Raw genomic sequence first — 72089 nt, forward strand, 5'->3', positions numbered from 1 at the left:
TTTCCCCAGGTGCATATATGTCAACTGATGGACAATGGATGATGATGGATGGCTGATGGGCAATTGTATTTTCTTCCCCTCACTCGGCTTGGAGAGGATATGTAAATTCTTTCACAGATATTGGACGGTTGCTGCACTCCTTATTTCGGCGATCCAACTCTTCCGAGAGGTTTTCTATAGGATTCAAGTCTGGACTCTGGGCAAGACAGTCCAGTCGATTCACTCCATTGTCCTTATACAAATCCATGGTGGACAAGTGCCATTGTCATCTTGGAAATAACAATGATCCAATTCGTAAAATTGCCACAGCGGAGGAAATACATTGCTGTTAAGAATAGGGGTCCCAGTCTTATATCACATGAAACATTCTCGCAAAAGGCGTTCTCAATGCCTACGCCAAACCCAGATTCTGCAACCTGACTGGTAGAAATCTTGATTCCTCCCTCCAGAGAACCTTTTCATGCTCATCTACGATCCGATTTCAATGTGCCTTGCACCACCTCGACCGAGCAGCGCGGTTGGATTTTGTAATCAAAGGCTCATGGGCGGCAGCACGACCATGAAAACCAAGCAAATGACCTTCCTTGCGAATGGTATTTATCGAAACAATAGCGCCGGATGTTTGTTGGAACTCCTGGAATATGTGGGCCATCTGTTTGGTGTTGTTTCTTATAGCACTTGCCATGGACAAGCCCGCTGTTATGAAGACAGCGATTTTAAGTCGGTGGGGGAGCTTCTCTTTCTTTCTTTTTTTTTTTGGTAGTGCCAACTAGGACCAAGAGTACGACTTTGCTACTCACGCATCACTCATTCGCTTGCACAATCCTTTTTACAGGAGGGCACATTCACACATCTCACCATGGAAGAACAACCATGCCCAAACCGGGACTCGAACCCAGGACGCCCAGATCACGGGGAAGACGCGCTACCCCTACATATTTATTAATTCACATTTTTTAAAAAAATAAATGAATTTTTATTATAATAATTATTATTTTATTCATTTAAATTGCCTTTCATTTATTAATTAATAAAATAGTATTTATTAAAAAGACGAAACATTAAGAATGTTTTAAAAATTTCTGTTTTCTTCATTTTTCTTTTTAGTCTCAACTTTTGGTTAGTGAAATTTTGAATAGTTAGAATTTTTAATGTAGTTCCATAAGCTTCAAATTAGCGAAATTCTCCATTATTAAAATAAATATATTAAAATAAAACAATTCTTTTTTAATTGTTAAATTAAAACGCAAATTTTTATTTGCGTTTTAAATGAAATTTTCTGATTAATCGAATTCTAATTCCTGTTGCATCAGTTCGAATTATCCAATTCTCATCGAATCATTATTTAGGTTCAACGGTTAATAGATTTCATGCACTTGTTAGATTACCAGGTTTCAGCTACAAAATAAAAGAAAATAATTATATATCACATTTTTAATAAATAATTTATTAATATTTCAAAATGATTAATTCATTTCATTCTATCATGTTTATCGATTTGCTGCTTTTGACAGAATTCCGATAATTTAACCCTTCAACACGCATACCCATTCTTGGAATGCGTAGATTTTAACCAAATTCGTGATATAGTAAAGCCAAAAATGGTTCTTGTGGCATTCGGATCATGTTGATCCTTTATGATTAGACATTTGTCCTTATATCATAATTATTGGCTTCTGAAACTAAAGCGCAAAACATTTGTTTTTAATAATTGAACACTTTTGTTTCTTGTTTGAAAATTCTGTTTCAAATACATACAAGTCCAATTTTCAACAATAATAAAGCATATTTAATTTTCTTTTTTTTTTCTTAGATTTTCTTATATTCATTCTTTTTCTCTATTCATATAAAACTTAAGAATAATTAGTTATTCAATTTTAACGTATAAAAATGGATTTCTAACTTTCATGCAGTATAGTTATAAATACTTCTGTATGAAAATATATTTTAATTATTAATAAATCAATATTTTACATACAGCTTACATTTCCTATCATAACCAGAATACGCAATGCTCAAACATATACACAGAATACACACGTCCTTATATTCCACAGGATCACGTCATTTTCCTGTACGTATCGCTATAATCTCTTCTTCCTTAGGTACAGGAAGTAAAGTTCCTATACCCTGAAAGTACAGGAAGCGACAAGTTGGAGGTTTGACATTTTCTACGCATTTTTCAACAAAAGATTATGGTGGACACAAAAGACCCCACACGTGTCCACTGGCGAAAGGCGGCAGCATTTCTGAATAGAATGGGGTCGACTGAGGGTAACAGACCTGGTAACTTTATGGTCCTTCATTGTATGCTTAGAGATTCCACAGTGTTAACTACTGTTTCAAGGATCCCCGAATATGGGGATGGAAGTCACTCACCCCAAAGCGGACGAATAACTTGAAGGGGGCTTGGACCCTCCTTAAGAGGAGCAGAAAGACACAAGCCATTGTGAAATTTCTTGGACACTCTATAACTTACCCTCCTTCGACGCGGTGATTTTCTATCCGCCGATTTAATTGGACTGTGGAGAAGAACGTTACTGAAGCAAACACATCTGCAAATCCACAGAAGGAGATAGCGAGTGATTGATCATGCAATGTTAACGGACTTTTATGTTAATGTTAACGGAAATTTTCTGAGCTGCAATGAGTTTACCTGCGCATGCTCAGATTTAACTGGAGAACCACAGATTTCATCCTGTGGCTTAGTATAAATGAGCATTCTAGTTAAAGTTGTCATCATAGGGAAGTGTTTTTTTTTTTTTTTTTTTTTTCTCCTGCATTTGGCAATCGAGGATAGAAAATTTTAAGAAATTTACCATAGGATATTTGAAATTTTTCTATTTACTAAAAGAAAGAAGAAAAAGAAGGGAAAAAAAACATTTCCCCATAAAAAAATTAAGATATTACTTCTTTACTAATAATTTGATCATATTAAATAAAACAATAGTATCAAATTCCATGACGTTGGAGCTTTATGCACTCGTATAAACTAGTTCAATTAATTTTAAGCTTTCCCTTAAACTTACAAATTATAATAGTTATTTCAAATTATGATGTGGAAGTGCTCGTGACCATATTGTCACAATGCAGAACTCCGAAACATCATGACGTTACCAGTGCCAAATCCACAATGCTTATTTTTTTAAAAAATTATTTAATTATAAATTTGGCAATTTTATATTTCGTACGATGTTAATCAGAGGACAGATGGCTTTTATTTTTCTACCTGAATTATTTTATTTGGTACTTATTTTTATTGGACAATAGGTGCCCAATTTCATAGTTACAGTTCTAATAAAGCATCAAACAATTATAACCCATATCACTTGAATTTGTTGAAATGAAAATTATTTTGAAAATGAAATCAATCACATTGGCTTACAATTAAAATTTTCAGAGCTCCAAAGTAGCTATATATATATATATATATATATATATATATATATATATATATATATATATATATATATATATATATATATATATATATATATATATATATATATATATATATATTTAATTTTATACAATAAATTAATAAAGAAAATTTTAATTCGGCTCAAGTTTTCCAAAAAAATAATTAAATAAAAAAATTCAAGAATAAATATTATTTATTGACATACAATTCTATATAATATTTCCTTTTTATTTATATATTTATTATGTATGTGGCATTTAATTTGCTTTTCTTTTTATTCCGATTCAAAAGTCATTATTTCCATCAAAGAATTCTCATTTCAGCCTCTTACAGTTCGAAGAAATATTTTATTTATTTATTTTGCATTCTTACCAACAGAAAAGAAAAATACTTACAAAAAAAATTCATACTTTATCCAGCTAATTAATAAATTATCTCTAAAATTTTAAAAAGACAATGAGTCTACATTTCACACACCCAAACTACAAGCCCCTCCCCCAGATAAAAATTAATAATCTCAAGCCATTTTATATTCTAAACAGTCAACAATTACATAAAAATAAAAATGATTATACTGGAATTTTTTTTAATGAAATTTAAACTCCTTTTTTTTTTTTTTTTTTTTTTTTCTAATTTTGTAAAAATAAAGAGGAGGGGGAAATGATTTCAAATGATATTCAACTCAAAAGCAATTTTTCAACTTCCACTCTAATATATATAGTATCCAATTCAATCAACATTTTAGTTTTCTTTAATTAGTTTATAAGGAAATTTAAATTGAATTTATATGAATCAATACAATAATTTATGAAATTAAATTAACAGAAAAAGCAATATGTAATAATTGTCTTATTTAATTGACTATATAAAGATGCTGAAATTATTTCTACAGTGAACCTGAAATATTAGTAATGTTTTTCATTGCAGATGGTATGTGTATAGACATTAAAGATCAATAAATATTAATTTTTTTAAAGATGAAAAATACCAAGCATTTTAAAACAAATGCGATTCAAAATCTGTCAAAAGAAAATGATTAATAAATTTTGAGAAGTTTTTTGCCTCCAATTAAAAGTTTCACTAAAAAAAAAATTTTTTTTTTTTCAACAATTACGTTTGAGTTTATAGTTAATCCTCGTTGAAATGTTTTGCAATTATTTACATTAATTCCAGCTAATCCTGGAAAGAGGAAAAATATCCCTCCATCAATAACTAATACAGATTTTTTTTTTTTGAATAAAAGAATTAAAAAAACACAAACTAGATTCTGTTAAAACATTTATTTTTAGAAAATCCTTTTTGTTCTTTGTACATAAACAGATACGTTTAAATACAAAAAAATGCTTATGTAAAGAAGTCGTGAAAGATAATTCATAGTTTTAGACACACATATATATCACATTATTAAAACATTCACATAAACATCAATCAACAACAAGTATCATTTCTAGAAAAAGAAGGGAAAAAAAAACATTTCCCCATAAAAAAATTAAAATATTACTTCTTTACTAATAATTTGATCATATTAAATAAAACAATAGTATCAAATTCCATGACGTTGGAGCTTTATGCACTCGTATAAACTAGTTCAATTAATTTTAAGCTTTCCCTTAAACTTACAAATTATAATAGTTATTTCAAATTATGATGTGGAAGTGCTCGTGACCATATTGTCACAATGCAGAACTCCGAAACATCATGACGTTACCAGTGCCAAATCCACAATGCTTATTTTTTTTAAAATTATTTAATTATAAATTTGGCAATTTTATATTTCGTACGATGTTAATCAGAGGACAGATGGCTTTTATTTTTCTACCTGAATTATTTTATTTGGTACTTATTTTTATTGGACAATAGGTGCCCAATTTCATAGTTACAGTTCTAATAAAGCATCAAACAATTATAACCCATATCACTTGAATTTGTTGAAATGAAAATTATTTTGAAAATGAAATCAATCACATTGGCTTACAATTAAAATTTTCAGAGCTCCAAAGTAGCTATATATATATATATTTAATTTTATACAATAAATTAATAAAGAAAATTTTAATTCGGCTCAAGTTTTCCAAAAAAATAATTAAATAAAAAAATTCAAGAATAAATATTATTTATTGACATACAATTCTATATAATATTTCCTTTTTATTTATATATTTATTATGTATGTGGCATTTAATTTGCTTTTCTTTTTATTCCGATTCAAAAGTCATTATTTCCATCAAAGAATTCTCATTTCAGCCTCTTACAGTTCGAAGAAATGTCGCCAGATTTGAATACTAATTAGAACTTACATCATTCTGAAAAATAGTCGAGTCAGTTCTCTACGTGAAAAAATCCAACTTTATAGACTTGTGAAAGGTTATCCGTGCTGCAGATTATTAGCAAGTGAGTGTATTTTGGACATAGTAATAATGCGAAAATGTATGAATAAGTCGGCACTTTTTTATTATATTTATTAATAATTCATTGTTTTGTAGAAGACTAATATTATTCCATCTATGAGAAAAACGTATATACACTGCACATCGATTGCAAGTTGTACGTTCAGGATAGAGCATGGATCTTGCACATATATATTGCAATTATTTTACAACAATAATTCGTCAGTATTGGGGCGGGAGAGGAGAAATGTTCATTTATTTAGTTTTTAGAATAAGTTTAATATTCTGCCGATAAATTTTTCCATGACAACAGTGGTTTTGTACATAATGAATAAAAAGATCGCTAGTATTAGAGCAGAATAGAGAAAAGCTACGAAAGGAAATAGAAAGTTAATGCTAGAAGGCTATTGCTAAGACACGAAAATTCGGAAAAATAAGGCAGAAATATAATATTAAGGTTTCGAGAAGCCCTTTGGTAATTAAAATCTCGAGGAAACCCCCCCTTTCGTTCTTCAGAACTTCAAAAATCGAATACATTTTTATTGATTTTGATTTACTTTTTAAATCAAAGTTTTAAATATCAAATTTTGACATACTGAAATATCAAAATATTTAACTGTTGGTTGCTTTCAAAAGTATTGACTTCAGTATACCCCATATAAAACATTGCAATAGGTAGTCTTCCTATAAAAAACTACCTAAAAATAATCAGCAAAAAATTTAAAATAATTTTTAATAAAAAAAAAATTAACACAAACTAAATAATATTTTATTATAAGAATGGATATTTTTCTAACTTTAAAACTTGCATAATAATTAGGTCAGACTGTTATTAAAATAAGCTCTAAAATTTAAACAATATTTGCTTTTCATTTCAATAAATTAGGTTACCCTTATAAATAAGGGAAAGCCCAAAATTAGACAAAACTGCAGTAAAAAATACTACAAAAGAAATTTCAAAGACCCCACCCCTTAAATTTGTGAAGTCTTTAGACATTTGCCTACTTTGCATATTTAATAATCCGGCTTTAAAGGACAGAAAGGAAACGTCGTACATACTCTATTAACATTGCTATATTGTGTTTTTTCTACTCAAATGAATATATTGGCACTTCTTTTTATTTACATATTTTCACATTATTGTTACGCTTTAGGTTCTAATATAAAGGGTGTCGATTTTAGGCATCTTATCATCGTTCTATTGAATTCAAGGCTTGACAAAATTTGCAAAATCGATCCCAAGAGTTTATGCTGAGTTTCTTTAATCTACCTTATTGCATTTGTGAATTTTTGTGTTCATATAAGCCAACAAACATAGAGACAGATAGTTAATATAATGGCACAAAAGGTTCAGACTTTATTATGAATCTTCAGGTGATACCATTTGCTAAATTTCATCCATCTAGCTATATAAGATTTTAAATTATTCTTCTCCACATGCATAGGCAAACTTCTTTTTGTAGAAATTAGTCTAAAATTTGATACGGATCTAGAAGTTTGGCGTAAAAGTAACAAATTTCACATATCTAGCTTGCTGCATTTTTAAGTCATCATGTCCACAAATAGACGATCATTAGCCCACAAATAGTTTGGCTGGATACAGTAACAGTGTGGTCAAGCAGGTCTAAAAAGTAAAGATTCATCAAAATCTAAACACTGAAGATATTTTTTTTTCAGCGCTATCTTAGTAAATATAACATTTAGTTTTGGTTTTATCGAACGTATTTTTTTCTTCTCATCTACGCTGTTATACAAAGCATTGCTATCTATCATCAAGTCATCTTTACGCTTCCGCCCATCAAACTGATTTCAAATAACACTTTTTTTGGAATTATGTCTGTGTGTTTGTCTGTCGGACCGTGCGTCATATGAACACGTTAACTCATATCATAAACATGAAAACTGATAAAAATCTGTAAGTCGTTTTTACACAGAAATTATAATGCGGATTGAATTTTGGATAAAATCTATGTTCAGGAAAACTGTCAATAAAGTCAAAAAGACTGCCTGTCTCTATATATGTAAACATAATGACTTAAAACAATGACGAGCAATTTAATTGAAATTTTGCATGTGATCTTTGCAATAAAATTATAGGTAAGAATTAAATTTCGCACCGGTCGACAAGTAAGCGTACAGTTACAAATACGTCACCAAAATAACGAACCGCGGTGGCCTTGTGGTAAGGAAATGACTTCGTAAGCGGAAAGTATTGGGTTCGAGTTCCGATTCTACCGAAGAAAGGTCGTGTAAGTAAGTTTGGTGTGGAAATTAATAGAAGGGGGCACCAAGTCGGGTGTCGTCCTCGGCATCTGACCGCTGTTTGGAATGACGAGGTCCGTCCCAAAATAGCCCAGGTGTTACTTTAAAACGGGATTTTAATATAACTGAATTGAAATCATCATAGGATAAATATTGAATAAAACTAAACAAACCAATGTTAATGGTCTCCTTGAAACTTTCTCGCATATATTCCAACAAAGGTTTTATTTTTTCTACCCTTCCCATAAAACTGTGTAGCATGGACAAAGCCGTAAACGCCACGAGTCTTAAATTTTTATTATTTGAATCCCACACATTCGCATTTTGTACTGCTTAGTATAAAGAAGAAAGCTGATTAGGCATTTTGAACGCAATTTTCAAAAGACTAAAACCAAAATCTGGCACAGAACCATAATTATAGACATTCGATCACATACCCATCACAATTTATTTAAGTCGCTGTGCCCTCTGAGTTATCGAGTTTATAGAAACAAAAATACAGATCAAAAGAAATCAACCCTTTAACAATTTTGAAAAATTTGATAACAATTGGGACATGATAATTGTAGATACTAAAACCGAGTGTCAAATTTCATATATCTAGATCTTTGCATTCTTAAGTTATCGTGTTTACATGGTTGTGAAAGGATATTTCATATATCGTGTTGCAGATAGTCAATTTCTCGACAAATTTGGTTCAAAACTTGATAAATATCTACATTTTAGATGCTAAAACTGTATCATATTTATCCTACACTTTTTTAAATTATCGTTTCATTGGCACTCGGACAGACAGACTTTTTATGAATGGACTTTGTTCAAAATTTAATTTGGTGTTAAGACTATATGCCAATTTCATAACTCTCAAAGTGTTTTTGAACTATCGTGTTTACTGATAGATAGACATAATTCCAAAAATATGTTTTTCAGCCTCAAGGAAGTCTGAAATTTACAGATTCGTCAAAATCTCGAGTTCGAATTTTTTCACGAATAAAATGCTTTCTTTTTTTATATACATATTTCATGTAAAATAAAGTAAAAAGACGCCGTAATTTGAAAATAATAGAAAAAGTCAAGATGAGGAATCTTGGTTTGATTTTGCTTTGGAGATTTTAGTTTGTTTAAAAGTTTGGAAGTGAAAGCCACTATTTCAAGACAGTTGGGATCAAACGAGTGAAGCATTTATTCAATACTTTAATTAGTTTTCCATATGCAATGTGTGCATCGTTTTATCGAATTTTTACATTTCTGAACGACAATCCATCCATTCATTAAGTTTTAGAATTTAATAGAAAAATTACTTGAAATCGGATAAATATTCCAGGTATCTTATGGATTCTCACTTGAACAAAAAGGTACAAGATTCCCAAAATAGAAGATGCTATCTAATGCGGTAGTAAAGAAAATAAACCAGTAATGAGGCTAGATTTTGAATTTGTATGATTTATCTAAAACAAGAAATCAAAATTCACAGCCGCTAGTAGCTTGTAAAGAATATTCTGATTCTGAACATGTGATTTTATGATACAAACCATTCTTTTGGGCATAGATTTTCCCGAATTTAATTAACTAATCAAAATAAGAGTTAGTTAGGCCTTTAAATATAAAATAAATTCTCAAATTTAATGACTTGGAATATCTAGAATCTAGTGATCAACTATGATAGTAAAAAAGATACCTGAAATATAAATTTTTAAATATTTACTTTTATTTAGATTGAAAGTTATTATGTCGAACTTTTGAAAACAATATATGTAGATGTGAAAAACATGAGCAAGTGATAATTTAGTTCTATCAGTATTATTTCAATCAGTAAAATAATATTATATATATATTTAAAAAAAAATATTTCTCGGTTGAAAATTCCTGTTTCGGACTTTTCTACGATCCGTGGGAAGAGGAAGGGACATACGTTTCAATGGAATCAGTTCCCATGACGTCAATCTTTTTCATCTTTTAAAGAATGCGCAGCGAATTCTATTTTTAAATTTGTTCATAATATTTTATTAAGAATTGCCATTTTCATACGATAGAACAACGAACAAGATATATGAAATCTGACACGCCGTTCTTTTACCAACATCAGAAATCTCAATAAACTTTTAAACTAAATATGTCGTTAAGTGCAAACTGTTTAGAAAAACATATATTCAGTTTTCTTTATAATAATAATAAAAATAAAACTATTTTTTTTAATTTACATTTTTATCATGTGACTTGAAATACCTCCTAATAAAGGGGATTCAATTCTCTATGAGGTTTATTAATAATATATCTTTAAGAAATTCACAAATTAAAATAATTCATAAATTAAAGGAATTCACAAATTAAAATAGATATTCACAAATAAATTAAAATATTAAAGCGCAATAGCGAGCCACTTCAGAGAAAATAATTTTCAAGCTTTCAACATAGGTTACATACTGCTATGTTGCCAAAATTAGACAGCAAGAAGCAGCATATGTGATATCGGTGATTCTTATCAATCATCTTGTCGATTTCAAATCCGGCACCGGTTGTTTTTTAATTTAATAATTTCCAATTAGATCAAAAATTTGAAAATATTTTTATCAACATATTTATCAGTCTTATTCATAAAATAAGAGCTCATTCGTAGAATATTTTAACTATAGTTAAACTTAATTTTGAAGGAGAATAAGAATTTAAATACAACTTTAAATTAAATTAGTGAAAAATATAATTAATTTTATCAAGAAAAAAAAATTCACGATATATATATTTTTGTTCGTATATATTTTTCGCAATCTATTAATTTATAAATATATAGAAGAGCAAGAATAATAATTATCATATTAAAAAATTGACATCTTGGATAATTAATAAATGGCGAGTATGGGTTTTCACAAAATCAACTTTCATTAGTAGATCTGTTGGCAAATAAATTTCAAATTTTGAACACGTACCTTTATATTCCATACACTGAAAGCTGCTCTCTATTCCAGATGTCGCTCTAGCGGATTCCATATTTTCAGAACGAAATTTTGTAACTATTTTAACTTAATAGTTTACAAATTTTAATGACTTTTTAATGGTTATAATGATTAGAAATATGATTTATCTGCATTAAAATTTTTTATAATTATTAAACTATATAAAAATTAAGTTTTAATGATAATTCATATATTATTTAAATGAAAATCTATTTATATGACTAACTTTCCGAAGGCCCACTGATAATAAAACTGAACGGCCGGACTGCCTCTACAGCAACACTGGTGGAGTCCCAAGGACCATTATCGGCTACGGTACAGCCCTAAGGAAGTACGTCCCGCCATCGATGGGAGGAGTCAGACCCCCACGTTTTCGTGTACCCTCCAGGGTGGCGAGAACCAATCACCATGCCGGCAGCTTCTCATCCTCATTTCTAGGTGCCCACCCTTGGAGGGAAAACTTATGTATAAGTAAGAGCTGTATTTTAATTTGTAATTAATTAATTTTATTTAAAATTATTAATTTCAAAAATTAAAAATAAATAAACTATCCATGCGAAAAAAAATCTGGAGCATTTTATTGGCAAACTTCACTTATCAATAATGTCAACTTAATATATAAGCTATGCCGAAATTTGGAAGTTATTTTCTTGGAACAGGCAATCTATTGCACTGTAATATTTAATTTTAATGGGTGAACATCTTGAAACATATTATATTTCTATCGATGCTAATAATAAAGATGAATGTGTGTGTGTCCGTGTATTTTGGCGTTTTAAAGGGCAGGCTGTTTGAACCGGAGTTTCCAAAGTTGACACATATATACGTTGGAGTGTGGAAATATGAATCGCGGAACGATTTTTTTAAAATTACAATTAGTTAAAAATTAGCTGGAATTTTGACTTTTTTTAATCATTGGTTCTAAATATAAAATAGCTCAGAAAGGATTTTATATCATTAAAATTTAAAAAATATCTTTTCAATGACATAAATTTTTGTTGTATAATTTTTCTCTACTTTTATTAATTTTTAACAAATTTGTAAGCATGTTTTACAAATATGTATTTCAATATTGAAATGAGACTCCAATTTTTTTCATTGTTGCTTCTAATATTTGGCTTATAATCCTGGCTTCTTTTTCCCTCGGTTGTTGCACAAGATATTTTTTTCCATAGTGAGTAGGTTCTAGTACAAAATATGCTTTTAATAGAATTTTGTTGTGCATACAATTAAGGTTTAACTTAACTGCATGTACCAAATCAAACAATGATGAAAAATGCGCAAGATTTAAATGTGAGAGAAATTTGAGACATCAGACTATTTCTTTTTTAAATGAGTTTTTTTCTGTAATTTGGTAGCTTTTCCAGATAGTTTCTTTGAACTGGTTTATTCCTTAAACTTGATTGTTTCTCACAAACCTTTGCTCAGTAGTTAGTTGCTTATTGCTGTATTTATATTTAGAAAGATTTCTGTTCAATTTATTTTAAAATAGTCGTTTTTGAACAACTGAACTATAAATTTCTTTAAAAACGGAAAAGGATAAGAGGGGAGGGGGAAAAAAAAGCGAAAAATCACCGAAGAATTACATCTTTAAAGTCAAGGGGTAGTAAATCGTGCAAAATGCTCTACATGACAGTTTTAGATCTAGAACAATCAACTACACATAGTTACTTCTTAAGTAGACAAGTGGTCTTAAAAGTATGCACGTTTACAACGCGAAATGCAAAAACGATTTATAAGTATATAAAAAGATATAAAGTCTATAAAAGTATTGACAGATAACTATTGGAAATAAACGTGTATAATTTTAAAAAATTGAATTATATATCAGCGATTGCCGGAATACCAGGCAGACATGCTAGATCGCTCTTTGTCGATAACCGAAATTATAAGATTAAATCGAAGTTTTTTTATTTTTCCACAATTTAATAATTTAGAAAAATATCACTGCATAAAAAAATGGTATTTTAAAAATAATATAATTATTTAAATATTTTTTAAATATACCTCGTTTTTAAAAGGACTAAAATGTATAAAATAATTTCTCTGAGCCCCAAAACGAATTTATAATTTTTCACACAGAAATTAGATTATACTTATTAAACTGTTTTAAAATGGTTAAATATTAAATTATTTTAATTTAAATAATTATTTAAGCTTTCAAGTCTTCTGTATAGGGAATTTTGCAATTGATTCTAAATTAACTTCCTGGTGATGAAATTTTTACCAAACAAACAAAAAAGCAAATTAATATTACATTGTCATCCAGTTCTTAACTACGTTTAAAATTTCGGTTCTCTGGCCCAGCAGAAAATTAGTTAAAAATCGATTTCCAAATTTATAATGAACAGATAGACAGACAAGAATGTGAGTTAATAAAAACTTGTTAAAAAATAAACTGTTTAGCAATATTAATTTTTTTTTCAAATTATTTTTAAAAAATATTTTAAGTACATTTTATGTTTGCCCTTTTCACTGTTTTAGTTGCTGGATTTGTATTCACATGTATTGCCACGATATTAAATATACTTTGTGTGTATGCGCGCGCACGTTAATGCTGTTATGTAATCAAGAATACATTTTAAAACTAAAATTAAGACAGATATATCAATTAAACAATTATCACGATACTACAATACGCATCGAATAAGAAGTTCGAACCTCATTTAAATTTTGTTTTTGAAACCAGAATGAATTTGTGAAATCTTTTTCGACATTGAAAAATCGGATCATTTTGCTATATATTACATTTGTGCAACTTGATTCTAACTTTATAAAATAAAGTTATTCAAATTTTAATCGTTTCTTATACAATTTTGTTTTTAGAATGTAGCATTCATAGTGACAATTTTGCATGTCGCAGAAGAATGGAATTCTCCAGCATTTCGGAATCATGTACCAGTGGACTATCAGTAAGTAGCAAATACTGCCCGCTTTAAATTATAACATTAAAAAAATTAATTTTTAAACTATATCATTTAAAAACTTATAAATGAAATAAATCGCAAAAATATCGGAAGACTAAAACAAAATAAATAAAAAGAACACCAGTCAAACATAAAACAATATCATGCTACGAGGTTTTGGAATAGAGGTTCAATCACTCTTTAATTCTTTTGAAATAGTTCGATTTAAAAAAAAAAACTACTGCTGCAATTACAAAAATCCGAATTTCTCTTTAAATCAGTTATTTTTTAGAGTGCATCGAGCTAAAACCATATGCTACTAAATTAATTCAATGCATACATGCAATGATTAAAAGCACGACAACACTGATAAGCTCTTTCTGCTTCGGGTAAATTGGTATATCGTGCATACATGGCTAGAAAATATTTAACATTGTCTGTGTACCTATATTTTCCAATCTTGAAGCTGAATTCCAAGTGTAGTGCAAGTAATTCATTTAAAAAGAATAAACCTTGTTAATTTCTCTCATACAACTACTAAACTTTTATTGACATTTAGATATTTATTATTTCTTATTATCGTTTGCAAATACATATTAAAGAATGAAGTTTTTTATCTTAATTAGTTTCAAAATGAAGTGTAATTTGAATAAAGAATATTCTTCAAATTTGATTTTTTGAATGTAATTTATACTGCAAAAATGTCTCCAAATGTTAAAAAAGGAACAAATAAGAATGTCAGTTAAATTTCAGTTATAATTTTGTGATATACCATTTTTGTATGATTCCTTCCTTTTATTTTCCAATTCACTTATCAAATTTTTTTTTTAAGGAAAACCGTATTTTTCATACAAAAACCACACATTATTCTTGCGGGAAAAAAAAAAAAAAAAAAAAAAACTTTTTCTAGAATTTGCATTATTATTATTTATTTATATCTTTATATTTGTAATAAAATAATCTATAATATTAATATTTGTAAATAAAAATAATATAATCAGTAAATATTATATAAATATTTATATACAAAACAATTTTGAATATTCATAACTGTTTTTAAACAAATTGACAAATAAGTTTCTTTCTAATTTTTGCATCAATATTAATATACTTTTCAGTCATTAGTCTTTTTTAGACAACTTTCATTTTTATTTTATTTATTTATTTTGCATTCTTACCAACAGAAAAGAAAAATACTTATAAAAAAAATTCATACTTTATCCAGCTAATTAATAAATTATCTCTAAAATTTTAAAAAGACAATGAGTCTACATTTCACACACCCAAACTACAAGCCCCTCCCCCAGATAAAAATTAATAATCTCAAGCCATTTTATATTCTAAACAGTCAACAATTACATAAAAATAAAAATGATTATACTGGAATTTTTTTTAATGAAATTTAAACTCTTTTTTTTTTCCCTAATTTTGTAAAAATAAAGAGGAGGGGGAAATGATTTCAAATGATATTCAACTCAAAAGCAATTTTTCAACTTCCACTCTAATATATATAATATCCAATTCAATCAACATTTTAGTTTTCTTTAATTAGTTTGTAAGGAAATTTAAATTGAATTTATATGAATCAATACAATAATTTATGAAATTAAATTAACAGAAAAAGCAATATGTAATAATTGTCTTATTTAATTGATTATATAAAGATGCTGAAATTATTTCTACAGTGAACCTGAAATATTAGTAATGTTTTTCATTGCAGATGGTATGTGTATAGACATTAAAGATCAATAAATATTAATTTTTTAAAAAATGAAAAATACCAAGCATTTTAAAACAAATGCGATTCAAAATCTGTCAAAAGAAAATGATTAATAAATTGAGAAGTTTCTTGCCTCCAATTAAAAGTTTCACTAAAAAAAAAATTTTTTTTTTCAACAATTACGTTTGAGTTTATAGTTAATCCTCGTTGAAATGTTTTGCAATTATTTACATTAATTCCAGCTAATCCTGGAAAGAGGAAAAATATCCCTCCATCAATAACTAATACAGATTTTTTTTTTTGAATAAAAGAATTAAAAAAAAACAAACTAGATTCTGTTAAAACATTTATTTTTAGAAAATCCTTTTTGTTCTTTGTACATAAACAGATACGTTTAAATACAAAAAAATGCTTATGTAAAGAAGTCGTGAAAGATAATTCATAGTTTTAGGCACACATATATATCACATTATTAAAACATTCACATAAACATCAATCAACAACAAGTATCATTTCTAGAAATTTTTTTTCAAATGTGATACAGTACATTTTTAACTTCATATGATGTAAGATTTGATCAGAAAATATCTATATACACAATTATTAAGAATTGTAAAAAAGCTCATCCATGTTCTTTTGAAATTTAATTTTCATACAAAAAGAGAAGACACATTAAATATGCACCTTAATCCAGCTCAACGTTTATAAGACAGTTATATTTCTATACCATAGCAGAAAAGAATGCAACTTGATAGTAATTTCTGCTCAATATTTCCCAAAACAATTTTCAATCAACATATACTATCCATTTCACAGATTTTGAAAGAAAAATTAAAAAAAAAAATTTTTTCAAAATAATGGAAGGAATTTGAAAATAGTTTTCAACAATCAACAATCTATTATTCTAAAACTCTTTTCTAATATTTATCTACAAAAAAGATTTTAGATGTCCTTTCTTTATAGAATGTTCAATAAATCTCAAAAATTTAATCTACTCTTTAAAATTAAATCCAATTTCTTTGACTTTAGAAACTTCTTTTTTTCTTAGAATTTTTACCTCACAGTTATCTTAATATTTATGTTTTTAACTTTAAAAGATATTTCCTGAAATCTATGCTTAAAGTAAGTTGGACATTAATGGGTTTAATGAGAACATGAAAGACTTTCCATGATTATTATTTTTGTATTAGAAAAGAAATATCTTTAATAGAAGTGGTATAGTTACACAAATTTCCGATATAAAATATCTAAGGAATAGACATGTATAAATTTAAAAAAAAATCTTAAGGCACTTCGAAGCATAACTCTTTTTCCTCCCCCTTCTAGTCTGATTTTTACATTTTTTAAGGGGAAAAAAATTCCAATTCTGTTAAAATGCAAAAATAATGGACAGCCTTTTCATAATATAATAATCTTTTTGATCATCAAGTTCTCAACAATCCCCTCCCCCCTCCCTTTCTCGATCAAACTTGTTTAAGAACATTTCTGAATACAAGGAAAATTCATTTTTTGTAATTCAAATAGATTAACCTTGAAGACAATAGGTTAAGTAGATTTTTAGAATAACAAAAAGGGGATGCTTTTCATCTCTTTATTTTGCATTTCTCAAGTAGCAAAAACACATTAGATTTTATATTCTAAGGATTTATAGGTTAACACACCAAAAAGTCTACAGATTTCTTTAGAGATTTTTTTTTTTTCAAAAAATTTGCAATTGCTATATTATATAACAAAAATTAAATCCACAACTAATAATAAAAATAAATTATTAGAAATTTTGCCCCCCCCCTTTTTTTCAATTATAACTAAGCCTAAAAAGACGTTTTATTTATTTTTTACTAAAAAAAATTTCAAGTCACAAATTTGATTAATTAAATTTTAATTCTTCAAAATGAATAAATAAAAAGGCAGAGTAAGGGTTGAACTCTCATTTAAAAAGTTAACTCTCATATAAAAGTTCTTTTCAAATTCTTAATCTTTACAATAATACAAGATGAGAGGAATCAAAACAGATTTATAGCACACACCCAATAAAATAAACAAATCTTTTCTTATTCCTTTTGAAGTATACACATAGTTCCTAAGTGACATTTAATGCATTAAGAGACAAAAGATGAGGGGATGAAGAATTAATTATTACAATATAGATTAATTATACGATTGATTTAATGAAAAATAAAATTCCTTTGGTTTGATTTATTTTTCAATGATTGTAAGAATATCACAGTTCAAATTTAAAAAAAAAAAAAAAAAACTGTATAACTATGGAATTAACATTTTCATATTAGATTTTCTTATAAATATACATGCAGATTAAATACATTCTCACAGACATAAAAACACAGGAAACATTTACATGTAATCAATAAATATACATGGAAGGATGCTATTCAAAATGAAACGTAGATAATGAAAGATTAAATTAAATAAAAAAATGTGATAAAAATGCCAACAAAATATTCTGAATTTATTATTGACTTAAGATATAATTAAGAGTCAATAAGGATGTTACTAACTTAAAGCATACAAATTGAAGTTATAGTCAAACCTATTTTTGTGCCATATTTAAGAACTGTATAAAAGAAATTGCATTAAAAAAAAATCAAAACTTCATAAATAACTATTAAAGAAAAAACATATTCAAGATATGTTTCAAGCTATTTAACATATTAAAGAAAAAAAATTATGCAGTGCAGGATAACCGCATATCTATAACCATTTTCATTCAAAATTTATTTAACAATTTTTGCTAAATAATTTATTGATTATTCTCATTTTTGTTTTTAAAAACAAAATAACTTCTGTAAACTATATTTATAGTTAAAATAAATTTTAAGGGTTGTTAAATTGTTATGAATTTAGCAAATTCAGGCACAACGCAGCTCTAATTGATCCAGATTATTGACACTTATTTGCTTTTTTTATCACGGTGTTATTTTATCAAATGATTCTGAAATAGTTTAAAATTATAGAACATGCATATAAACATATTTGATGGTATTGGAAACAATGCAACTACATACAAAAATGTAGAAAAAAAAGTTGACTATAGGTTCTTATGCTACAGTATTTTGAAAACATTAAATGATTATGATTTTGTCTTTTTTACAGGTTGAATGTTCTTACCACCAACTTTCTGATACTTCCTCTTCAAAGGAGGTAGAGGTTTGCTACACTGTCTCTGGTAAGCAGATCTATCAGGTACAATAGCAGGACTGTCAGCTACTTTATTTTCTTTTTTCGCAGAGCTATCAATTACCTTATTGACAGTTTCTTTCTTCACAGGACTGTCTGTCATTTTACTCGCAGATTCTTTTTTCACCGGCACTGATGTGGGAGAAATAGAACCTTCAGTTCGACTTCTGTTACGTCCATGAACTAACTGTAAATGTCTGTTTCGCTGCAGCATTGCAGGGAATTTCTGCTTGCAAATTGGGCAGATTTTATTATTAGGTTTCCTTTTTTGTTTGGTTTTATTTTGCTGAATGTCATCAGCATCTTCAGGCTCTGAAGACAAGTCAAGAGAAATATTTATCACCTTGGAGTTTCTACTTCTGCTTGGGCCATATGATGTTGATGGAATGGGTTCATTATCACAATTTGCTTTGATGCTTTTCGAACTTCTGGTCTTGTTGTTGACTTTTGATTTCTGACTAGCTTGAACATCGGGATTAACTTCTTGAAAGGAGGGTTTTGTAGGCTTGGTAGCCTTAGTCATTTTATTAGACTGGGGAGTATTAGTATTGATCTTTTTAATATAATTCTTTTTTTCCTTTGAAATGGTCAATGATCCAGTACTTGGGAGACTTTGGTTTCGCAAAGATTTCAATTTATTTATTTTTGATGAATCATCAAGTCTTGAATTCGATTCTGTTTCCATAGCTTCTGCAGAAGAATCGACAACTTCACTTGGTACATCAATCAGTGAAAGATTATTATTGGCTTCTCGTTTGTAGCCTTTGATATTTTGTTTAACAGGAATTCGAGTAACAACACTTTTTTTTCGACCTCGCCTTGATGTATTCAGTGGATGAGAAATGTGATGTGCATTAGTTTTATCTGTTGCTTTTAAAGTTTCAATTGCATTCTTTTTAATGTGTGACTTAAGGGAACAGGAATCTTTATCCAAATGTTTTGGATCACTGTCAGCACTCTTTAGTGTTCCTGTTTTTTTGACAAATTTTGTAGGAGTATCCTTTAAGTTAACTCCATTCTGCATACTTTTTGATAAAGTACTCCTAAGCTTATTTACTAATGTACTTTTAGAAGATTTAAGATTCACAAGGAGTGATTCTCCAACTTCTTTCAGCATTGAGTTATTAGTAACAGTATCTGTAGCTTTTGGTTCACTAACAGCAGACGTATCTTCTGTTCTGCAAGACTGTTCTTCGATCGTAGACTCAATTTTCTTTTCTGACAAATTTTCTGCTATACTTTTCTTTTTACGGCCTCTTCCTTTTCCATAGGCAGGTAAAACTAAGAGAGACGGGTCTGTAAATTCTTTATCATTCTGAGAATTAGAAACATTTCTGCCATCTGATGAAGAAAAAGTTTTTATTTCTTTGCCAGTTAAGTTCGAACTGTCTGAACTATTTATGTTTTCTGTGCACTTGGTAACATTTAGTTCTGAACCTAACATAATTTCTTTATTATCTGATTTTAATTCATGAAAAGGAATATTGCTGGAAAAGTTCTCTTCTTTCTTATTTGCATTAGCTTGGTCAATCTTTTCCACACTGTTTCCAACAATAGCACTTGAATTCATTCCATTATCAGTTAATTCAGAAGAGATATCATAAGTATTATCACAAATTTCAGGCAAATTGATGTTATTTTCCTTTCCATTTTCTTCTAAGGGCATCACTTTAGCATCTTGAGAAGTTGAAGCACCACCAATATCCTCTATCTTTGTTTCTTGATGCATGTCTCTTTCAATCTCCTCTAATGGCAGCACTTTCATACTTTGAGAAGTTGAAGCATCACCAGCATTAGCTGTTTTCATCTTATGAACTTGGAACACATGCTGGATAAATGAAAAGTAACTCAAATAGATTTTGTGGCACCTTGGACAGCTGAATTTCCGGAAACTAATCTTCGGCTTGCTATCTTCAGCATCTTGTGTCTCCTTAATTAGCTCGTACTGTCTAGACTGATGACGTAGAAGATTCAGCATACTTTCTTCAACTTCATTCTTTTTCGGTAAATGTTGAAACTGTGATGAAGTAGATGCTACAGGTGTTTCACTTTCAACATTCATAGTCCTACTAGGACACTGTTTCAAATGTCGTCTGAAATTTGAAAGATACGCAAAGTCTAAAAAACAATATGGACAGTTACGTTGTAGGAATAGCTCATTGTCCGATTTTTCTTTCTTCACCACAATATTTTTATCATCTATAGCCGGATAAGAGTAATCTGATGCCTTCGAACAGCAACCATCATCCATGGAGGCTTTTGCAGTTATAGACTCTAAATTGTATACACCAGAACTGTCAACCAATGCAGCTTGATCTGTACTGTTGACCACAGCTGGATCCATACTATTCGCAACAGCAGCTGGATCCAAACTGTTCCCCAGAGAAGCTTGATCCGAAATGTGCATCCCAGCAACAGCTCCTGAATCATTTATACTTTTCCTTCTTTTTGACATCTGAGTATTTGAGTTATCACTTTCAGATGAATTACTAAGTTTCATATTTTCATTTGCTGCTTTATCTGAAGATTCATTAAGTGCTGGTCTTTTCATTCTTAAAAGCCTTAATTTGGCACTGTTTTCTGATGGAATACAGTCTTCAACTTTATTTTTGTTAGTCAGATGGTTATCTACTTCCAAGGCTAATTGAGGTTGAGTATTATTATTAACAGGTGATTTAGAGGACATACCTTTGTCATCTTCAGAACATTTCTTGTCCAGAGAAGGTTTTAAATTTACTTTCTTCATCTGTGATTCATTCTTACCATTCTCAGTGGATGTACTTTGAACAACTTCTATTACTTTTGATTTCATCTTATCCTTAGGCTGTTTAAATTTCTGTTCTGGTGTTAAATTAACTATATTATTTTTATCAACCATGGCAAGTTGACCATGGCCAGATTTTTTAGAAGAATATTCGTCTCCATCAAAGGAATCATTGTCTCCTTTTTTATTATCATTTCTTTTTTTATTGTCTCCTTTTTCTTTCAGAAATGATTTCCCCATTTCATTTTCTTCATTTTCCTTTCTTGATTCTTTAATACTTTTGTCAAAACTAAGGCTTCTCTGAAATTCAGGAGAAACATCTGCATGCAGATTAACAGTTGCAGAATTTACTACAGATTTATTTTCTCCAGGAGTTAATTTTTGAGTATTTTCAGTAACAGGTATAGTATTTTCAATTAGTGGAGTTACAGTATTCTTAATTTTGCTGTTAATCGATTCCTTAAGCCTTGCAGTATCCGATGCATTTTCCGTAACATTCAGTATAGATTTCATTTTGTTTATCACTGATGTCTTAACATTGTTCTTATCTATAGAGACAGGCATTGGTGATTCATCTCCAGTTATTCCCGATGCAAAATAGTTCAAAGCATCTTTATCGGATGCCTGGGATATGGAAGGTGAATCACTCGTTGGTATAATAATCTTAAAGTTTAAGCCATTATTAGAAGTTAAATCCATACCAGTATTTTTTAAGGTAGTGGGATTTATCAAATCAGAAGTCTGAAGAGCAAATTTTTCATCATCTAGAAGAGAGGGTTTATCAAAATTCTCAATGCTTTGAGTAACTGAACTAACCAGCACTTCTAGACTAGGACTGTCACGGTCTTCACTGCCTTCTGGATTTTCTTGTGGAAGAAATACAGGAGTAGATATTTTTCCCTCATCAGTATTAATTTGAGTATTTTTAGTAGAATCAACAGCAGCTGATTCAAGAATAATAGTGGTGCTTTTTTCATTTGAACTATGAAAATCCATCTTATTCTTTTCTGGGACCATATCAGGTGATTTTACAATCTGAGCATACATATTTGTAGAGAGTATATGTTTTCCTGAATTTTCAATAGGCTTAAAACTATTTTCCTCTAATGAGAATGAAGTTAAATTGATTTTCAGATTATTCTCTGTCTCATCAATCATTTTATGCATTATTTTTATAGGCTTTCTCTTTTTTCTTTGCCTAGCCTTTTCAGATTGTTGAGATTCATTTGTAACACTTGATTCTTTTACAGACCGAGAATGCATTCCATTTGATACAAGTAAATTCTTGTTTGGAGAAGAATGTTCAACATTTTGATTTACTTCAGGTGAAAGGAATGTCAATGGTGTATTACTTTTTTTCAAATTTGGTGAACTAGAAGCTGCTAGCTGGATTTCTTTTACAACTTCCTTTATTTTAGGTAAATTAACTTTAGGCAATGTTTCTGCTGTTCCAACTGTAGATAATTCAACTGTGCTCTCACTACTGGAACTTTCCACTGATTTTGTTACATTCCCACTTTTGGTATTCTTCACTGCATTTTCAGAAACTCTCTTTTTTGAATTAGCAGAGATGATACTACCTACAGGCAATTTTAATTCGTCTATATTTTTAGCAGAATTCTCAGAAACTTTCTTTACTGAGCTCTCAGTTTTAGTAGAGTGCTCGGAAATTTTCTTTGCCGAACTCCCTGCTTCAGAATGATCAGAAACTTTCCGTGCTGAGCTTTCGGCTTCAGTAGAATGCTCAGAAACTTTTTTTACTGATTTTTCAGTCACATCTTCCATCTGCAAGTCATTTTTACATAATGCTGACTCAACTTTTTTAACAAGTTTCCGCAAAATATCTAAATCGAGAAGTGGAGACGTTTTAGAAGTATTCCTTTCTAAACCTACAGTTTTTTCGCAGTATAAATCTGCATCATTTTCCTTTTCAACAGAGCTTTGCAAATTATTTGAAGGTGGAGCATTTAAACATTGGTTTTCTGAAGAAACTGTTTTATCATCATGGACCTCTTCTTGCAATTCAACAGGTAATGCATTGTCATAGGTAAAAGTTGACAAGGTACCCGTATCTGAAATGTTAGAATTTTTCACAGGATCATTACTGCTTCCACTTTCATTGTAAGAAATAGGTGAAGGCGAATGTTCAAGCGATTGATTATCTTTACTTTTTTTCATTTGGTATTTTTTCGACTTTTGCTCTTCAGCTGTGTGACTCTTGAATTTATTAGGACAAACCTCTGTATGTTCTGGAAGTTTCGCTGCAGATATAAATACAGATTCACAAAATGCATGTGGACAACGATTTGCACATAACTTAGAAGATTGAGGCGATCTTTTATCTCTTTCGTTGCTTTCCATGTCGAAATAGTATTTTCCACTCTGAAATTTATTTCTACGAAAACATCCACTCTTGAAAATTTGTTTATTCCGATTGAACCACCCAGAGCTTTTGATTGGTTTCCTACTTGAATCTATTCTATTTTTCATTGCAAATCCTTTCTTATTTCTTTGATTTAGCTTCTTTCGAAAATGAATGTCTGTTTCAGTAGTACACTGAAATATATGAGCATATAACTCGTCTTTGGTATCGAATCTGCTTTCACATTTACTGCATATATTATCAAAATGTACTTGAGTTGGGAGTGACACTTCATAAGAAATCAGCATGCCATTAGGCAAAGTATAAGGAGGTCTCCTCAATTCTCCTGGAACATCTGGTGGATTGTTACTTGTGCCTTCAATTTCAACAAAAGAAATTTCCACATTTGGATGATTATTAACAGAATGGTCTTCAAATGCTGAATAATCTGGGAATATACCTTTACAAACACCACAAACATATGTTGCACAAAATTCATGATTTATAAGTTTCTCTTTTTCTTCCTGATTATCAGAATGCATAGTCCCTTCATCTGAGCTACTCAAATTTACAGTATTCTCAACTGAAACTTCATTCCTTTCAAGCCCTGTTGCATAAAGGCACCGTTCTTGGGGAAATAATAGTGACTTTTCTTCTCTTTTACTCATTACACCATCACTGTCAAAGCAATTGGAGAAATTATGCGCTGACCAAGGAATTTCACTTGTATTTGATCTATAATCAAAAGATTCACTTGGATCTTGAAAGCCAGATTTTTTAAGATTTATTTGATTAGGTCCACCATCAACATGATTCAAAAGATTATCAGCAACATTGCTGGAAACATTAAAATAAAACAGTTTCTCAGCTTCATCCTTTTTCCGATAAGATTTATCTTTAGATAGCTTGTACTGAGATGAATTTTTGGCTTTTCTCTCATAAGTAGTGCGCTTTTTACCTAAAATTCCAGTTTTTACGTAATTATCAGATTTAGAATTTTTCTCACAATGGTCTTTTTCATTAATAGGCAAATTTTTAAGTTTTTGATTGCCTTCAGGATTTCTTTGCAATTTCCCTTTGGTAATTTCTTTTTGTCCAAATTTCTTAGGCTTGTGCTGCGCTATTTCATTCTTATGAACAGCATTTTTATGATTCACCATTGCTTTTACAGAAGAAAATTTCTTCTTGCAGTAACAACAGAAAGATTCCTTAGGTAATTTCTGCATGTGAGTCTTGTACAACCCTGTTGTTTTGTTACTTGTAACAAATTTTTTACCTGGAATATCTCGATGCTTTAAAGCTATGTGAGCTTCGAATAAATACTGTGATGTAAATATGATGGGACTGGTTTGCATGGGACAATGTGGGCAAGTAAGTTTTAAATTACTGTGCATTTTTTTTATATGCTTCTCCAGCTCTTTACTTCGAGAAAACTTTGCTTTGCACAGCCTGCAAGAAAAAACTCGCCCACGTTCGTGAATATTTTCATGCCGCTTTCGATTAGCTGCGGTGGAAAACTCTTTTTCACAATACTTGCATCTTTTCCCACTCCCATGCATTTGCAAATGGCATGTGTAATCAGTAATTTTCTCAAATTGCTGAGGACATTTTTTGCAATGAAAAATTATTTTCTTTTCAGTATGCGAAACCATATGCTTTGACAGTGCTTGCTTCCTTTGAAATACAGATGGGCACAAATTACATGGGAAGACATCATCCCTATTTAGATTCAAGTGGGATGAATAATGTGCCTCTAATTCATCTTCTAAATCAAACCGAATTCCAGGACATTGATGGCATTTATAAAGTCCAGGCACCCTCGTTTTTCCGTCAGGGATAAAGAAAACAGCACCATTAGTCTTGAATCGTTTCCTTCCTGAAGGAGTTTTGCTTTCTTCAACAAACTGCTGTATAATTTCTTCATTTTGAATTGGGATTTTACAGTTGGACAAATCGGCTGCCGAAATATATTCCGGGTTTATATGATTTCGAAGAAAATGTCTTTTAAGACTAAACTTCTGCTTGTATGGCCCTTTGCAAATGTGGCACTGGTAAACCACAGCATCTTTGGGCCGAGAGATTTTGTGAAGACTTTCTTGAACACGGAAACGGAAATATATCTGCTTCCCTCCTAGGGCCTTAGCAACAGATGCTTTGACATGATTGTTATATGATTCCGCTTTTTCTTGGAATGCATCTGGCTTCAGAGTCTTCATAGAAAATGTATTGTTCCTTACCACTGGTAATACATTATCCTTCTCTGTAGCAAGATTTAATAACAAAGCTGCATCATTCATAACAGAATTTACATCTGACAAGGTTTTCTTGGCTCCTTCTTCAGTTCGTTGGCTTTGCCTAAAATCTTTCTCTGCTGCATAGTTAATAATTATATTGCTATTAACCGATTTATTTTTAGGAAGAGTTTTAATTACAAATTCTGACGTGTTAGATGTACCAGGAAGTCCATTTTCATTTAGACTTGATGAAAAAGATTCATCTGAATCTTTCTGAGTTACGATTTTTATCTTCATTGCCTCTAATTTGACATTAGTTGATTTCATTAGAATTCCATTGTTAATCAATGGAGGCTCCATTGTTAGCATCTGAAAAAGAAAGGCCTTATTAATTTTTGACAATACAGATATTATTCATAGATTGTCAGATAAGAATTATCTTGAGAAAATGATGAAAGAGATTTCCCTGCAATGTTAAAATTATTTAACAATTAAATAAAATAAATACTAATAAATTATTTTTTTTACTGCTCATAGATATAATTCTTTTAAAAGGAACTTTTCTAATAAAAGCATTAGAGAAAACTGTAAAAAAGTTAAATAACTAAAAATTGTATTTGTATTGCAGCGAGAATGGCAAATTGTTTTCAAATGTTTAATACATGTATGGAAAAAGAATAATTGATAGAGATAAATTGGGAGTTTAAAAAAAAAAAAAAATGGACTGAAAAAAATTCCCAAATAGATTATACTCTGTTACAAGTTAGGAAAGTATATTAAATCTATTTATTTCAATTCATTTCCAATAATTTATAATGTTAACTCATAATACCATTTAAAATTATAGATAATTTGGAAATAAATCATTAATAAAAAAATACAAGTAATTCATAAAAAAAAGTTTGGAATATATACACATCATATTATACAGCTAATTTAATAATTATATTCCAATTTATCTACTTTCTATATTTTCTGTTTCTAACAGAAAATTTTTATTATTAATCAAAATTCTAGTAAAAAAAAAAATCATTTCTGAAGCTATGAACACATGCAAGAACCTTTTTTACATTTTTAAATAACTTCTCCTTTAGATTAATAAGCTTATGTCAAGCGTTCACAAAAAATATACAAAAACCTTTAACAAAATTAAATAACCCTAAAATCATAAAAGTAAAAATAAACACTGGAACATAAAAACAAATATATCAGTAAATTCAAAATCATGTTAAAAAAATGTGCATTTTTCAAACATTAAGTGGTCTATTAAAAAAAAAAAAAATTCATATAAATCTTTAAAGCACACTCATTTCAACTGCAACAAAAGCCCGACATACTGAAGTAATAAATGTAATGTAATCATTCAGCTTTTTCTAAATAAATGCTTGATAAAAAAACTTTTGATAAAATATAATTGGCTAAAAATATTTTTTTTCCACCCCACAGAACAAATTACATACAAGATTCAGCAAAAATGAATTTTGCCAATAACTGATTGAATTTTATATTTCTTAATAAGGCAAAAAGCAAAATCTGAATTGTTTATAATAATAAAATGAAATATGCAATTGCTATGGTAGAAAATATACTTTATTATATCAAAGCAATATTTTCCATACAAACAGTTTCATTAAGTTTATTAAAAAAAACATACATAAATGTTTAGAAAATAGTCTTATTTAAGGTTTAAAAGTTTTTAGATTAGATGTTAATTCATCTCTACAATTAATATGAAATATAATAAATAAAAATTCTAAAAAACTTGTTTCTCAGAAATTAGCTACATTTGGTATATTTGAAAATAACAGATCCTGACAGCAAATAACTTTTGCCAAATCAGTCAACCTCTAATTCACAAAAGTCATGCTGAAAATTATTTACATTACTTCAAAAGTATTTAAAGATCCCCCCCCCCCCAAATCTACCTACTATTTATGCCATGTTGCAAGTCACATTCCATTCCATATTAAATAAGACTCAGAAAAAATTTAATTCAGCTAAAGTTTGCTTATATGTTAAAAAAAAACATTATATGACTGTTTTATACTACACAAAATCGGAGTAATGTATTTTAATATCCATTAAAAAATAATACTTTTTTAAAATCAAGTCTAGTTTTTAATACAAGAACAGACCCGATTCAAGACATTTTAAAAATAAAAATACAACAGATATTTATTCAATGCTTGAAAGGAATAATTGGACTACTTGAATATTGACAACATAGATATCACATTTTTTTAATAAGTAAAAATAGTAGTGACCCAGGCACTATATTATCAAAAGGTGCTACAATTATTAAACAAAACAAAAACCTCAATAGTTATTATAATTAAATGTTACGATACATGTTATAAATATGGTAAAAGAATCAATAATTATGAATTAAAATTTACTCAAAAACGAAATAATTTCCCAGATAAAAATAATTAAACTTTTCCAAGCTGAGGTTAGTGAAATCGATTTCAATGCATAAAGTCTTTTTTTTTTTTTTTCAATGTATTTTTGCACCTTATTCGGATCTAGTGTTTTAAAAAAAAAGCTTCAAACGAAAATAAATTTGTATTTTAAATTATTTCAATTAAATGGCAATTCTCATTCAGTATTCTGTTAAAAAAAATTCATAAGAAGAAAAGTTGTCACTAATATTATATATATATATATTCAATAATAAAATAAGTTAAAATAAAAGGTGCTTCAAAATAATGAAAAATTTGCATATTTTAAATTCATTTTGCAACAACGTGATTTAAATAATCGAAATTTCGAAGTCCAATTCCTTATTCTTTAAAACGTCTTACGTATGAAATAAAGTTTATAAAAATGCAAAAAGCAAGTAAAATTCATTTATGATCCATCTAATCGCAGCTTCTCTAATACAAGATTACTCAAATCCGCAACGTAACATGGCGAAAACGCAAAAGAGAAACATCACATCAAGAAAAAAAGAATTCTACTCCTCCCCGTATCACTCAATAATATTAAAAACAATAGGATTTAAAAATCACCACAACTATGAAGAAACAAATATTGTAATTAAAAAAACAAACGCATAACACTTACGTAGAACTGTTTATCTGTCAGCAGTGGTTTCAATGGAGGAAAAGAACGTACGGAAAATGGCTACGTTCACGTATCCCGCCACTTAAGGAATACGTAGTGAAAGATTTGCCCCAATAGTCGGCCGAATCACGAAAAGCGCCCCCCAATAGCGAGGAGGGAGTTTTCCTCCAATGGCGGTGTAACTCACAAGAGAGAAAGATGGATAGGAGAGTGAATCAGCTGTTCGTTACCCCTTTTGTTGACTTATGGAGAAGGAGATAGGGAGTGGTTTCATCCTTTGATATAGGCTTTGCTCATACGTCAGAATATAGCGGGGAAAACAAGGATTCAAATTACTAATGGAAGTTTCTTGCATTTCGCATACAAAAAAACTTGAACGCTTAGAAAAACCTTTAATTTTTAAGTATTAAAAGTTTGATTACCTTTAAAGATATATATAGAATAAAATTTTACTCGCTTTATTACTTTTTTTTTTTTTTTTTGCTAAATTTACTACGCAACCATTTGTAATTCGTTCGACGTGTGTATGAGTCATCGCTTCCTCAGTTAGCTGGTTAAAAAGTAGATTAGATCTGTGAGAGGAGCAATATTTTAATAGAAAAGAAGAGGAAGAGAGAAATGCTAGTACATAAAACCTCAATAAACTAAAATATGGGTTATTTAAAAAATTTGTAAATTTTTTTTTTAAAAAAATGCCCTGCACTGCACGAGAATAATAGGTATATGTTATTTTCGATTGCTTTAATATTTATTGAAAAATGCAGCGACTCAATGCCAATTGATGTCTCTCTAATGAAAATATGATAGAATGCACTCGAAAACATCAAAAAATGCAAGAAGAAAATAAAAATAACACATCTTTTTTTTTAAATAAGTAATTCATGTTTTAAATTATTGCTAAGTATATATTAATTTACTTATTTCAGTGTAATCCTAAAAATGTGATTTTAGCTTTAATAAAGAACTAAATGCAGTCGACAAAAGCAATTACGAGTTCGACACTCAAAACATTTTAGAATTAGGTGCAAAATATCAACTGAAGTTCAAGGCTTAATCGAAAATATTTTTACTCCAAACAGCCCCGTACCACCTAGATCAGTGAAGTGGGGTTATACTGTACATCAGTAGATAAATAACTATACAATAATCATTACTTACTGACTGAAAGCTCATCACAAAATTACAATAACAAACAAACAAAATCTTAAGGATTTTAATTGATTATTTCAAACCTTTATATATAACCTTGGTCTCTTATGACAGGAGACCAAATTTGCAAAATAATTTTTCTAACAACACTACTGTGATTTTTGTTTTATTAACTGTGAGTGAAAACGATGCACATACTAAAGTCTAAAATTTCCAATCAGTAAAACGTTTACTTCAATATTTAATCAGTGAATCATAGAGCATTTTAATTAAGAATGTCATAAATAAGTCAAGTTTACCATCTAAATATAGATTTCAAAATTTATTTAATATGTTAACCGCAATTTTTTTTTCTATAAGATTAAACGACAAAATCGGACTTAACAAATATATAAATACAAAAAAAAAAAAAAAAAATCGTAATGCAATAATACTATCAACCACATAGTACACTAATGACTTAATGAATTTTTCATATGAAACTACTATCATAGTCTAAAAAAGAAAATTTCAACAGCAAAAGAAAAGATCTTCAAGGTTATACCTTCCTTCTCATTCTCGTGGCTCGCTAACATTTCTCCACTATCGATAAAATTCCACGAGAAAGAGAAACCACTTGCACAAAAATGGCGCTTTTCTCTAGGCAGGAATGGGAAGGCAGAATGAGTAGACTGAAATGGGAACCATACTTATGTGACCCGACTTCCTGGTTTGTCTTTTTACTTATAAGTTGACAGCATATACTAAAATTTTAAGAGATTTTATTTTAAGTGCTCACTTTTATCAAAATGCTTTCCGATTTTTACTATAACTCTATAATCGGCGCCATTTTACAATGAGCATGCGTAGAAAGCTACGAGCGATGCTCTCGCCCTCTATGAATGATGCAATACATGTTTCTACTAATTATACAGTTACATACAGAGTTCTGTGAAAATAAACAATTTACATCTTATAGTTTGTACGCATAATACTGATTACTGGTTTTAAACAACTACGTATTGTAACACTGCCAGTTTTTTTTTTTTTTTTTTTTTTTTTTTTTCAAATTTGTTAATAAGAATTTTTTTATCGCTTTTGAGGAGGGGTAAACTTAATTCTAATTATTTTTCTTATTTGGTTTTTACAATGTTTAATACTTCTACATTTACAATATCCTGGGTTCAAGATCATAAAATTTAGCCACCTTTAACCCTTAACTGGGGACGTGGGGTCTGCGAGACCGCTAGAGATGGATTTTCGGTCACCCCCATTCTATTTTTAACTCAATTGAAAGGATTGACCCTGTAGCTCCTGTTTTGTGACCTTCAATACACGTGCACTTTTTCAACCAATTTCAGCGGATGCTTTTAAAAATAATTCAGTTATTGCTTTAAGCGAGGTCTCTAAGACCGCACCTCCCTGTTAGTGTCCCAATGATAAACAAGGCTTAGCAGATGGCGCTAAAACTTGGCCCCGAAATATCATCCAATTTACTGATCCTATTATGAAGCAGTGCTCCAGACACTTTTAAATGAAGCAGAAAGTCATTTTAGTGATAAGGATAATTGTACAGAAGAGTTTTTCGTTGATAGTTCGCATTCAACTGATTCTGATAAGTATGTTCAAACATAATTAATTTTTCTAGAGATAATGTATTTTGAAAAATTTATAAAATATATTAATATACCAAGATATTATATATATATATATATATATATATATATATATATACAGAATTTATAGGTTGATTTTTATGCTAGTTCTTAACCTGCATGTTTAAAATGCCCTAGAAAACCGTGCTATGAAAGTCACACAACCCGATAAAAAAAAAAGGGCTGATTTTACCCATTGTCAATTTTTTTCTTTTTCATATAATTGTTGAATTTTACATTATATTGTCTGCTATTACCTTCATATACTGTAAAAATAAATATGATTTAAAAAGTAAAAAGCAATATGTTTTTCAAAAATATTATTTATTGCAACATGTAATTTGAGAAGAAAATGTATGTTTCAACGTATTTACTTTTTTCAATGATAATATATTTTGAAAAATTTCTAAAACATATCTATATATAAAGAAAAATATCTGCAAAATATATTGGCAGTCTTTCATACTAATATATTCATTAGAAAATTTGAGTGTAAATGAAATGCGGTCTCGTAGACCACACCTCCCCCCAGTTAAGTCCTAAAATTTCACCTCCCCAGTTAAGGGTTAAGCAACATTCTTCACCTCGAAGCAGCCTGTGTGCCTCCCCCCCCCCCCTTCCCTCTGCACACACTTGAGAATGCAAAGTTACAAAATAACAAATCCATGCACTTTGTTACAAAGAACACAATTGCGTGAGTCTGACAGATAACAATGAACAAGGGCTATCTTTGTAATTTCCTTCAATATAAGCTTTTCCTCGTATGCCCAGATTCGGTAGGAAAAGCATTAATGTGTGGGTTACTAAGGGTATCCATTCTACAGATTATGAATTTGGGCGCTCTTTTTCGTGACCTTCGAAAAAGCGTTCTAAATTTATATTGTTCCGTTCCTCGTATAGCTCCCGGTTATTAACAAATGTTTTTACAACATCCATTTCTAAATGGAAAGAGACTTCCACCGGCAACCCGTTTAAAGTCTAAAATCTTTCGCCACACCTCATTTCTCCCCAATCCTAAAAGCAGGCATAACAAACAATGTTGAGCGTCATAAATAAAGAATTAACGAATTGTGTCATATAGAAACACTGAAAAGTAAATTAAATTTGATAACTGAACAATAAAAAAATTAATTTATACAAAAAGTGCTCAATTAAAAATTTTGAAGAATTATATAAATTACAATTAATGAATGAAAAATGAATTTCTTATTTAGAAACTTATAGAAAATATGGTAAAAATAACACAGAAATTAAACAAGATATTAAGAAAAAAAGATAAGGTAAAAATCGTATTTTCTACGGTCATCTCATAATTCATAAATATGGCAATGATTATCATTTATACATTATTTTAAATCCTTCATTTTTTTAAAAATTATTTTTGAACTAATACTTCAAACTTTCTTTCATGCCTCAATCTGCTATCTTCCTTCATTTTCAAACACTTTCCTGAACATGAGTTTATTATTATTATTTTTTTTTTCCTCCATTGCTATCAAGTGTCTACTGATAGCATTTTTTATAACCTTAAATATTTTATAGAAGCTAATATTAGTAGCATCATACAAAACTTTTCCTAAAAAACTCTAGCAGACTGCTCTTCACTCATCATTTTTTATTTAACAACCTGAACTGAATAATGTGCTTCGATATACATTCTCTGTCTTTTACCTATCAAATCTGTCATTATGTTAATCTTAGGTCTGATAGATATGAAATCAAGTTAATCTTTAATATTTTACTAACTAGCAAATTTTTCCATAGTAAATAAAGAAGACTAGCAGATGTCTATGGGAATAAATTTATCTGAATCATCTACAGGAGAAGCAATTTTAACCCTTTGGACTCGGATGGTTTCTCTCGCGTACCATTCAAGACGGTGCATCATCCTGATGTTTTATTTATTTTTAATTATATACTTACTTTTAATTATTTGATTGTTAAAAATACCTACAGAGCGGTAAGAAAATATAGATTAATTTTTCTGAGAAACACAATTTAAAACAATTACATATAGATAACTTATTTTTCAGAGCAATTGACAAGTCTTTGTTTTAGATGAATAATATGTATCGAATTACTTTTCCAAGTTCAAAGAGTTATATCAACTTGATACTGGTGAATTTCAAGCGCATAAGCTTCAATGTTAGTTAAAACATTTTTTTTTTTTTAATAGCAGATTTTATAGTCTTTGAAAAGGTTACACTTAAGAGACTAGAATGAAGAGATGCAAGTAAAGATCATGCTAAACGTAATTTCTTTTGCAAATAATCAGCAAAATCGGCATTTTTTTTTTTTTTTTTTAGCTTTATAAATAAATTTTTCTACAAACTCATTAGCACTCTTTAAAATGACTAAATTCCTGCGCTTTTGAGCTTTTACCTTGCAACAATTGCTGCTTCATAAAGGAAAAATATAAAAAAAATCAGTAAATAACTGACTATTCTTAAAACAATATAAATAGGCGGCTGTTTAAACTGAAACATGTATACATATTTCTTAAATAGAGTTATGTACATGTACACTGGTGGAAAAAAAAAAATCCCAACACCAAGAAGGACTTGCGCTAGATAAACAAAATTTGGTAGACATGTTTATACATCTGAAAGATAAGATCGATTCAAATTTCACGCTTCCCGCATAAGTGTGGCGTTAGTAGCGCCACTCAGAATTTACATATCAGGTTCGCTTTAACCCTTTAAAGGATCATATTTTTTTCTAGTCATATTATGTTAAAATATTTTTAGGCTTGAAATTAGAATAAGAAAAGGGATTCATTTAGCTTATTAGGTAAATTTAATTTGATTAATTAATAATTAAGTGACAAATCAAGACACATCATTTTGTCTGAGATAAAAAACTGAAGCCTCTAAGTTTCTGACTGACTAAAAGAATTTGTCAGAACTTATGCCACCCTACATAATTTCATACAAAGATTGATAAATTTGGTGGGAAGCATACTTCCCACGACCCTAGAAAGGGTTAAATGCGTGCTGTAAAGTTCGTGAGCACCACTGAGAAGGAAGACCGCCATATTCGGCGTAAAGCAGTGGCGCATCGTACTGCATCTGCGGCAGAAGTTCGGGCTGCAGTTGGTACCACAGTGACACAACGAACTGTTAGAAATAGGTTACTTCAAGGACAGTTCCGAGCCCGCCGCTCCATAGCGTGCATTCAACTGACTCCAAGCCATTGCTGTTTGCGACGCCAGTGGTGTCAAGCCAGAGTTCATTGGAGGACGGAGTGGAGATCTGTTGTGTTTTCTGCTCTAAGTAGGATCGGCCTTGGCGCTAGTGATGGCCGTGTATTGGTCAGGAGGAGATCAGAGAAACACTGCAATCAAACTGTCTGCAGCCTAGACACACTGGACCTACACCTGGAGTCATGGTCTGAACAGCAGGAGCACTCTCGTGGTTATTCCAAACACACTAACTGAAAATTTGTACGTCAGTCTGGTAATTCAACCTGTTGAGCTGCCATTCATGAAAAGCATTCAAGAGGGAGTTTTCCAACAGGATAACGCTCACTCTCATACCGTTGTTGTAATGCAAATATTGCTCTACAGAGTGTCTACATGTTACCTTGGCCTGCAAGATCACCAGATCTTTGTCCAATTGACCATGTATGGGATATAATTGGACGACAACTCCAGCATCATCCACAGCCAGCAGTGACCGCCCTTGTATCGACAGAACAAATACAAGCATAGAATTCCATCCACAAAGTGACTTTCGGCACCTGTATGACACAATGCATGAATTTTTGCAGGCTTGCATTCAAAATTCTGGAGGATACACCGGTTATTAATGTAACAACATTTCACATTTGAAATGCATTTTTTCTTGAGCTTAAATTAACCTGTGATCTTGAAATTTTAATCAATTAAACATGTTAAATTTCATTACTCTACGATAATTTTTTCTTGATATTGGGATTTTTTTTTCCGTCAATGTATATATAAATGTAAACTTGTGATAATTTTTCTTCTACAATAAAACAACCTCTATATTATCCTAACTTTTCTTCTCTTACTATCTGCAATCACATTTTTGTTGATAAATTCTTCAGTATTTCCTTCATTTTAAGTCTTATCTCCTAAATCAACATTTATACGCTTATAAATGGAGCATACTGTAAGAAAATAGATAGTTTTGTCTCTGTTAATGAAGAATGCGTAATACAGAAGAGACAGAGCCACAATCAAGTGTAATATACCCATTACAGCAACGTGACAGGATAGCCAATGATAAAAAATGGCATTTACTGGAGAAATATACTTTTAAAATATGGAACACATTTCAACAAGCCATTTTGTAATGTCAGAGATTATTTTATGCCATTAAAAATATTTCTCGATAAATTCTCAAGCCAATATCAAAAGGCGAACAGAAGTTTATGACCGCATTGTGGACAGTTAAATTGCTATCAAATCCAGCAAACAAGGGAGACTTTTCTTGCCTAACTTTTGTTTCAACGCCATTCTTTTATTTCCCTCAGAACTTTACAAGAATGCATTAAAAAAATTAAATTATTTTGAATTTTTTTAAATGTCTCTTGAAATCCTTTTTTTAAATGTTTCTTGAAACATCCGAAATTATGGATTCACAACTTGGAATTAAAAAAATTATTAATTAGCACACAGGAGAAAAATCTGATGTTACTGCAGTTAAGGATTGTGATTGGTTCCGAAAAAATAGCCAGGTAAAGAATAGTCCGTTTTGTTTATAAACAGCTTTACCATACGGCTCTTTTTGTTTTTATAGGTCAGTTATTGCTCCAAATCCTCTTTCAGCACAATAAATAAGATCATTACGCAGAATGTACACTTTTCCACTGATATCAGCTTTTATATATTCTCAAGTAGATGCATCATTTTCCTTTTCCCCCAACTTATTTTTTTCCCTACACTCGCCAATCACACCGGAATCCTTCCCTCCTTTATCGGAGTCCCTCAATTTTGAATGATCAGAAACTATAATTGTCATTTTAATGATAGACAAACGTTAGCGAATAAAAACTAACTGGAATCAAAGCAGCTAACAAAAAAAAAAAAAAAAAAAAAAAAATGAAGACGAGAATGTTTAAAAGATCATGAAAGTAAGACGACTTCTTTCACGTAGAACTAATACCCTTTCCCATAAGATTCAGAACTGCGAGAATCTGCTTCACTGTATCCTAGATTGAGTGAGACGAAAGGGGAGAAAGAAAAGAATAAAACCTTCCCACTCGGAACGATGAATTTTGATCCCCCAAATGCGACCAAACCCTGTTGTTCACCCCCATTCCCACCCCCACGTGCTAGGCAGAAATATGCATATCCGAAACGATTGGGTCTTACAGCCGTACGTGCAAAATCAGCACACGATGTGTTATTTTTATTTGGGAGCGCACCCCCCCCCCAACCACCACCATCAAATTAACAAATTGCTATTGGAGATTAGCATCAATCCCGAGAAGGATAAAATTCTCTTCCAAAAACGGTGAAATCCGCTGCTACAAACATATCACGTCTGTAATAAATCTGTATTGTACATTCGTCGACAACAACAAAAAAGAAATACCTCTGTAGCTTTTTCATTTATCATCGCATCTTCACAAAATTGGTGTCGATGGAAATGACTCATCTGAACATGTTTGTTTCAATCAACAAATTGATTAACCGAATTAATTAACAGACTTAGTTACTATCCAGAAATTTTTATAATATACGACTATTATTTGTTTTATTTATTATTTATAGCTGAATCGATTTGTCGTCATAAATTTAACCTCTCAATAAAATTGTATGGAATTCTGATGGTAACTGTGAGAGTAGTATGGTTTTGAAAAATGGAACTTTCAATGCTAAATTAGTTATACGAACGAACGAACGAAGATGTGATAGTAAAAATTAAAGTCACAGAGGTGTTCCATTTTTCTGACGATTGTGCCATGAAGTATGCGCATTATACAGATTAATGATGCAAGCACAATTGCTCAACATGTGGTGCTCATTATATACTTTTTAGCATATATTACGGCAAGGGTCCTTCACTTCTACAAAAAGAAAGGATAAGTTGGTTTCTACTTTAAAAAAATTAAAATAAGAAAGCAAAAACCCCTTCAAATAGATTTTTTTTTCCAAAAATAAAGTATTTGGTAGTAAATAATAACAATAAATAAATAAATAAAATAAAAATAATTCCCGGATAAAAAAAACACTAATTCAGCAATATAAACTCTCGAGAAGGGAGGGCAATAAATACTGTAGATTTCTTATAATTCAGAAATGCTATGAATAAGAGTAGTAAACTATTTGCAATCCAGTTAGAATTCAAAACCATTTAATAAAACTTAGAAGTAGGCATGTTTCATAAAATCAAGTAAGATCTTGAAATTCTTATATATAATTAAATGATTTACACAGCACAATAATTTCAATAAAAGAAACTTTCAGATATTCTTAATAAAGCATTTATATATTCCAATTCCTATTAGATACTTTTTCGTTCATTTTTTATTTATTTATTTTTTATTTTCATGTGTATACGAGTACTGTGTCGTTTCTGAACATATTATTTTATTTGAATTCATTCCGCGAGTAATCCGAATCCACTTTATTGTTAAATATAAACACTTCCTTTCATCTTTTCTCTCACCTCTGTTTAGAGAAATTAAACCATTCCTAACGCATGCGCAATAGCGCGGAGGGTTTTAGAATCAGTTGGCAAAGAATACCCTTACTTTCATCAAAGGAAAAAGATTTGGACCTAATGTTTGGAAAAACAAACAGAAATCATTTTCTTGAAAGACAAAAGCTTCCATTTTTTTTTTTTAAGTGAGCAATTTATTTAAAATTACAAGAATAATCCGGAACTTTCTATTCAAACCTGAAATGGAATACTTTAAGGCGGCGAGATAAATAACAATAATAAACAGAATTCTCTAGGAGGCATGTGGGTACTTTATAGACAGTTAGCCGTCTCTGGCGATTAGCTGATTCACCTAAATTATTAGTAATGTAAAATTTTAATTCAATCTTTTGTAGATAACTTAGTCTTAATGGCTTTCTCATTAAAGCATTTTTGAAATTTTAACAGTCACGTGATTCGCACTATTTACGAAGGTTACGGTTATGTCCTTTATGCTGAAGGCTTTTCCAATTTTCCATTTATTTCATCTTAAACCTGAAGTTAGGTTTTCAAAAGAAAGTGACTTCAACTAATTCAGTAATCAAAACCGCAAAAAAAAAAAGTTAAGGGGAGAAAAAAAGAATCATTCAATATCGAATTACAGAATATATGTTATTATTTTTGTAATACATCAGAGGATTACTTAACAAAAATTTCTCGGATTCAATAATTATCAGCAAAGAAAGGAGGGGGGAATGAAATAAATATCTTAAAAATTTAATTTCACCTAAGTCAAATTTTCTAAGTCTAAGAATTTTCAACAACTAAATTGGTAACATAGAAAATAATATTTTAAACTTCAAAACAGTATAAAAATCTATTTTTGTGGAGAAATATTTTTAATATTACGAAAAGTTCATCAGGAAGTAATCACGAAAAAACAACAAAATCTCAGTTAATTTTTAATTGAAAGTTCATTAAAAAAACTCGCTTCAAGGTGCACATTGCGACTCTCCAAAGTATATACAGTGGATAAAAAAAGTATTGGCAATTGCCTATAAATGATCCTATTTGCTAACAAAGTATGTTTACAAATTTTATTTTAACATAGCGATTACAGAAGGAGAAAAGACAAACAAATATAACGAAATTTTCATTTAAATATTTTTTTAGTCAAAATCTACGAGAAAATCCAAAATTTGCATGATAAAAAAAGTATTGGCAAAATTATGAAACTGACAAAATTATGAGCGAAAACAAAATCGGTATATTTTTAGTACTTTGTATGCATACCTTCTGCATCTATAACAGCTTGTAATCTATTTCTCATAGAGGAAACGAAGGTCTTTGTTGTACTGTTGGGAATTTTGTGCCACTCTTGCAAGAGTAAACGTTTGAGGTCGTCTTTACGTGAAATTTTATGTTTTCTGATTTCTAGATCCAGCAGGTGCCATAAATTTTCAATTGGATTGATGTCAGGCAATTGAGGTGGGGTTGTTAACTGGCGAGGAGCATTGTAGAGTAGCCATTCACGGGTGAGATTCGCTGTATACTTGGGGTCATTGTCTTGTTGAAAAACGAATGATGTTCCTAAGCCAAGATTTTGGGCACTGATTTTTAAGTTATGGCGCAAAATGTCAATGTATGTACCTGCTGTCATAATACCATCAGTAAAATACAGATTGTCAACTCCATTAGCTGCCATACAGCCCCAAACTAAGACGCTGCCACCACCATGTTTTACAGTAGCAGTTAAATGTTGCTCTTCCAATTCAGTATTTGGCCTCCTCCACTCATATCGTCGTCCATCACTGCCGAAAATGTTAAACTTTGATTCGTCGGAAAAAAATAACTGTGTTCCAAAACTCTTCGGATAAATCAACGTGGGATTTTGCGAAATCTAACCTCTTTCTCCTATTTATTTGCGAGATGAATGGTTTCTTTCTAGCTGCCCTTCCATAATAACGTCCCTCGTGTAAAACATTCCGTACAGTCTGTACGCTGAAAGTCTTTTGCGAAGTGAAAGCAACATCTCTAGTTATCTGGGGTGCACTTATTTTAGGGTTTTTCTTAACATTGTTAATAATGGCACGTTTTTCTCTTGTAGAAAATATTCGAGGTCGTTTACTTCTAGTCTTATTTTCCGTTGATCCTGTTTGCTTGAACTTTTTTACAACACTTGTGACAGTAAATAAACTTATATTCAACTGCACTCCTACAGCACGATATGTTAAGCCATCATTTCTGAGCCTAATAATCATGTTTTTAACACTAACGCCCAACTCCTTCGATTTCGAAGTTATTTTACTGCAGTAATCGCAAAATAATGCATAGACACTTTTGGAGTAGTTTTGCAGACTTTATAACGGTATAGTTTCTTATAAGTCGCAACACGTGACTTCAATGTAACAAAATTTGCATAGCAGTTAAAACTTTGCCAATATTTTTTTGACATGCAAATTTTCGATTTTTAAAGAAAAAATCGTAGAAAATGCAAATTAAAATAAAAGTTTTACTATTTTTAATATATCTAAGATGTCTTGTATTTAATTAAGACAGCTAAAATTGCATAACATTTTATTTATTTGTCAATATGAATAAATTAAGGTAATTGCCAATACTTTTTTTACCCACTGTACGTACCCAATTTGGTAACTCTGTGTCAAACGGCCTAACATGCAGAAAGCCAACATACACATACATTCTCTCATAATTAGTAAAAATTAATCCTAGAAAATTTCATTTCTTAAAATAAACAATACCTCAAACACAAGGCGATGATTGCATTTGCTATTATTATTAAAGCAAATGTTAATTTAAACAACTTTAGAATTACACACACAAAAAATCAAAGAATGATAATAAAAACCAGCAAGTTTTAACAATGAAAGAAAGGATCAGCATCTGAATATAAGAGAAGCTAAATAATACTTTATTTTCTTTAATTAAATGTAAAATTAATCTGAGGAAATAAAATATGAAAATAATTAAAAAAAAGTGGAAATGAGGAAAAATTACGGAAAAAATAAAACGGAAGGAAAAAAAAAAAAAAAAAATCTATATTCTATTCAGAACTGTAAGCCAAAATCACAATTTGAACTGATAAATGCAAACATTTGAGTTGGACATTATAATCAGCACTTTTCAGAAACCACAGTCAAATTAAACAAATAAAATATTTAAAAAATGCAATAAAATATTTCTTTGATATTTGACTGATAAATAAAACCCACTTTTTTCAAAACCTTAACAGAAATATTCAAATCCGGATTTTCGGAAAGTACATAATATTAAGAACATTACACTAACGCACAAAAAGTTTTTTTTATTTTGTTTTTATAAATGGGAAGTCGAGCCTAGACATTCTTAAGAACAACGATCGACGTCTCAAGAACGATTTGCTCTATTTCTAGCAAACGCTGGCGATTATCGCAAAGTGACGTCATCAGATGCTACCCTCCTTTCCTCCTCTACCCACAGGGACAAAGTCAATCGCACAACGCCACATCGAATCACAATTGTTTAGTTAACAAGGCGACAAAAGCGAAAACTCGTATAAAAAAAGCCTTTTGTTCTGGGCGACACAGAAATTGGCTTTACAGTTTATAAATCTGAAGGGCTTTCCTATTATTATATTCTTGTTTAATAAGCTAGTAAAAATATTATTCACATTATGCAAAAAGTTTATTTTATTACTTTAATATTTCAGATAACCATAATCTTTCGAATTCTTGAATATAAAGCAATATTCTCAGAAAGAGAATCACAGAATAAAGTTACTTTATTTAAATTTATTTTTTACCCTTAAATGCATAAATTTCTACTTTTAATAAATAAAATTTTAAATTAACTAGGAAATGGGTGTAGTTAATAGGAAAAATGCAAAAAACCTAAAATTAAAATAGAAATTGATGCATTTCTACACTATGAACAATCACTTTTTGAGTTCAACAAATCTACTGTGTACAATAATAACTTATTCCACTCAACATAAGTAATACCTCTCATTAGATTATAAAACATGAAACAATCATTTTTAGCATTTAAACATTAAAAAACATTGCATTTTCAACATGATTACTGTACATGTGATCCCTTACTTACAGGAATTTTAAATTTCAATCCGTTTGAAAATATAGTTCAGTGATCAATGCCGTTTTCTCGTACATCCATAGACAGCGAAGGATGAGATGAATTTCTAGGTTTAGTGAACGTATGTAGAACCAATCTGCATATTGATATATTTTTACATCATAACAAAAAGCTACATATTTCTTGCATAAATTTATCGTAACATCCGTCGAAGTGAAATTGTACTTGGATAACACGCTAACAATGAAAATTCTCACAGACAAAGAAATTTGACATTCAAATATTCTAGTTGCGTTCGGAAAGGATAAAATAGTTTTGGTAAAATTAAAAACCCTTTGCAAAGGTTGCTACATAAAGAAATACGAAGTTTTAATCGTATCTCACATAGCGATATAGATACGATTGCTATGCATTTAAGGGTTAAATATGATTACAGCTTTGAAAATCCAGAGGTTTAATATAAGTACTGAAAATATTAAGTCATTGCACAAAAATACGTGAAACAGAACTAAGTTTAGGAAACTAGTATAAAAGATATATTTAATGCTGAAACAACCTTTTTTGCAACAAAATACAGAAATATATACGATGTAAATTTGAATATTGAAATGAATATAAAGAGAAGTTTAGACATTAAAAATTTTATATTTAATATTTTTTCAACAAAGATAAATTTAAAATATATCTTAGTTATTTTCATATTATGTTAGAGCAAAATACCTAATTATATATATATAGATATCTGTACGATATCAAATATTGTGCCTTGTTCTAATTAGGTAGATTTTTGTTATTATAGGCTTTTCGGACAGAAATCTTCCACATTTCATTTATTCGTTTCAACTTTCTAATGGAATGCATAGCCACGAAAAACTCTCACGTTTTGAGATAAAAAAAATAAAAATTCTTTATTGCTCTGAAAGTTAAGAGAAAAGAAACTAATTTAACAGTTCATAAGCTATACATTTTCTCCTTGGTTACTAAACCATTATGTAAACAATATTTAAATTGTTAATTAATATTTAAAATATTCTGTAAAATTGTCATTCTACTAATGTGAGAACGAACGTTTCATACTCTAATAAATCAATAAAGCAAAAGTTATTCTTTTTTTATTTTAGAATTCATAAATATTAATCATATTTTAGCCCGTTTAGGTGGAAAAAAAGATTTTCTCCTTTCCTTGTCACACCGGAGAGAAATTTTCAGCGGAAAATATGTTTCAGGACTTCATTATCTGATTGCGAGAATTTTTTTTTTTCCAAATATTTCAACATTTATAGTAAAAATAATAATAACATAAGATTATTATTTCAGCTTAAATACATTTCATCATAACTATTTCAAAAACTTTTAAAACTAAGTTTCCTTTCATTTAACATTAAAAATACTTCACTTTCAAACTGGTTTTGGAATATCGGGATCACGAAAAAACGCAACCGCGATTTTTTTTTTCTACAAATTTTTTTAGATGGGATCGCAAGTGGAAAAATGTCGAGAAAGCATTATTAAAAAGGTAAAGTATATAACAGGATTTAAATGAGGTACTAGATGTCTTTATACTGAACAAACAGCTACATATTTTGCGTTCCCCTTTGAAACGCAAATCGATTGTTGATTCTAAAGGATCGATTCCGCACTCTACTGCCTAAATTCTACACTCAGACTGCTTTATCCCTCTCCCTGCACTACACCTGTTGATTTTAGGAGCGAAGCAGCATTTCGGTATTATATAAGCGATGGAAATAGTTAAATGTATTCAGAATTGTTGCGAAGTACTATACAATAATTAGTATTATTTTATAATGTACAAATACGTGCACTTGTATATTAAAATTAATATATTTGTCCACACCAATTGTATTGAATTTCAGTTTTCTAACCTCACAATAATTTCCACACACCAATATTATTACTGTTTTTTCATCATGATTTCGGAAAAATTCATTAAACTTTAAAAAAAATTTTAAGACAAGGTTCAGACATGCTTTTCCAGAATATACCTACCAGCTTAATTCACATTTTTCTATCGTTTTCAAATTATGCTTTCTGTTTGCATTGATTGCGGTCTAATGCCTAGTTAATTTAATTTATTTATTAATTTAATTTAATTTGTCATCTGAGTGAAAATTAACACCAATAAATTTCCAATAAAATTACACATTAATGAAGATTTTTTAAAATTTAAATTCTGCTATACATCTCATTCATTCGTTTTAAAAAGGCGACCATTTTATTTTGAGAGGTGACTATTTTCATTTTGCATTTTGATATCAAATTTTCTTCAGTCATTCTAGTAATATACGGTTCAATAAACAATGGCTTTAACCTTTTGATAATATCTGAAAATTTTGTTTACTTAAAAGGAGTCACTATTAAACTGCAATGATAATTTTTAAATCATTTTACAAATTTTCAATTCATTTAAAATAAAAAAATTATCAAATGTTTGAATTTTTACTGGATTAAATTCTAAAGTAAATAGTTTGCAAGCTTTTCAAATTATATTTTCAGTGCAGTAATTTCTATTCATATTTTACTCCTTTCCACTTCATATTAAAACTAGGCACTAAATAAAGTATAAATAAGAGGGGGGGGGTAACTATTTTAAATCATGATAAAATCAGGAATAAGTACAAAAATGAAAGAGGAAGAACTATTCTTGCAGAGGCTGGAAAATTATTGTTCTGGTAGTTTTTAAAAATATTTTTTACTCATAATGTTGATTGGCATTTAACATTTTCAAGAAGGAATAGCAACTATAAAAGGTACTTTGGGTACAATACCTTGGATTCCAGTACTTTCACTTTATTATGCATTTTACAAAAAAATGCAAAAAAAGTATCCTTCAAAGAACAGGGTTATATACCACTTGCATATGCAAGTTAATATTTCAGCCATTTTTTTTAAATCAAAGTTATATAAAACATTACATTTATTGCATGGCAACTGCTTTTCGAACTTTCTTTATAACGATTATAATTTATTCAAATTCACTACATAGCAATAAGTCTTCTGAACTGGAAAAAGAATCAGATACAGAGAAAATTAAGTTATGCATGAATTTAGAAAAATCACAGTAATACAAGCAATGCAGCATAAATTTTATTCACAGATATTATAGAAACATGCTGGGAGCAAAGGTGCATGTTTTGTACTTGAGAAAAAAATACTGAAGATAAAACAAATTCTGATAATATAAGCAATCTATTCTGGATACTGATACATTCATAGATATTTTTAATTTAGAATATTAAATTAAATCTATATATAAGGAATGAGAAAGCGAAATGCATATTGTATGATAATGGAATTTATAGTGTTAAAGTGGTCGTATAGAAATTAGATGCAACAACTATTGTGAAATAATGACTGGTATCAAAACAGTACCCATCTAAAATTATAAGTTAAACATTATCTATTCTTTGATTGCTTAGACAAAAGCACATTAAATCCTCTTGAGGAAAGTTGAATCATCAGAATCAATGACCCCGCCAAACATTACGCCACAGAGAGTTATTCTAAATCAAATTATATTAAGCATCTCCTTTAAAAAGCTCAGCTTTATAAGCAGCCAAGGATTATGCTATATCAAGATTATGTCAAATTTCAATTTCTATCAGAATAATTGAAAAAAATACAGAAACTTAAATGCCTTTTTCACTCTCTATATATTATTTCAATTTGCTAAGTATCAGATTATTTAGATTAATTTCAAACTTCTAACAAATAACTTTTAAAATAAGATAAATCATGGTTTATAACATACAATTGTAACTTTGAAAATATAAGAATATTAAATTCCTGAAATTTCATGAGAACATGCAAATAAGTAAGAACAAAATCTTTTTTGCTCAATATGAAAAAGGCTGGTTCAGCTACTTGAAGGATAAAAAATACAAAATAAATCCATAAGATATTTTCCTTTCATCCCACTCCCCCCCCCCAAAATGGTTTCTGAATAACCATATTACTAAGCCATTAAAATCCTGGGTATTATTTTTTCCTAATTATCATTAATACAGAAAGAAAATAATTTATATATTACAGGCAATTACACATGAAAAATTGATTTTTTTAAATAATAATATCCCAAAAAAGCATAAAAATTTATTTGTCTTTTAATAAATTAATATAATTTTCATTAAAAAGCAAAACTAAATTATACAATTAAAGAAATAGTTTAGGTTAATAGTTCCAGACAATACCATATATCATCTTGATTTTTTTTCTTCCATTTAACCAAATTTTTTAATGAATAATGCTTATACTAAAGTCCTCTGGCGAATGATGCTGATGAACTCAAGAATTTTTTAACTATTAAAAAAATTATTAACATTTACTCAGTCAAAGAAAAAGTATACCAAATACTGTCTTCATCTTTTTGACAAATGCTTTTCCAAAATTCTTCAGATTTCTCTAATTTTTGGTATTTAACTATTTTGTTAAATGGCAGATTTAGTGTTTTTATATTGATTCTTTCTCATCAAATAAATCCTATAAAGATATTTGCTCATTCTGAGGGCCAACTTTGAAATATATCACCCAATATAAACAATTTTTCTTAATGAATTATGTATTTAATTTTTCTCATTAAAATAATTTCATAACAAGCAGGCAAGAAAAAAAATCAGAGAGAAGTACATGAGAAATTATAAAAGAAAATATTTCCTTATAAAAAAAATTAACTTCATGTCAAGTACTTTATTTTGACAAATGACAGCTTATCAACTTAAAAGTTCTATAGTATTTATAAAAGAAATTTCTCAAGGACACATCCTTTATTTTTATTATGCAAAATTTATTATATTCAGTGAAAGAAGCTAAGCTCATCAAAGAGCATAGAATAGATATCACTTAATCTTATTTAAGAAGGCACCATGAAGACTAAGGTGTGAAAATTTTACATTTTCAAAACAGAAATATCAATGAATGAAATGAGAAAGAGTAAAAAATAAACACTGTCTTAGGCACCATTTAAATTTACAATGCTACTAGCATTCATTGTAAGATGTTAGCAGAATTAATCAAAAGGCAACTTTGGATGCCAATTCAGTCTAGTTGTTCTTAAGAAAATTAAACAAGCATACAGAAAAGACTATTTCACAGCAAGAGTTATCAAAGTTCCCAAATAATGCTAGAATACTGGTACTAAGTTATTTTTATTATATAATTATTTTTCCATATAATGAAAAGATAATTTATGTGCAGTTATATCATTTTTAAATCCAATTTCGAAAAAGATGAAAAATTAAAACTAAATATAATATGCCTATACGTATTTGTTAAGCTACTAATGAAAACTTGGGGGAGGGGTCATTTTATATCCCAATCCTTATAATGATCTATTTTCAGTTCATAATATAATAAACAATTCCTTTCCCTAATAATCATATTTAAGATGAAAATTTTTACAAAATTTGTAAAAATGAAGGGGCTAGATTAAAATGCAATGCAATTAATTAAACAAGGGCAGATAAAATTAGACATTGCAGAACATCCAACTTCTTTCAATGCATTAAATTTAACAATTTTCTTAATTTTGTATAGAATATTTAAATTTAACATTTAAAAATTTTTTTCTTTTCTATAATGGGAAGAAATTACTTGAAGGACTCCATTTAAACACAATACCATTTGTTTCTGTATGTAAGTGTAGTAGGAGTAGTAAAAAAAAAAAAAAAAAAAAAATCTTTCTTTTTTTTTTTTTTTTTTTTTTTTCTCTCTATAACATACTTTGCAGCAGAAAAAGTACCATGAGGGAAAAATGAGGTAAGAAACAATCTTATAAATGCGTTTTCATAGCAAGTAAATTTACTGAACTGAATATTTTTAAAATTGTACTAAAAAACTTTTCTATTGAATAAACAAAAATAATTTATCTCTACATATTTTCATCTTATAATTCCAAAAGAAAGGTCTAAGTTAGAAATTCCATTTGGGATGGGACTTCATATATTAATACTATACTTTCAAAATGTTCATGTATTAAAAAATGGTGAGCTAAATATTAAATTATAGCAAGCAATAACTTTGCAGCTTTTGATATAGCTTATATACCAGAAGATGGTTTCTGTTGTTTAGCAGTAAAGCCTGCGTAAATTGCAGCTGGACAGCCTGTCAGCAGGTATTCAGATTTAGATTCTACATTAACTGTTCATTTCTTTACTGTTGAAACTGATAATTAGAAATTTAATTAACTATTTACAAGTATTTTTTAAACATTATTCATTTTTACCCCCAAAATTATTTTTTGTTAATAAGATAAATGAATTATGGTTAAAATTTAATTTTTAAATAGTCAAATATACTATATTACTATTGGAAAGAAAAAAAAATTACATTTTGCCAAATTAATAAATGGCATCTATATATACCCATAACAACAATGTTTCCTTAAGAAATTTATAGAAAAATTTATTTTATACTTTTCTATGTATTCAATAGAATAACAGCTAGTCTACTTCTGTGTTGTTGTTAGTTCAAAATTTTATAACTATTTTAATTCAATTAAATTTAAATCATTTTTTCAGATAATAGTAAATCTAGATATTTTTTTAACATTATTAATATTTTTATAATCATTTAACTCCTTAAAATTTAAAATTTTATGGATAATTTATCTACTCTGAATAAAAAGTTATTTTAAGAATAAAATTAATAATATTTTAATTAAATATTTAATTTCATTAAAATTTTAAAATGTGAGCAACCCAAGCAGGAACGAACCCTGACCATCTGATTGACAAGCTAATACACTACTACCCTAGTTGCTTTTTCACTGCAGACATACTAGTACATAAATAATGTCAAAAGTTTAAAGGTTATTTTTTTAACCTAATTCACTAATTAAGTTCACAAGTTAATTAGTAAATATTCTAAAAGTAAATTAATATAAAATGTCTCATACCAACCTGAATTTTCCAACTTGTGATTCACTTTTTTAACTAAGGCTTATTTTCAAATTATTATTAGTAGTATTTTTCAGAAGACTATAAATTATTATTTTTATTAAAATGCCCTAAGTATATTCAAGAAATTTTTGGAAGTTACATTTTGAGCTACTAAGATAAAATGAAAATTACTTGCCTAGTAATAATATAACTTACCTCATCCACTTTGGTTATTATGACCAAATTCCCACTACATATAAATTAATATAATCTTTAATTTGTATAGGTATTAAACTCTTAAACCATGAATTATTTTACTAACTCATTTCAAATAGTAATTACTAGTTAAACCTCTTCACCAAACAAATATAGAACCTCAACAAATTCAATTTGAATTAATCTATCAGTTTTTTTCAAGTAAGGGCAAATAATAAAAGTAAACTTACTTGTTAAGACTTTTGGTCTTGAAACATTTCTCAATAAAAACAGTCCTGAAATGAATAAAAATATACATATTAAACATATGATACATTAAATGTCCCTAATGCAAAGTAACGAAATTTTGACCCAGTAAATCAACAGAATTGTTGCAATATAAAACTACTTATTCTATTTTACCTAAATTATTAAAGCTCATTTCTTTATTTTTTAGAGATATTTTGCTACATAAGAGAATTCAAAATCAACTATATATTAAATGCAGTTGAAACTAAAAAATAATAATATAAATTGGCACTTTATACCATTTAGATGGAAAAAATGTAAAATGAATAAGGGCATGCTGTTATATCATATAAGTTGTTACAGTTAATTATTTAAGAGATGAAACATAATAATTAGTATATATTAGTATAGTAATAATAAATAATTAGTATATTTTTGATTTCATGAAAGTAATTTTTAATATAGAAACTAAGTTTTAACTGACATTATTAAGAATTTAACTAAAAATTAATATATTTCATTAGTTTTACTATCTCTGATAGTGATGTTAATAAAAATTTAGATAATTGTGGTTAAACATTAAAAATTTGTTAAAAGCTGCAACTTCAAGATAACAATTAATGGTATCTCCTCTGAATTTATTTTGAATGAAAAGCTCAATATTTTTATCCACAATGTTCACATGATTAATCAAATCATGCAAAAATACACATGAATGACAAACAATTCTCTTCAATGAGTTTGGTTTAAATTGTGAAAAAGTTTAAGATTTTAGAATGAGACCTCATGCCAAATTTCAATTCCCTAAATGTTTATTTAGTTATTATTATGCTCTAAAGTTACCAAAAAAAATTTAGAGATGTGAAAAATATACTCTGGGAAACTTTAAAATATCGGTAATTCTCAATATTTCTCTGATTAAATTTTAGCATCTAACACATTTTTTATAATGTATTATTAATTGAAAGAGAAAAAAATTTATTTTATGATATCTGCCTAGAAGTGTGTTGTAGTGTTTTGCATCATAAATGAACTTATTAGTGACTTTTAAAAAGTTATTTTTATTCAAATCTTGCACATTTTATACTAAGTTGATAGCACATTATGTTACAATAAAATTGCTAATCTTTGAAGAAGTCCTCCCCCCTCCCCAACCCTGGAAAAAAACTAGTATTCTCCCTCTCTTCCCAATTCAGAACTTTCTCTTCACATTCTTAAATAGGATTGTACAAAAAAAATTCTGGTTCCTTTAAAAAAAATTTCAAATACTCTTTTTTAGTCTTTTTAACAATTATAAATAAAAACCGTCAAAAAATTTTTTTGAATGTAAAAAGAAAGTTTAAATTTATTAATATATTTTTTTTCTTTCTCATTAATTAGTTCTTCATTTTCCTTTCATTATCTGATTTCAAACTTTTCATGGGAAAAAAAATCTGCAGTGAAAACCATTTGAAACATTTTTATTAAATACGGGATCAGCAACGTTCTTAATTAAAGTCCTTAATGAGAAAAGAGAATTAAGATTGCAAAGAAATATGCATGTTCCAGGAAAAATTAGGACAACAGATATGAGTACACAGAGATGGATAAAGCTGCTCTGGTAGAGAAAATAGAGTTCTGTGAATAAGCAGTTAAGGAAAACTCTTTCTTGTAAACTATGTTTAAAGAAACCCCTCTAACTTTTCAGCTGGAAATGAAAATGTTGGAAGGCAAGACGTGATAAATATCGATATTACAGGTTAAACAAAATAATAAATAAAGGAATAAATTTAATGCTAAAAAAATTAGTAGAATCCATCTACATCCCTAAAAATGAAAAAAAAATCATAAAATATAGTTACTTATTAACTCAATATTTTTTTAACAATAAAATTTTAAAACTGAAACTACTAGGCAAAATTAAAATAAGAAAAAAATTGTCCAAATAAAGGATTTCATTGCTATTTAATGAAGAATGGTCTGCTTGATAAATTAGTAATGGGAGATATCCTAATAACCTTAATCTTTTGTATTTTATGATACTTAGTTGAGTCAAATTAACATCTGATTTTGAAATAATTTTTTTTAAAAGGCGGATCTCTGACAAACCTGATTCTGTGTATGCAAGATGTACTATTTTGAGTTCAAATAATAGAGACTCAATTATAATTTCAAATAATAGAGTCCAAGAACAGTTAAATACAGGAAACTCTTTATCAATCTGAAGAGAGAAAGAGAAAACTTAAGTTTATATTTACTAACAATACTTTTTTTGACATCATTTTTTACAGTTATTCTAAAAGCAATTAGATTATAATGATTAAATTAATTAAAATTTGATATTAATGTATTTTTATTGAAATTTAATAAAATAAAGATTCTTTTTAAATTAAAATCTTCAAAGCACTTTATTAAATTTCTTTGAAAAGCAAGCAGATTAGGAGCATTTTATTTATTTATTAAGAGCAACAATGTATAAGTTTAGTCTTAAACCTTTTATTATCTTGAAAATTTCTGGAAACACATGACATGAATTATTTCTCCAACTTTCTTACTATTCAAAACCAATCTGTCAGTGGACAATTATTTTTCTGTTTAAATTATAAAATTATTAGTACTTTTTTTTTTTTTACATTTGCTAACTACATATTTAAATTAAAACATTAAGAAGCCAAACCTTGAAATATATATAACACTCGTAGAGTGAAGCAGAAAACCCTCTGGGCTCGCAGCATATACATATATTATGGAAAATATCCTCCTTTTAATGTCAACAATTACCACACTTACTATAAATGTTTAACAAGCAAAAACCAGTAAAATATTTCACACTGGCTATGCTCATCATTAATTGAAAATAATCTGTAAAACTAAACTATCATCTTATACTAAATTCCCAAAACAGTAATTTATAATTTAATAATGATTTTATATATATTAAGAAAAGAAACATTAATATCTTCCAATTTTTGTTCTTAATGAAAACAATCAAATTGTCAACAGAATCAAACGCTATATCCATCTATACAGCAATTTTAAGAATAAAAACATTTGCAATCTTTTTTAATACGTAAAAAATAAATTATTTTGTAAAAAACAGAGAGAAAGGGAGGGAGAGAGAATTATACTTATTATAATAAACTCGCTTATTCCAGAAGATAAATTATCATTTGTTAACAATATAATATTTTAGCTAAGAATATTATTCACTTTTAATCTTCGATTTTTCTTGAACAGTAAGGGGGAAAAAAATGCATATTTTAACAAAATGACAAAATTTTCTTTAATTAAAGACTAGATGCTTCAGAAATAACAGGATGAGAATCAAGTTCAGACAAAGAAAAATTTCCTCAAAAAAAGTCAGGATACCATATCTAGCTAGGTATCCAGAATTTTTTTTCGGCAATTTTTTTTTTTTTTTTTTTTTTTTGTCTTCTTAATTCACACTAATACAAGCCTATATAATATTTAAAAAAAATTTTGAAACTTAACTGTCATTATTTAATATAAAAGGAATGTAATTATACATCTATGTACATACGAATACTTCATAATAAAATTTGTGGGGTTAAGTTTTGATTTCAATTTAATAATTTTTTGTTCTTTTCTTATGCAAATAAATTATTTATCACAAAAAGAGGGTAGGAATTTTATAGCATTTTATTCAAAATGATAGTAAATCTAAGATGAGATAAGACCCAAAATTATCATAACAGCATATAAATATTATAGTGTGCTCCTTATTTTAAACTACTGTTTATACATATATGATAAATTCTTTTTAGAAGACAGAAAGTGACATTTTTAATGCCTCTACCTTTAGAAAATATTTGCACCAATGAATACAAGCAAGATATACAAAAAAAAAAAAAAACTTAAATAGATACTTGAGAAGGAAGCAAAAACTATTTTCCTCTCTTTCATTACTCAGTGTAGCTGAACTTGTGGTTCATGTACCTCCAGGTTACATGAAATGGTTTTAAAAGTATGTAGAAAGAAAAATAGAGAGAGAGTGTTGAAAACTGATAAACATATACTTATATCTTAGTAATTATACATAAAGAGGTAAGGCTGGGATACATGGGACATGGATGATAGATCCAATGATACACAAGTAAAAAAAGGTTGAAATGCTGGTATAAGTGATCCAAGTCTCAGTTCTTAAGAAAAATTACGTAGACAAATTATTACTATATCGATGCTATTTTTTTAACTTAAATACTACCGGAAGAAAAAAAATATATGCCCGAGTTGTCATTTACATTTAGCTATAAAAAGGATGATGATAAAGACAAAAGAAATAATTTATTCTCTACATGAGAATGTAAGATAATAATAAACTGAAAAAGAATTTTCTATCAGAATTGCCATTTCACCGATAAAGATACGACATTTAAAATAATGTAAACTATATTTCAGTGCAAATAATTCAATTAAACTACACTACTATGCACTTAATGCCAGAACTTTGCCAGACATTAAATATATGTACCATTCTTAATTTAATTTTGAAAATCATCCAAATTAAACAAAGACAAAAAAAATTCATTACGAGTTTTTGTACAATTGTCATTTTGCTATGTGCATACAAAGATTTTTTTTTTTTAAAGTTTATAATGTTTGAATTTGTTTAGGTTTATAAATATCTTAAAAATCTTATTACTAACAGTCCATTGAAATTTTAGTGAATAAATATTTTTCCATATAATAAAAAAATTTACAAAGAGAAAACTGGAATTATTTTTTAAATAAAATCCCTTTGTTATAAATCATTAATCATTTTTAAAAAATTGTAACCATTAAACTTAAATATATATTTTTTGCTTAATATAAATGAAAACATTTTAATCTACAGTAAACAAGAGTAATTAAATTTTCTGCTGTCACTGAAATCTTACTCCGTTTCTATTTATGCTGGGAGATTAACTATTCATACTTGACAAACGTTTCAACAGACATTTCATTATTTTAATAATCATTCTGAAAGATGATAAATATAATAAGTACAAAAACTTCACTTTTAGAATGCTTAAAAATAATTTGCTCATTATGTTTTTTAAGTATCCTTTCTCTTCCGCTGCACGCAGGGATCAGTACCGGAAGTTTAAAAATTGGTCAGAGAAATGATCTCCTTGAATGTAAAGAATTTTTTTTTCTTTACTAAAAACAGTTTGCAACAATATTATATATTAAAAATAATTTACTAATAAGTACGCATTCCAAAAAAAAAAAAAAAAAAATGTTACTAAAACAGGACTATCAAAATAGTTTCCTCCCCCCCCCCCCAACCCCCATCGGCACTCCCGGAGAACAAAATGATTGCATTTAAAAACTAGAATGAAAAATTTATTTAAATTAAACAAAATAACAAAAATACGTAAATTAAATAAGTTTGCTGCATATTATATATAGATGTATAGAAATTCAATAACGAGTAAAGAAATTGAAATAAAACGTTTCTAATACAGCACTGCTAAAAGATAAATATTTAAATAAAAATTCATTCAATTGAAATCGTTATATTTTGAAGGAAAAAAAAATGCACAAAAATGTTAAGTTGCAGATATTAAAATTCATTAAAAAACTTTTTAAAAAAATCAAATGCGTCTAAAAAGTTGTTATTAATTATTCAAATATAGCTTGAATAATTAATACGGTTATTTCAATTCTCCACATTTTATAAAAATATTGTTAAACATTCTTATAAGAGAAAAATAATAACGCGGACTTATCACGAGACAGACAATCGCATGAAATACATTTAAGAACATGTTTCCCTACGGCAAACGCCGACGGAGCCGATAAGTGCAACTTTAGGATTCAACATCCTTTTTAAAAATAGTACCTCAAAAATACTATTTGTTCGTTAAACTATGAAATTTTAATTACTATTAAGCATAAAATAAAAGTATTTTATCTTAAAATACAAGAAGCAGAAAGAAGTCATCAGTAAGAGAAATCTCTCTCTCAAGAGGAAGGGAGCGCGATTGGAATTCGTCACGTAGCCAAGCACAGAGAAGATATAACAGGAAGTTATAGCATTGTACATAAGAAATGCACGATAATAAAGAATAAAACTTATAAGCTATGTACTCACCATACATAAATTCATAGGAATTTGTGGAATTAAATTCTATTTTCTTCGCAAAATTACATTTAACAACGATGGAATAACTTATCACAACATACAACCGTGAACAGCACAGAGTAAACTGGTAGTTAGCAAACTTATCATGGTTGCTGTAAGGAACTACAAAGTCACGCCAACCTTTGGCGCCAACAGTTGGCCAAAAGTTCAACCAGCTTAATGATTTCCCACTTTAGGTTGCTTTTCCATTCAGGTTTCTTTCTGCAGTATTCGGTTTGATTGTTTTGAAAGCATTGTAGGTGAAATGTTTTTTTGTTTAATGTTTCTCCTCACTCAACTTCAAATGAAAAAATAAATTTGAAAGTATTGTATTTTAGAAACTTAAATATCAAATAAATCTATTGATATTTTATTTTTATTTTTTTTATTCGCTTTTGAAAATTGAAATATTTTTTTAGTTAAAATATCACAAAATAACGGAATATTTTAATCCTGTCGAAATAGTATTTAATATGACCAAATATTCGATATTATGATTTTCTTTCACTGGATAAACGAATGCACACTCATAAAATTTTAAATTGAAATTTTTATTTAATATTGCAAATTTAAAATAGAGGGAACTCTGCAATTGAGAACCAATGCTCACATGCTTATTTGAAATATATCCATACATTTTTTTTTTTATATTTTGAAATAGTTTCCTGAAAAAAAAAATCCGCTTTGCATTTTTTGAAATTAATTATCGCGTCATATAAGTAATTTGTTATTTTCCATACGAAATTGGATTCTTAAGCATAAGTTTCAAAAGGCAGAATTAAATTTCTTAAAATGTTTCTTGATTTCTGAAAGGATAATTACGTCTTACTGATAATTTATAATTTTTTTTATTATATTTAACATTAACAATAATTTCACTCCAAAAAAAAAAGGAAGACAAAAAAGAAATAATCGAAGAAAATTCAGGAAATCGTTCTCTGTATTTAATTATTCAGAATTACTGTTCTTGAAAGTTAGATTTCTTAAATAACAAAAGAAAAAAATTATGTTTAAAAAATTTAAAGAAGAGGTTTTTGTTTCAGAGTTAGAATTTCTTAGTGCTATTACTAAAAATAATAGATAATTTTAAAATATGCATCATTATAAAAGAGTAGATTGTTTTTAAGAAACATTATTAAACTTTTTAAATGTTCAAAATTCCTTAATGATTTCATGTTTGTTTTTATAAATAGACTTTTGATACAAAATTAAAACTGCAACAAAAGTTACGAATTTTCATAAGGAATATTAAGAACCTGAAATTTGAGAAAGGAACTTTCTTATTATACTGTAAATTGTTTCATTTTAAATTAAGCATGCATTATTTAAAATAAAGTAAATCATTAAAATGAAGTAAATAATATTCTATGTGTAGTGTAATGAAAGCTGACATAAAACGGGAGACACTTTTTAGAATTATAATTTGAAGAGTTATTTCTCAAATCAGAATTTTTCAGTTACATTTATTCTTTTTTATCATTGATGTGACTTTTATTTTGTTCTGATAAAATGAAAGAATAAAATATTATTATTTTTTTGTTACAAAAAACTTTATTTACTTTATCGTCATTACTTAAAATAAAGATGAGTGTGCGTGCGTACGTGTGTATGTGTGTTGGTACTCCACTGGCTCCTAGACTCTTTCACCTTCAACAACTTATATACTATATACTTTGGAGAGAGGGGGGGGGAGATGCACTTCGTAGTATTTATTTATTTATTTTGCCGTTTCTTCAAGAAAATTTCTGAACATATTACAATTAATTATGTTTCTAATCGATGAAGCAAATTTTTTATATATTTAATGCATTTATAAAAAAGGGGAAAAATATTTATAGATAAAATTATATAATTTATAGATCTATAAATATCTATAATATTTATAGATAAAATTTATAAAATATTTTATCCATATTTTTCAACAACAATACAAAGATACTACAATTTCTACACGAATATTAAGCATATCACGAACGATAACACACACACAAAAAAAAAGAGAGAGAGAGAGAAAAGAAAACACCAGAATTCAGGAAGAACATTAGTTAGAACATTAGAAGAACAAAGTTATTGATAAAAGTCACTATTTAAGATTCAGATATTTTTTGCTTTACAATCCGCATCATTATCGATTTTAATATAAAAATGATGTATCATGCAAGGTAATAAAATTATACTTCTCTCCTCAGCACATATTAGTATTTGCAATGCAGAATTCTGGAAAGTAAGCGAACAATTTATTTAATTCTGCTAAGAGTCAGTAAAATATCTAAATTTATATTTAAAACATGCTATTAACATGAAGAAAAATGCCAAACCTAACGTTATTTTAGATTAAAAATTATTACAATATTAAGAGGATTAAAATAGCTAAATGCTGTTCTAGTAGAGGATTAGAATAGCTTTTATTCTTACGAATTTTATGGGAGCTGACAGAAAATAGGTAAATCCCTAGTAAAATGAACTTGAAGGGCGTGAAATTTCTAAAATAGTATAAAATATGTATCTATCAAAAAATTTGCTGAAAAAGTCTTAAATTATATAAAATATTTATTCAAAATTTTAAGGATCATTTTATTAATCTCAGAGAAACAACTGATTAACAAAGGCGTTTGTAATTAATAATTGTAGAATATCATTTCCGATTTCATATTATTTTTCAAAAGCATGTGTGCCTACAGACTTTTAATTACAATGAAATTTTACATATTTTTACAATTGTTCTATTAATTTTTTTTCTTAAACTACAAGTTATATTTCAGGCAAAGAACTATTTTAGTATTATTACATTAAAATAGGCATTCCTGCACAATTTGGCTAATTAGATGATAATAAATCTTTATTTTGTACTGAGTTTTTAATAAGATTAAAAAACTTTACAATCAAATATTTTATTATTACTATCTATTACTCATAATACTAAATAATACTTATTATTCTCATAATACCAAATTATGATTTTATTTCATAAATAAACATTCAAATAGCGGGATTCCTTCACAATTTAGACAATTCGATTACAATAAAATTCTAGAATTTTATTTAATAAGTTTTCATTTAAAAAAATTAAATTTTACTATCAAATGTTTTAAATAAAGTCTCAATTTTGGTGACAAAATATTTTTTTAAAAAAAAATTTCTGCTAATATTCTGATCTGCAGAGTTGACTACAATAGTTTTATATAGATAAATCTGAAGTATATTAAATGCGATTGAAGCTTAAAAGAAATAGATTATAGTACGAAACATTTTAACAGTTAATTAAAGTTATTTTAAATGCAGTGAGAGTTCACAATTGCAGACATTTCATGAGAAAACACTGTCATCAATGAACAAACAATAAATATTTTTATATACACAGAAAATGTTTTGAATTTCTATCGAGTTATTGATTATGAAGCCTACGATAAGTAAAACCAAATAAAAATTAATTGTTCATATAATATTTATATATATTAAACTATAATTAAGGATTCAAATCATCTTCTTAACATTTTCTCACCTTACACACATACACACACAAAAAAGAAAAAAAATAAGTAAAGACAAATGTAACCGAACGCCATGATTTCAGAATTATTTCTCCCGCCATACAACGCCATTTTGATTCAGGTAGCATTTTATGAATTTCATATTCAACTGCAACTATTATCAGTGGATTGCCAAATAAAATTAAATGAAAAGCAATTCATGGCACAAAAACTATTAACTCAATTAATTTTTGCATTTTCCCTTCACATGCATGCAGAGAGAGAGACAGAAAAAGAATTATGTAAACATTGATGTAAATGGATGACATCACTCCAGAAGTTTTCTACAGTTTAGAGCGCCATCTTGAGCTCGTCATTTCATGAATTTTAGAATTCGCCGACTCAAATGAATGCCGAACTGAACGAAGTGCAATCCGTAGCAGTTTAAATTATTTGTAATAATACAATGATAAATATTGAGAAAGTTCTGCATCAAATTTTTTCCTCATATGCCTTATGAAAAAAAAAATGACGTCTCGAAATACATATTTTGAAATTGAACCTATGCTGCATATATAGATTCAGTTTTATGAAGCTGCTTAAAAATATAAATATATAAAAAAGTTAAAAATTATTCTGTTCAGTTGTTTACAAAAGTGATGTAATTTTATGAAACTATGTAAAATCATATAAATAATCTAAAAATCGTAGCTATCACTGTGTTAAATTTGTAGATTATTAATAGATTTATATTCATATCACAAAAAAACATTGTAATTTTAATGCATGCAATAAATGATATCGAATGCAATTACAATTATTTAGATAATTTAATTAATAATAAAGCAATATAACGATGATAACTGATGCTATTAGTATGCCGGGTTTTTTTTTTATTTCATTGTATATTTTATTTCATTTAATATTTTACGCTATCCAAGTAAAGTTAATGTTTATGAAGAACAAAATACGAACATTTTTTTTTGTTGTTACTGCAGTAAAAAAACATCATTTTTTTTAGCCATTCAAGGTCATTGTTATTTTTTTGATGCTGCAAAAAAAAAAAAAAATAAGGTCATGAATAAGTTTTTTTTTTTTTCTTTTTTTTTTTTTTTCGTTGAGATTTATTTTGATAAACTAGCGCAACTTTTTATTTTTTATCTTTTTTACCATTTGCAATTCGAAAATGCAAATAGAAAAAATAGTTTCCTTTACTTTGGTTTTTGTTGTGTAAAATGAAATCATTTATCAATCAAAAATTTTGAAATGATATTTTTTATATGTTGTATTAAGAGAAAACTTTAGTTGTAAGAATATCTGAACTCATTCAGAAAATAAGAATTTAAGAAATTTACTTTTAAAATTTAGCAGCGCCACCTATACTGGATTTTATAATAGCTGTTGTCTTAATCTTGAGTAGGTGCATTTTTTATTTAAATATTCTTATTTAATTATATCTGTTTGCTTCAAACCTGCAGATTAAAATCCTTAAATTATATAACTGTCTTATTAATAAAAGACTTTCAGTACATAAAATATCGACAATAAGGCTCCTTATATTAGATTCTGCTTAATTTCTTAAATAACATTAAAAAGTATGATAATGTCATAATAAGGACTACTTATATTGAGAAAATAATAAAAAACAATAAAATGAAAGAATTATTAATCTAAACAAATTCTTTTGTCTACAGCTAGTTTATATAATCATCAAAAACTATAATGGGAAGCAAATGAAATCGTATTTTAGAAAGTGCATTTGAAAATTATTTTGAACACTTATGACAAAATATAAATTGGATTATTATTATACATGTTAATTAAATTTTTTGTATTTTGTATTGTAATTTCCTTAATGATGATTCTTTTTGCAAAATTAAACCAGATAGTTTTTTCAATTCTTATTTTGCAATATTCTATATTTTGCTTCATTCTTATTTTCAAACTCAAATTTAAATATTCAAATTTTTACTTTTTTTTCATTCCTAACAAGCAACATTTATTCCACCAATAGATTCAATATACCAATAAATTAGTCAACCCAAAGAATTCTAAAACGTTTTGTTTTGGAATAACAAACAGCATGTAGTTTCGAAAGAAATAAAATAAAAATATAAACTTTTATCCATTGTTTTTTTACAAACCCCATTTTTTATTCGAAAAAAATGTGATGTATCAGGTAATAATTTAAAATATGAGCAAATAATTAATAAGAAACTAAATTGTTTTAAGCCAAATGATTGTTTAAAAAGAGAAATTTGATTAGTTCGAAGCTGACAGAGACAGAATGAAAACTTTATATCTATGCAAAAGTTCGAATTAGGTCTAACAACGAGTACAAGAAAAAGAAATAATTCGCCTTTTAAAAATTATAGCAAAGTTTTATATTTAATACTTAACACTTTAATAGCTAATACCTAACAAATAAAAACAGAAGATGATTTTAATAAATCGAGTATAATGATATTTAAGAATTATAATTTTAAAAGTAACAATTTTTAATGAATAATTAAGCAATGTAACGAATAAACAAAACATAGCTCTCTGATTACAACAATTAAATAATAAAATGTCAACATAAATAGTAGAATTCACATCTAAAAAGTTCGAGGATTTTAATGAATATTTTCATAATTTTCCTTGAACATATTACCTTTTTAAACAAGACATGCTGGATATGAAAATTGAACGAGGATTATTTAAAAATAAAAGCTATTTTCGACTATTTTAAATTTCAATTTCGTTTTAACCAAAATAAGTTCTCTTTATTTGGTAATATTATAGCATTATGTTAAGAGAAAATTTTAACAGATCATAGAGAAATTTGAATTAAAACATTCGAAAAATCTGCAAACTACCTCCATATTATATTAAACACTTTATTGTCCTTCTTATTTTAAGTTAAAATTAATTTTTTAGATTTATTTTTCTACTGTATTCTTTTCAATCAGTTACATATATTTATAAGATTTTAGAAAAATGAGAGCTCAGTCATATAATTGAAGTGAAATTTTCATTTCACATTTCAATTTTTTTAACTTTATCCATTAAATCCTTACACTTCAAATTTTGTGATTGAAATTAAATATGCTGATAATAATACTTTTTCACAGTTTATTTTTTAAAAATTCCTTATTTAAAGAAATGAATTTAGTAAATTTAAGTGTTGTTAGACTCACTGTAATCTCTACTGGCGCCTTTCCAGTTAGTTACTTCATCATGTACCAAGTATAGAGAAAATATTATAATTGACAAAAAAAAAAAAATAGAACAAGAGATTTTAACTAATCTCCATATTTCAGATCTCCCTGATTTAGAGGAACATGTTTTTCCATTATATCTATCTTTCTATCTGTGAACACGACAACTGAAAAAAAAATTGAGCTAGATGGATGAAATTTGACATATAGACTTGAAATAATTTAAAGTCTATATTTATTACTAAATTTGTATCAAATTTTGAAGAAATATATTCAAATTTTATCTTTCTGACTATTCTGGTATAACTAAACTCGATATCTACAAAACGCAAGGAGCTGGATAGATAAAATTTGTTATCAGGTTTAGCATCTAAAATGGCAATTCTTATTAATTTTTTAGCTAAATCTGTCAGAGGCTTGACCATTTGCTGGTCTACACTTTCGCATGCATATAAATGTCATACCTTAAATAAATGAAATTCTGTATGTAATCTTGTGACAATAATTACATTTCCCTGTCACTTTTTAGTTACACTCATTCAAAAAAAAAAAAAAAAAAAATTCAAAATATGTATTCAGAGGATAAATTCAGTAAAAAAATACTAAATTCACATCAAATTTTTGTATTTTGTAGTTATTGTTCATCAATGTCATATCCAGACATTCAAGATATCACTCAAGGTTCAGAATTTTATGTGGGGTTAGGGGAATAAGAATTTGCAACTTTAACTGGAGAATATGCAAGAAAGTTTCGTAGAGACCATTAAAATATGTTCTGTATTGTTATCCTTTTATTTCTCCTTTTGTAAAAGTGCTTAATAGTCACCGAATTAATTTGACTTGGTGCATTTAATATGCATGTTTATTTAAAACTATAACAACACATTCAAGTACAAACGTTATAATGATTACATTTTTGTAAACAAAGATAAAGAGGGAAATCGTTACAAAAGATTACTGGAAGAAAATTGAAATTTTGTTAAAGTATATAGTAAATATCCTGTGTAACTTCTTTTGGTCACATGGGTGACATCTATGTTAAGATCTGTTTTACGCCAGACATTCTGAAGCATGTTTGCAGTCATTATGTTGGATAATCGTATGCATTTAATTCAGTGTCTATCTAAAGCTCCTGAAATTACTTCTTGGGTTTATTCTATTTCGATATGTCATATATATCTCAATGCCTATTTTGCCAGTAACGGTTAGCGAAATTGTCTGCCACTTGAATACTGACCATATGATCAAGAGAAGTCATACCCTGTACATCACACGAATATAAGTAGAGTCATTTGTAATCGGTACTATTGCTTTGAACACCGTTTTGCTATTACTGACTTCACTATTTACGTAATATCTTTTATATCACGTGAATATTAATTTACCTCTTAACTTCTCTCTTTAGCAGAAATCATTGAGAGTAATGCAGATATTAGGAAAGCAAGCGAAAAATTTATTTAATTCTGGGAAATAAATTTTTATTTAAAATATACTATTAACATGACAAAAGGCAAAACTTTACATTACTTAAAGTAAAAAATTGGTTCATTATTAGAAGGATTAAAATAGTTCAGCACATTTTTTTTTTTTTTTTTTTTTACGAAATTAAGAGGAGTTGATAGGACAAAAGGAAATCCACAATGAAACAAAAGTATTAAAGCTTCTAAACTAGTGTGAATTATATATGTATCAAGCTTAAAATTTGCTGAAGAAGTCCTAAGTTACATAAAATATGTATTCAGAAATTTTAGCTATCATTATTCCTGAAGAACCTGCTGATTACCAAAGCCAGTTTGTAATTAATAAATGCAGTATACCATTTCGGAATTCATTTTATCTTTCAAATTCATGTATGCCTACAGACTTTTAATTACAACGAAATTTTACATATTTAAGTATAATAATATATTACATATATACAACGAAATATTACATGTTATTATTATATATATTTATTCAGTTTAATGTAGGAAAAGAATGAAAGTTTATGAAAGTTTTATAAAATTCTTCTATTAATTTTTTCTTAAATTACAAGTAGTATTTGAAGCAAGTATTTTAGTATTATTTATCATAATACTAAAATATGATTTTATTTAATAAGCAAACATTAAAATAGGTATTCTTGCACAATTTGGACAGTTAGATGATAAAAAAAAACTTTATTTTGTACTGAATTTTAATAAAATTAAAAAACTTAACCATCAAATATTTTAAATAAAATCACAGTTTTGGAGTAAAAATATTTTTTTTTAAATTTTCTGCTAATATTCTGATCTGCAATATTAACTAGAATAATTTTACGTAGATAAATCTGAAGCACATTAAATGTGATTGCAGCTTAAAAGAAACAGATTATAATACAAAATACTTTAATAGAAAATCTGATTCAAAGTTATTTTATGTGCATTGAGAATTCGCAATCTCAGACTGTTCATGTGAAAACACTGTCAATCGAGGTTACTGAGTTCCATATTTTCACTGTCAAATGTGTTGAAAATATCATCTGTCACAAGTAAAATATATACAACTATGAAATCTTTTTATATACACTGAAAATATTTGAATGTCTATCGAGTTATCAAGTACCCTACAATAAGTAAAAAGAGATAAAATTAATTGTTTATGTAGTATTTATATATATGAAAATATAATTAAAGATTCAATTCATCTTCTTAGCATTTTCTCACCAAACGCACACATGCACATAAAAATAAGTAAAGATAAATGTAATCGGACGCCATGATTTCAGAAGTATTTCTCCCACCATACAACGCCATTTTGAGTCAGGTAGCATTTTATGAATTTCATATTCAACTGTAACTATTATCAGTGGATTGCCAAATAAAATTAAATGAAAAGCATTTCATGGCACAAAAACTATTAACTTAATTAATTTTTGCATTTAACCTTCACATGCATACAGAGAGAGAGAGAAAACGAATGATGTAAACATTGATGTAAATGGATGACATCACTCCAGAAGAGTTTTCTCCAGCTTAAAGCGACATCTTGAGCTCGTCATTTCATGAATTTCAGAATGCGCCGAATCACACGAATGCCGAACTGAACGAATTGCAATCCGTAGCAGCATAAACTACTTGTAATAATACAATGATTAATATTGAGAAAATTCTACATCAGACTTTTTCCTCAGATGTCTTATGACGTCTCGAAATACATATTTTGAAATTGAACGTATGCTGCATATATAGATTCAGTTATGTGAAGCTGCTTAAAAATATAAAAAAATTTCTCTGTTGAGTTGTTTACAAAAGTGGTAATGTAATTTTATGAAACTGTGTAAAATCATATAAATAATCTAAGAATCGTAGCTATCACTGTGTTAAATTTATAGATTATTAATAGATTTATATTCGTATCACAAAAAACATTGTAATTTTAATGCATGCAATAAATGATATCGATAGCAAGTAAAATTATTTAATAATAAGGCAATATAATTGACGCTGTTAGTAAGCCTTTTTTTATTTCACTGTATGGTATTTGAATACAATCATCTAAATATTTTTCTCTATACAAGTAAAGTTAATGTTAACGAAAAACAAAATACTGTTACAATTTCATTAAAAAAAATTCTTTTTTGTTACTGCAGTAAAAACTATCATTCTTTTTTAACCATTCAAGGTCATTGTTATTTTTTTTAATGCTGCAAAAAAAACACGTCATGAATAACTGCTTTTTTGATTTTTTGGTTGAAATCTATTCTGATAAAAGAGAGCACTTTTTTTTTAAATTTTTTTTCACCATTTGTGATTTGAAAATGCAAATAGTAAAAGAAATCGTTTTCTTTTCTTTGGTTTTTGTTGTGCAAAATAAAATGATTTATAAATCAAATATTTTGCAATGGTACTTTTTATATTGTTGCATTAATGGAAAACTTTTGACGTAAGAATATCTTAAAGAGTTTGAAGATATTCTTACGTCAGATAAGACGTAAGAATATCTTATTCTTACGTCTTATCTGACGTAAGAATATACTCAAATTAGAATTTGGGAAATTAGGCTTCTAAAGTTTAACAGCGCCACCTATACGGGATTTGATAATTATTGTTGCTTTAATCTTGGAGCAGGTTATTTTTTATTTAAATATTCTGATTTTAACTATTTCTATTTACTTGAAGCCTGTAGAATGGAATCTATAAATTATATAACTGTCTTATTAAGTACATAAAATAGCGATCACTAGGCTCCTTACATAAGACTCTGCTTAATTTCTTAAAATACATTAAAAAAGTATGATAACATCATAATCAGGACTATTTTTATTTAATTGATAATAGAAAATAATAAAACAAACTATAAAGTGAATGCAATATTAATCTAAACAGTTTTTTTTTCCTTCTGAAGTTAGCTTAAATTTAGTAGTATCATCAAAAACTTTAATGGGGGATAAATTAAATTGTATTGTAGAAAGTAAAGAGTAAATTAGAAAATTATTTTCAACATTTATGGCAAAATATAATTTAAATTATTATTATACAAGCTAATTGAAATTTTGTATTTTGTACCTTAATTTCCTTAATGATGATTCCTTATGCAAAATTAAACCAGGTAGTTTTTTCCATCCTTATTTTACAATTTTCTATATTTTGCTTCATTCTTCTTTTCAAACACAAATTTCAATATTCAAATTTTTACTTCTTTTTTCGTGACTAACAAGCGACACTTATTCTACCAACAGATTCAGTATACCAATGCATTATTTTTCCCCAAGAATTCTACAATGTTTTGGAATAACAAACAGCGTGTAGTTCCGAAAGAAATAAAATAAAAGCATAACCTTTTATCCATTATTTATTTACAAACTCCATTTTGTAATCGAAGTGAAATTTGTGATAGCAGCTATATTAAAGTTTGAGTAAATAATTAATAGGAAAGTAAAATGTTTTAAACCCAATGATTGTTTAAAAAGGTTTGATTAATTTGAAGCTGACAGAAAGAGAGTAAATACTTTATCTATCTATAAGTTAGAATTAAGAACAACAAGATCTATAAACGAGTAGATCAAAAGGAAATAATTCACATTCTAAAAATGAAAGAAGAGATTTATTTGTACTACTTAACACTTTAATAGCTAATACAAAACAAATAAAAACAATAAATGATTTTAATAAATTGAGCATAATGATAATTAAGAATTATAATTTTAAAAATAATATTTTAAAATAAATAGTTAAGAAATATATTGAATAAAAAAATATAACACTTTGAATACAAAAATTGGATAATAAAACGTTAATATTAGCAGGCCAAAAGGCTATTATGAAGAAATTAGAGAAAACGACATCCATTATTTTTTGTCAATCAGAACAAATATCGAAATTAAATGGAAAAAGGAAAATCTTAATGAAAGAAAAAGCTATTCCCAACCAAATACATGCTACCTGTTACTCAATAACCCACTTTTGCTCAAAGAAAGTAATATACTCCCAGCAAGCATCACCAAAATTTGTTTCCTTAGTCTATCCCAAAGACAAAGAGTCATCACCAGAGGAAATTAAAGATACTCTATTCAAGAAATGTCGTCCCTAATAAGATGGGAATATGTACTAAAAATAACCACAGAAGGAATAGTGGGGGAATAGTAGGTGAATGCAATTAAAATCAAGAATTTGATAAATTTGCCAAATATATTCAGAAGAATCCTCTTCTCCAAAAGAAGCCTGCTGTTCAAGTGTTCAAGCTGTAAGGAAACGATGCATTCATCATATATGAATTAGACGACAATATTACTACAAAAGAAAAAATTTCAGAGATCCTTTACCAGCAAAACTATACTAAAGAAGCGGATAACATAATTCAATTCAGTCTTAAAAGTAAAATATCTATCAAACGCCATGGGTCGTTCAAGCAGAACCAGGTATCTTTAAACAACTCATGGAAAAAAAAATTCGTAGAGTGGTTCAGAATTTCAATCACAGAATTTTTGCGTTCAATCAATTGCCATAAATGTGGTCAATTTGGATATGTAAGCACTGGATGTGTTAATGCCGAGACATGCCCAAAATGTAATCAAGTGGGTCACAAATACATTGATTGCAAAAATTACTCAAATTGCATTAATTGCTCTTCAAAAAACAGTAAATTTGAACTAAACAAAAATACAAACCACAGTTCAAATTATCCGAGTTTCTATTCTTCTAAAGAATATAGAGCAACTGTTCAAGAGTACGCCTTTTTCAGAAGTACACCTTTTTCAGAAGTTAAATTTATTCACCTTAAACTTCATCATGCAGTTACAACAACTAAGAATTTGAACAAAAGAGCAGAAAATCAAAGTATTACTGTGGCTTGGGTTCCATATCCATTAAATATTTCTTGATGTCACAGTAAGAGCTAAATTCTTTATTTCTAAACGATCAAATCTTAAAGCGGCTGTCACTTTGCACAGTAATAAACCTCAGGCCCTGAAAGTCTTTGCAGCCAACAGTAAGTATCATTGCTGTCACCCTCCTAACTCAAAATCAATTAATATTCATCATTTCGACTTATTGCCTTCCATCGGAAGATTTTGAGAACACACATAAAAACTGAGCGTTGCCTTCAGATTCAACCCAACAGAATAATAATTGTAGGAGATTTTAATGCCAAAAGTCAAGTTTGGGGTGGAAACCTGGTGAACGATCATAAACGAAGACTCATTGAATTTGTTCTGTTTAGAAATATAGTTATCCTAAATGAAGAAAACTTTCCTCTCACATTTGATGGATCAACAGGTCACACCTGGATCGATGTGACAATACACGACCTAATTCTCTGTAAAAATATTTTCAAATGTAAAGTGGGCACACAGTCTATATGTAGTGACCACCATAATATTAGTTTTTTTTCTGTAGGTAAACCCTCCTTCCTCCCATAAAACCCTTCCGCATAAGAACAAAAATGTGTTATAGATATTATTGAATTTCGATCAGACCCGTCAAACAAAGTTGATAGTTTTAAAGAAGAAGAAAATCTTGATGGAATACTTTCAAACAATTTAAACTTCATTCTTGAAATATTCAAAGAATGTATTATCAAAACAAACCCATAATTAAGAATCATAAGTGGCGTACAAGAAAACTGGAAATTTTATGGAATCATGTAAGGAAAGACAAAAGTAAACTTTATAAAGCAAATAACGTTAAAGATAAAAAAAAAAAATACTTAAGAGAAAAATCGGAGAAAGCTGAAGCCACTTGCTGATTTTTTCTTAATGGACCAAAAAGAAATGACTGGGAAGACTTATACTAAAACGCCACAGCGGATGAACTATTTGGTATCAATTTACTATAGCAAAAAGGACTTTTGAATTAAATACCATTAAAAAGAATCAAATTTGTCTATATCATAAGATATTCAAGAAGCGAATCAAATCTTGTTATAATCTCATTTCTCTACGGACGAGGATTATGCATCTAAAGGTCATGTTGTCATCCATAAAAATGTCTAACTCTTACATTCCAGATAATTCATCTTTTATTGATCTACAGATAAAACACACATTCAATGCTATTAAAAATGAAAAACCTCCTGCGTCGATGTGCTGATGATGTCATCAAAGAAGCATATACCTGTAATAATATTTTCAATAATTGTCTCAACCCTAAATACTTCCACCGAAAGCAAAAAAGAAAAAAAAAACACAATTAGTTTTATTCAATAAAAAAAAACTGATACAGACCCAGCAGCATTTCGACCAATTTGCTTGCTAGACGCTATGAGAAAGATTCTTGATAAATTAATTACGCAAAGAATTTTTTTCCACATTCTTATCAATAAGCACCTTCACCGTCATCAATATGGCTTCATACAAAATAGAAGCGCTACAGACGCAATTATTCAAATTAAAAATTGTATGGGAGAAACAACAGCAAGCTCCAAACAGCATAATTGTATCATTTGTTGTTAAGAATGCCTTTAGCCGAGTATGGTGGTCATTGGCATTGTATAATTTAAAGCAAATGAATATTCCTTCTAACATTTTTAACATTGTCTCAAGCTTTAGTGATGACGGAAAAGTATTTTTTACTTTTGCTGAAAAAATATCTACAAGATGCTATTCAACAGGTTGCCGTCAAAGCTCCAGCACTGGACCTTTGTATTAATTACTCATTGCAAACTCGCTTACTAGGAGTTCTAGTAAGCGAGTTTACAAAGAGTTTTTCTAATTTTTCTAGAGTGACATATATTAAATCGACCTTTTTTATAAAAAAAAAAAAAGAGTTTAAAACTGTATCCAATATTGTAAAAGGAAACATAATTTGAAATTTATTATTTTTGTGTAACTTGTTTCTTCTATTATTTAGAAGTGAAAACTATTTTTTGTAATATACTTTCTTATATAGAGATCAGTTTTGAATCTAACCGGAATATCTAATTTCTCTACCAGTGATATCTTATCACTTAAACCATTCACTGCCAGTGAAATTTACAGACGCTTAATTTTACAGCAGTTTCCCATAAGATATCTCGTAAATGGCAGTAAATGAATTAAAAAGTGGTTTTTTTTCATTCACTTTAACATTTTTTAAATAAATTTAATAAAAGAGATAAAGATTCCACGAAGAGAATTCCATGGTTCTGTACTTAATAATATTTTTATTTTTAATAACCGTATGGTCAAGCCTCATAATAAAAGTTATTTTCGCTAAATGCAAATCCGAAACATTAGCACTAAATTTAATTTTTATAGTCAAAATTAGTCTTCCTATTGATGTCAGTTGAATCATCACAGATGCTTCTAATGTTATGACGGAAATTATTTACCCTTGCTAGCCACTTTCGGATTTTAATGTTAAAATTTTAAAAAATATGTCCCATTTTTATAAGAAATATTTTTAAAAAATGCATTAATTTTTTTATACAGAATTGGAAATATTAATAGCCTTTGTATCTGTAAGAAAAGCATCACTGATGACTGGATACAATATATATATATATATATATATATATATATATATATATATATATATATATATTAACATATTTCAAAAGTGTCCTTCGCACTATTTTCTATGCGTTTTATGGTAGAACCACTATCATAGCCTTTCCCTAAGAAATAATCAGCATTTAAAGTTGGTTTTCTAATGTTATAGTTTCTTACATAAATCCTTCCCCAGTCACATTAAAAACTGGAAAGCTTTACAATCTCTTTAACATCGCCATTAGGATAACGTTATTTGGGGAGTTTGATATTCATTCTAAAATTATAGAAGATTATTT

The 72089-nt window shown here is 28.2% G+C and overlaps 1 protein-coding gene across 1 annotated transcript; it reads right to left on the reverse strand.

The window, feature by feature from the left end:
- Window positions 1-16080: 16080 nt before the first annotated feature.
- Window positions 16081-56273, reverse strand: LOC129972489 (uncharacterized). Its single transcript, XM_056086635.1, has 3 exons — window positions 56165-56273; window positions 50091-50135; window positions 16081-26571 (listed from the first exon to the last, which is right to left on the reverse strand). The coding sequence occupies exon 3, from the start codon at window positions 26569-26571 to the stop codon at window positions 18736-18738; it is 7836 nt and encodes a 2611-aa protein (XP_055942610.1). The 5' UTR covers window positions 50091-50135; window positions 56165-56273; the 3' UTR covers window positions 16081-18735.
- Window positions 56274-72089: the final 15816 nt, after the last annotated feature.

Source organism: Argiope bruennichi, chromosome 6 (genome assembly GCF_947563725.1).
Source record: "Argiope bruennichi chromosome 6, qqArgBrue1.1, whole genome shotgun sequence".
NCBI classification, from domain to species: Eukaryota; Metazoa; Arthropoda; class Arachnida; order Araneae; family Araneidae; genus Argiope; species Argiope bruennichi.

What these genes read in the sequence shown, in the direction of transcription:
- LOC129972489 (XM_056086635.1), bottom strand. Translation starts at nt 26,571, where the DNA reads ATGCTAACAATGGAGCCTCCATTGATTAACAATGGAATTCTAATGAAA.